Here is a 72,089-nt window from a genome sequence, read left to right as displayed (position 1 = left end):
CTGGGTTCTGTCGTTCTCAGACCACTGATTTCTAGATGCATGAAACCCTAACAGTAAATTTCCTGCCTAAGACAACCAGTCAGTTTCTGTTGCAACCCAGGAACCTGGCAGAGATGGCAAAGCACCTACCCTGTGCCAGGCACTGTTCTAAGAATTTTACTTAATATGTTGGGCATGGTGGCACACACTTGTAATCTCAGCACTTAGGAGGTTGAGGAAGGAGGATCACTGTGAGTTTGAGACCAACCTGGGCTACATAGTGAGTTCAAAGTCAGCCCAGACTACATAGTGAGACCCTGTCTCAAAAAAATATACAAAAAGCAATTTCACTTAAGCCTCATAGTACTTTATAGGAGTCATAACTGACCCCATTCACAGATGAGAAGACTGGAGTTTTGAGAGGTTGATTAGTTTGGCCAGGGTCACACAGCTGGCAGGGTCAGAATTCAAGCCCACATCACAGAAATTCCTTTCTACTCACACTAAATATCTGATAGGCACTGCATCATTTATGATCATTATTAGCCCTGTTATACAACTCAGAAATCAAAGCTAGGAGAAGTCACAGAGTGAAAGGAGCCAAGATTCACCTGGATTCTGGGAGGAGGAACTCAGAACCTGAACTGATGAGGTCACAATGTGGCCTTCCCAACACAGGGCCAGCCAGGGCCCCTAGCTCTGAGGCAGAGCAGAGGTGGTAGCATGGGCTGTGGGCCCTAAGGTGACCAGCTCTGCCATGGGAAACAGCAGTTCTCACAAGAGGACCAATGCACCCAAGCAGCCCCCCAAGGAGAGGCCACCAGACATGGACAAGGCCCAGGGGCAGCAGTTCTTCAGCCACGTTAAGCAGAAGAAGCTGAATGTGCGTGTGGAGTGGGAATGAGGGACTAGCAGGGGGTCAGCTGCCCTGGACAGGAGGTCAGGTAGGGGTGCTGGGAGTCTAGAAGTTCTGCAGACAGGAGAAGGGTTAGAGGATTCTCCTTGAGGATGAGGGTCCCAAGAGCCCACATGGGTCTGGGCCTGGGTCTGGGTACTAAAGCACAGAAGGGAGGGCAGGGATCCCAGAGATCAGAGGTGCAGGAGATCAGGGTTGGGTGGCAGGAGGAGAGGCAGGAGAAAGGCAATTCTCAGCAGAGGCTGTGCTTGGAGACCAGGCATGGGGAAGCAGCTTTCCTTGATAGCAGCGAGCTATGGACACAGATTAGGCTCCCTGACCTCAAGCAGGGAAGGCTGGGTATTCCTAGGGCCCGAGGAGACAATGGGAGGCCTTTTGGCAGGCCAAGCACAACGCAAGGCATAGTTGTGAGGACCACGAGGGTCCCTGGAGGGAAGGTGGGGAGGTCCTAGGTCCTGGCTCGGGCTCAAAGCGCGCTCTTCCCCTCATGTCCTGCCCACGTCCAGGCCAAGATCGTGCTGCTTTTCCCTGTGGACAAGTGGCAACAGCGGACTGAGGTGGCGGGTCTGGGTGTGTGGGCCCAGAGGCCCTATGAGGACGTGACTGGTGTCCAGGCTGGCATCCCAGCATCTCGTATGCTTCAAGGAGCCGGAGACGCCCGGGATCAGCGCGAGCAGGCGCACAGGTACAAGCTGAGGGCCCAGGTCCTGCTCCTGAGGCTGAACTCCAGACTGCAGGATGAAGCCTATCGCGCCGCGGGCGGGGCCAGACCTGGGGGCGGAGCCTCAGACCACAGGGCGGGGCCAAAGCCCGAGCAGGACCAACAGCAACGGTTCTCCAACCTGCTGAACCGGAGTGAGGCGGACACCGAGTGTGCTCATGGCAAGCTATGGCAGCGGCAGCGGCGCTGCATTTGCTCAAGGCCCTGAGCACCCGCCCGGGTCCAGGCCTAATAAAGAGCGCATAAAAACCCTGGCGTCTGTTAGCTCTGTTTGGGTCACTGAGGTGCAAGCAAAGTTGAGGTCCAGCCAATGAAGGGTTAAATAAGGCAGCCGACTGGCAGAACAGTGATCTGAAGACAGAGCTGACTTTGGCTTCTCTTTCTTTCTCTCTTTCTTTCTTTCTTTTTTCTTTCTTTCTTTCTGTCTGTCTGTCTGTCTTTTTTTGAGACAGGGTCTCTCTATACAGTTCAGGCTGGCCTTGAGCTCACTTTGTAGCCTAGGCTGGTCTCGAACTCGCAATGATCTTCCTGCCCCAGCCTCCCGAGTGCTAGGATTACAGGCATGAGCCACCTGGCTGGCTTCTCTTTTCTGTGACACAATGTCAGAATCAGAACCTGTGTCCCTAACACTCCGAGCCGGGATCAGCCCCTAACTGGCCCAAGAGAGATGAGCTTGAATAAACCTAGGATTGTCAATAGAAGAGAGACCCATTTCTAGCAAAATTCTGACATGTCCCAGAGGACGCAGCATTCAGACATCACTTTTAGGCGGGACCAGAAGGGAGAGGTAGCCCACACTCAGATTTTTTAAGCACTCAGCCCTCCTAGACTTCAAGACACCTTGGTCAAATTCAGCATCTGTCTCCCATCATCCTACCTTGTCCCATCCCCTTCTCATTTAGCCAAAGCCTTCTTCCAAATCCCTTATCTGTCCAGAGAAGTTCACTTTCCTATTCATAAGTCTGACTGGTTCTCCACTACTCTCAGGGAAAAGTTAAAATGTATTATTGAGATGCAGGCCCAGCTCCCAGGCTCCGTCTTCTCCAGTTAGTGCCTTGGTGGTTGCCCCCTCAAGCACCCTCTGGCCATACTGGCACATGGGGTCTCTAGTGTGAGGTTCACTCCCTACATTATTCATGAGAAGGCTTCTAGCACACATTGGGCAGGAGGAGCCTGTGTCCCAAATCCTGCTCCAAATCCTAAAGCCACCTCAGCCCTGCCAAAGTGGCAGCCTGCCTTGCTGAGGCAGATGTAGCAGAATGAAAGCCCCAGTTTACTGGAACCACAGGTCCAGCTTCTGTTGAAAATACTTTTTTTCTTGAGACACGGTCTCACTATGTGGCCAAGCTGGCCTCAGAACTCACAGCGACCATCCTGCCTCAGCCTCTGAAGTACTGGGATTACAAGCATATGCCACCATGCCTGGCTAAAATACATTTTTTTCACTCAACACATCTCTTCCTTCACAAGGACTGCCATCAGGCTGGCTGGAGCATAAGCTATGGCCGATTGCAAGCTGGTGGGCAGCGTGGGACACACATTCCATCATGCATGGCATAGTGGTGGACTGGGAAATGCTGGAGGGGCTGTAGGAGTGGCTGCTGGTGGGGGTCCTGAGGCAGTGACCTGGAGCAGTGACCTGTGCTGGTGAGTGACTCGCGCTGTCTGTGCCGCCCAAGGCCTGTAAGAAAGAGGTGGCGCTGTTTGAGGCCTTGGCAGTGCCCACGTGCCAAGTGGCCAGCACAGCACTGCTGGTGCTCTGCTCTGCCGGTGTGCTCAGCTGGTTGGTGGTGGAGGCGGGCACAGGCATGTGCTACACCACACCTGTCTACACGGGGCATTCGTGGCTCAAGGCCACCTTCTGGCTGGATGTGGCAGGCAGACCCTGTCATGCTACTGGCAAGAGCTGGTGGCTGCATGTCCTGACCTTTGACTGCAGGGCCTGCCGCGCAAGACCATCACACAGCTCAAGAAGCACTGCTGCTACCTGTCGCTGGACTTCAAGGGTGATCTTTGTGACCCTGCCCGACACCATCTGTCCAGTTTCTGAATGGGCAATGGGAGCTCTGTGTGCCTTGGCAGTGAGTGCTTCTGCTGCCTGGAACCCATCTTCCAGCCGTGTCTGCTAGGCCAGGCTGAGCTGGGGCTGCCCACGCTGGCCTTCTGGGCACTGCAGAAGATGCCCACGACGCTATGGAAACAGCTGACCGACACTGTGGTCCTGGCACAGTGGTCAGCACTGTGTGCTGAGCTGGAGGCGCGGTGCTGCCAGCACGGCTACCCGGCCCTAAGACCCCATCTGGTGGCCAAGTCTGGGCGCGGCATGGCTGTGTGGACTGGAGGCTCCATGGTGGCCTCCTTGCACTCTTTCCAACGCGGCTGGATGACTTGGGCCATCTACCAGGAGTGTGGTTCCAGGCTGGTGCACGAAGTGTTCAACTGACTGGGGGAAGGGGATGTGGTGCCACCAGGGGACACTACAGGGACAGAGCTCCAAGCTGAGTTGCAGTTCTTCAGAGCAAGAGCACCAGATAAAAGAATCTCAGAGTCTGGAGTCCTCAAGTGTGGATGGGCCACCCCGCACCCTGGTCCCTTTCTGAGCTAGGACAGGTGGTCTCAGTGTAGGGCCCACATTTTGACTAGCAGTTACAAATCCCCCCAACCACTGCCAGTTTAGAAAGTGCCAGTCCAAATGGCACCCTTAAGACCAGGCCCCTAACAGTGCTCCACCACCCAACTACATTTTTTTTTTTTTGCAATACGAGGGATTGTCCTGAGCTACATCCCAGCCCTTTTTTATTTTTATTTTTTTGGTAGCAGGAATTAAACTCACAATCTTGTACTTGCCAGGCAGGCACTGTGTCACTGAGCTATATCCCTGGCCCTGCCCTCTTTTGTTTTTTGAGACAAGTTCTCACTAAGTTACCTAGGTAGGGCTGGGACTTCACATTCTTTCCTTAGCCTCCTAGAGTGCTGGCATTACAGGTGTGCCACCATGCCCAGCTTTTACTTTTTATTTTGAGACAGGTCTTGCTAAATTGTTCCAAGCTGGTCTTGAAATTGTAGGCCATCCCTCTCAGGCTCCCAAGCAGCTAGGTTAAACAGGCATGAGCAAGCTTGGGGCAGCTACTAAATTATATGTGAAAGCAACTAGGTGAAATCTAGCTCACTGTGTGCTAAGGAGGTCTTTGGCTCTGAGGGTGATTTCTTTTCTTTATAAAGCTGGGTCAAGGCACTATCCTGGGCCTTCTCCCTGCTCCCTCCCCATAATCTCAGAGCTTGAGAGGCTGAAGCAAGAGGATCATCTCAAGTTTGAAGCCAGTCTGGACTACACAGGGAAACCCTGTCTCAGAAAACCAAATTACAAAATTACCACTGGAAGGGAGGTATGGCTTACTTTTCTGAAATCACCACGCAAGGCCTGGCTGTTGGTACTGTCTACACTTGCACAATCTCAGGTCTCCACACATCACACAAGCTCCTGGCTGCACACACACACCTGACATTCCCTTCTATCTTCAAGGGAAGCCCCAACCATAGGCCCCTCAAACTAGTACACACCAGCATGGGAACCTGTGTCAGCACAACTGCTGTCCCAGGGCTCCCTGCTGGGGTACTGGCCAATACCAAGAACAAAAACGGCAGTGCTGTCCCAGGCATTGTTCTGGGTGCTGTGAACAGAGAGAGACCAACATAGACAAAAATCTCTGCCTTTACTTTCATTTAATTGTGACAAAAAAAGGTAAGAGGTAGACTCATTATCCCTGGTTTACAGATGAGGAAACTGAGGCCCAGAGAGGGGCAGAACTACAAAGTGGAGCTATTGACATCTGAACCCTGGCCTCTAACTCCACACCCCTGCGTGACAGGTGTGAGTCTTCCCGCACAGCCCCACTACTCACCAGCTTGGTGGTGTCCGTGGCAGAGAGCACAGCTTGGTTTAGCACTTCCAGTGTAGATTAGTAGAAACCCAGGTGCTTTGAAAAGTAGTCTGTGGGCAGAAGCAGCACTCACAGACGTGGCCCCACCACCTCCATAACCTGCATGCTGCCCACCTCTGATTCCATAACCACCAAGCAGATCTCTCATGCTGAGCTGGCCCATCCTGTCCTATCAGAAAGCCAGGCCCTTTACCACATCCACCTGCCCAGGGTTCCCAGACACCAGGGCTCCTGGGCATACTCACCACACAGTCTCTCCATTTCTAAATTGCTGTGGGGAAAGAAAAGGCACCTTTCTGAGCCTGAAATTTGGGCATTCACCAATAATAAATTTGTCCTGGCTAAAACACCTGGCACCAGCTTCTGCATGGACATCAACTATCATCCCATCAACCCTCCTAAACCCCAATATGGCACCCCCTTTTAGAAGGATGTAGTAAGAGAGAGACTTCACCCCTTTCCTAACAATAAAAAGGAATGAAAGATTTTGCCCTAAAATAAGTTACAGCCGCCAGAGAGCAGTGGTGTGAAAAAGGGTCCCAGTCGGTTGCTTATACGTCATCAATGACTGCCTTAAGTGCAACCCGGTCAGAGATTATATGTATATCCCATACCCCACATTCCGATCAGAAGAGGCCTGGACCATCTATGGTCACTGGACTCTTCTCCACATCCTTGGAATAAGGGCCAGTGTTACTTTGTATTTTTTTTTCTCTCTTTCCTCACCCTGAAAACCCTATCAGCATCTAGATCCATCCATGTAAAGGTGAAAAGGTTTTGGCATTGTGGACATAAAGGAAGTGAGAACGTATTTTTAAGTCTAATGCAGGAAAGTGAGAGGTCTGTGGAGGAATATGAGACAGTGTAGTGTAAGGGTTTGACATCACTGCGTGAACTGGCATTATTGTACTGATAATAGCTTTGGGATTTTGGATTAGATGATGGGAGCTGTTGGATTTAAGGACAGGGAGAATAGGGGTGCCATGAGGTGAGTGAGTGACTTTTAGAAACCCATTAGTTAACAAGCAGCAGATAAGAGGTTTGTGTCCCTGTTGATGTTTAGGGGTTACTGGATGTTGGAGAACAAAAGGAAAGACGGAGGGGTGTTTGAGGTGGATCAGCAACAGAGTAATGTGGGTGGCATGAGTGGGATTGGAGGTGTCTCAGACTGTAGGGCCAATGAGGCAGGAGGGGAGGGGAGGGCCTGAGTCACTGGTATATGATGTTGGGATTGGAGCGTGAGAGCCATGGGGAGGGAGGGAGTATGAGAGAAATTGAGTTTTTTGGAGTAGAATTTTTATCAAAAAGAGGTACAGGACAGGTTGGAATAATAAGACAGCTGTGAGGAGACTCGAAAAAGATGGTGGATAGATAACAGCAGGCTACAGAGGCTCCCTGAGATAGTCAACTTAGATTCCAAAAATAATACAGCATGGGGAGTCCCGAACAGGGGGAGATAAACCCTCCAGACCCAGGAACAAGCTAAGCTGAAAGAAATCAATTAAAAATACAGTCCCAGTGCTACTATTGGAACAGCTACAGTCTCGGTACTGCCGCTTGAACTCGCTGCTTGATCTTGCTGCCACTACTGTGCTTGAACCCATGCATCGGAAACTTACCAAGCTACCTGAAAGCCTGCCACTGGAATGCGTCTCACTGGAGATGTATTCGCACTAAGGATGGTAATTGGTGAACCAAACTGAAAGCCGAGCTGGTGGGGAACCCTGCATCGACCTGCGGTGAGTGACCGGAATAAAAACCCTTCCATAGACAAAGAGGTGCCAACAGATGACATTCTGGGACTGGGAAGACTGGCCAGAATAAGGGGCTGCAGTGACTTCAGTCAGCTGCTCCCTCCTCAAGCGGGATTGGTGGGGAGCACTTGACCTGGGTCATGCCCTGGACTGATACCCAATAGGCTAGCCCAAACCAAGTCCCTACACCTGGCAGTGCACCCTACTGCAGTGAAGCCTTCAGTAGGTTGACTAACTGCTGGGCGGGACCTGCATAGGCTGACGCAGTCTGTATCTCCATAGTACACTGCAGTGGGCGGAAGCACCTAGTCAGAGCACTTCAGACAAACTGTAACCAACAAAGAAAGAAACTGAGCCTCCTATATACACCTGTATGGAAGGAACAAAAAATATGAGAAGAGGAAGCAACAAGAAAGGGTCTCTAATCCCCAATCCTGAGAACACTGGTCCAGGAAAGGTAAATGCAAAGGAGAATGAGGACATCAAACATGCAATATCAGACACAGCACCATAGACGAGTTCAAAAGTGAAGTATTTAACCAAGTAAAGCAAGATATAAATAGAATAATTAAAGAAGTGCTAAGCACATCTCAAGAAAAAACAAATGGAAGAAGGGAAGAACACAAAGGAGAGAATTGTTTGATGAAGAAAATAGAGAAAACATAGAATACACGAATCAGGTTCAAAGAGATTACCTGTAAATTAAAAACTCCATTGAAAGCTGACAAAACTGCTTGAAAGAATCTAAGGACAGATTATCCAAACTAGAGGACAGGCTTGCAATGTGGGATCATGAAAGGAAAAATTTCTTAAAAGTAACAAAGAAACAAGCAGTAACAATACAAAGACTAGAAGATGACAAGAGGATCTATAACTTAAGAATAAAGAATGTGAATAAAGAAGCAGGGGTACAAACAAAGGAACTACAAAGGCTATTCACAGAAACAATTAAGGAAAACTTCCCAAACATAGGAAAAAGAAATGATACTCAGATGTATGAGGTATACAGAACTCCAGCCACCTACAGCTGAAACAGAGATACACCCAGGCATATAATAATCAAGATCCCAGAAATCCAATATAAGAACCGAATACTAAAAGCTGTCAGAGACAAGAAACAGATTACTTACAAGGGAAAGCCCATCAGAATTATGGCAGAATTATGGCACAAACCATCAAATTAAGAAGAGAGTGGAGCAAGTATTCCAAGTTCTGAAAGAAAACAACCTCCAGCCCAGATTGATGCACCCTGTAAAAATGTCCCTGGAAATTAATGGAGAAACAGGATGCTTCCAAGATAAATAGGAACTGGGGGAATTCGCAATCACCAATCCAACCCTACAGAGAGTATTACGGGACATTCTACAGAGAGAGAAAAACACCAGGATTTCAGGAACAGTGGCAGGGAGGCCCCAATGAATGGAGCAAAAAGCAAAATGAAGAAGACAGACAACTAATGACAGAAAAAGAGCACAACAGAAATGAGGCAGAGAAGCTTGGATATAATTTCTAATATAGATGGCTTAGATACACTAAATTAAGCGAAAAAGAGAATCACAGGCAGAGTGGATCAAGTCGTAGGATCCACCAAGATGTTCTTTATAGGAAATATAATTAATCTGAAGAAGGGTATATGGACTGAAAATCAAATATGAGAAAACATAGAATGTTTTCTATGTTTTAGGGAACCAGAGAGTAATAGGGGCAACTGGACCAGTATTTATGGATAGGTTGGAAAGACAGGCTTTAATAAGTAAAGAAATATAACTAGAGATCAAGTCCAGGAGTGAGAAAGTTCAGAAACACTTAGGTAAATAGCAGGGTGTCCCCCCAATATAAAATCGAAGGTGTTGGGGAGACCAAAAATACTCAGTACACCCTGGAGAGGAGAAAGAGGAGGAATAGTCTTCAAAAAGACAGCAGAAGATATGGCTAAAAGTATATCAGGAATTAAAACCCATATTACTTGCACCACTCTGCTTAGATAGAATTATTCTGTCCCAGTTTATATACAAGCACTGGATCTGAGGGCACAGACAACTATCCTCAAAATATAAGATATAGCACAGTAATCATCTTTAATTTCCTATTAACTTAATCTGGATCCATGTATAACTTATACTATTATATCATGACTGATCTTAGTTAAATCAGTTTGTTTGACTGTTGCTTCTTATTAACAGATTTTATTCAAAACTGTTAGGTTGATAGTATCAAGACAGAGAGTATAGAAAACTATACTGAAAGTGACAATGATTCACTATGATACCCGTTCTGATTTGATTACTACCTGTTTTTGTAGTTCTACACTATCTACAATGTTGTATTTCTATTAATACTGTAATGTACTGATATATTCAATTACTGATGGCCAGTAATTGACCAATAGCCAATTCTATTGACGATAACAAGAGACAACAGTAACCATGGTAAAACTCTTTGTACAGCAGTTTTAGATGTCTGTTTAGTTTTAGGTATCTATAGGATATATTTTGTTCTGTCCTGCTTTGTTCTATTTTTCCCTCTAATATAAAAAGGATAGAAATATATGTTAAGACTCATACTTGCATAAAACCTATAAATAGTTTACGAGAACTGATCTTATGACACATGATGAAATGAACAAATGCTTTGAAGGAAAAAAAGGCACTACAGTACCCAGTGCTGATTCTGGGGTGTCATGATGTGAAATCCAGCAATACTATTAATCTTTATTCAGAGCAAATTTAGTCTGCTTTAGTTCATTTAATCTCAGCATAAATGAAGATATGGATAAATGCATACATGTTTAAGTGTACGGGATTGATAGTCATATTTTTAAGTTTTATTAGATAGTTGACCAGAACTATTTGCAGTCTCCCTGTTTGAATTCCCACTTATATGTTTCACTTTTGTATCTTGAACAATTATTTGTAAGAGGACAATATGTAAACATCAACAAATTAAGATTTATTACTGTTTATTTTTTTCTTTGAAAGTATGTACTATTTCTACCCCTTTTCCATTTTGTTTTGTCTTTCTTTAAATAAAATTAAAAAAATAAGACAGCTGTGTGTAAAGAAAGGGTTTGGCATCTTCAGGGAATAGGTTTTGTTTGCAGAGGTCACGTACTTTGGCTGTCAACTTCCACAACAGAGACTGCAGACTGAGAACATCAGCCTTAAAACTCAGGAAGAACATTAAGGGTGGTTTACATATCAACAAGGAAAGGGAAGGTCTAACCTGAGATGTCCAGTGAGACTGAGGGCTCTGAGAAAGATACCTCGGTAAGGCTGTGGGCCCCGAGCCCCATTGATCCTCTTCAGCAGTGATGCTGAGCAGATCGGCTGGTGATGAGTCGCAGGGGGCGGTGTCTTATCCTGTGAGGGCGGGGAAGGTGATGACTTACAGGCTCTCTGGTGGACAGGGCAGTCACACTTTCAGTGGCCCTCTTGTTTGCAGATGTGTCCAGTTCCCATTCACGGCTACAGGTCAGGGCAGGCTGGTGTGCAGTGTTGTTCTTCTGCTGCACTTGAAGCATGATGGGGGGGGGTCTTGGATTTTAGATTTTTTTCTCCAGCCTGTGTTTTATCTCGAGCCCAGACTGTCATTCACTGCAGCTGTAACTGCTGTGGCCATAAATTGACCTTAGAGTTTTTGCCAGGAATGCAACCTTTTTATGGTAATCCTGGAATGTAACCTTTTAAAAGTCATTCTATTTTTGTTGTTTTTGTCTATTGTTGAAGATGTGGAAAGCCATATGTAAGAGGTCTCCCTGGGGGGATTGAGGACCAAGGTCTGATGTTTTGAATTTAGCCTGAATGTTTAATGCTGCTTGGGAAATAAAATGGGAGTTTAGTAGGACTGCAGGATTGAGTATGATAGGCAGGGGGAGAGAGAGGAGGGGCAGAGTTGGGCAAACAGAGTAGGGGCTCACAGTAGTGTAGTCCTCTGAGAGTAACTTCTAGATAAGGAAGAGGAGGACAAAGAAGGTGGGGGATAGGGAGAGAGAGAGGTGGGGCCTCTGCATGAGTTATGGCTATAGGGGGTGGAGATATTTTATCTATACGGTCTGAGAAACAAGAAAGGAGAGAGTCACAGTGGTGAGCTGATGAAGGAGGAGGACCTGTGAAGTCAAAAGAGTATGGGAGGTCTTGCAGGTTTGGAATAGGCCAGGGCTTGCCCACAGCTGGACATAAGTATTTATCCCTACTTGCCATTTCAGTAGTAAGAGTTATATAAATCTCTTAGTGTTAGACTTTCTAGCCTGAGAGTTTGTTTTAGCCTGAGTGTATCTAAGTGCAGCCCAGAGGAGTGGTTTTGTCACGTAATGATTGATTATTACCCATGTATTGGAGTTAGAAAAATGAGCCAGGGGAAGGAAGGGTTGTGAGTGAATGGAGGATCATCACCCTCCAGTGAGGCACAACCAGTAGTAGTAGTAGAGTAGTCCCAGCAATGACTTCTCTGGTCATCACCAGAGGAGGCATGGGAAATCCTGAAGGCTGTAGAGGTCCCAGAAAGACATGGAGTAGTAGGGGGATGTCTCGACATGGCCATGATTTATCACAGGCACCACAAAGAGGGGAGGCTCAACTTGGACCTGATGAGATGAAGGCCGGTGTTGGATGTTGGCTAGAAATGGCAAGACTGAGGAGTCCCTAGTCCCAGAAAAAGAGAGAGAGAGAGAAGAGAGAGAGAGAGAGAGAGAGAGAGAGAGAGAGAGAGAGAGAGAAGGAGCATCAGAGAGGAAAGGTCTGTAGGTTGGAGGGGGTCCCAGACTAGGAGAAAGATTCCCCAGGAGACACACAGCCTCCAATCACTCCAGTGGCACCAACAGATTGAGTGATTTGTACTCAATCTAGAGCACCATAGAATATTAAAGAGAGGAGGCAAGTAGATAAGGAAAGAGTTTAATAAGGGGAGAGGGCATGGAGGTAGTCACCACAAGAAAGGCTGTGGTGGCTCTACCTGCAGACAAAGGGCTGGTTCTGCCTGATGTAAGTTCTGATGAGGGTAGGGCTCTGGGGATTGATGTGAGTTGATTTATTTTGTGAGAGTGCAGGGAACTGGGTAAGTCTTTACATTCCTGAGCTTGGCAGACTTTTGGGACAGAGAAGCTATAGGGGCTTCTGGGAAGAAGGAGGTGTGCATTCTCAGGGCACAGCTTTGAACTGTAGCCATGATGATTGGGCTGTCTCAGATGGGGGACCTAACAATTAGTGTTACTGTCAATGGAGTTTTTGCTTAATTTTTATTTTGAATCTTTGCTATAAATACATAGCCATAAAACTGAACTTTGAGTGCTGATACTTTGAACTGCAAATCTGCTGAGTTCAGTTGTTATTGCTAACAGGAATTTGCAGAGAAGCTGTATGGTTTCTCCATAAGAATTTATGTTATCAACAAATAGATAAATATACCTCTTGCTTTCCAGTTCAAATGCCCTTCATAACTTTTTCTTGAGTATTTACTCTGGCTAGAACTTTGAGAAATATGTTTAAGAGAAATGGTGAAATTTTGAGTCTTTGAGCTGTTCCTATATGAGAGAAAGTCTTTAGTCTTTCACCACTGAGTGCGATGATAGCTGCAAATTTTTTTACATATTAGCTTTATCATATTAAGGAACTTTCTATGCAGTCTCATGATTATGCAGAAAATATTGAATTTTGTCAAATGCTGCATCAAATGGGTTTTTTCCTATAGCAATGTGACATATTAGATTGTTTGACTTTTCCATATTGAATCATTCCAGGAATAAACACCAGTATCTTATCCCACAGTCCAGGTATGCAATGGTGTAAGGAGTGGAGTAAGCTGCTAGTGTTGTCAATCAGATGGGAGTTCTTTTGCTCAATTCAGATGGAATCATAAACCTGCAAAGCCTAGCTCTGTCATCTGTCTTGATTTCACTAGATAACAGTGTATAATGCTGAATGCCAATATTTGACACCGCTGGCTGTTGGTCATTGTCACCATAAATCACGTCTAGCCAACACCAACTTGTTGCCGTAGGTTGATTCTGCCAGGTGATGATCTCTGCTGCTGACTGGCTGCCACCAGCTTATGCTGGATCCCATAAGTCAGTGCTGCTAGTTTCTGGTTTCTGCTGCTGATCTTTGTTAGTTGCTGGTCCCTGAGCTCATCAAGCTAACAGTCTCTTGTATTTAGTTCTTAGTCTTTATTTTGAAACTCTGCCTACACTACCCAGGATAAAAATTCTGAGCAGATTCAATGGACCTTTGGAGTCCACAATATCTGAGAAATAGATCACAAGCAGGCTTACAGGACCAATGGAAAATTTTTCATTTTAACCAGATCTGTGCTGCAGCACAGGAGAGTCAGTACAGAGGAGGGCACTGTAGTGGGTGATTTATTGTCACAACTTGAGGAGTTTAACAGTTTAACTAAATTGGCTTAGCAATTCTACACACTGGGGCATAGAAGATCTACCCTAGGGTGGCTCATCACCTAGATATTATAAAAGAGAAGTGAGAAGGACAGACAATGTTCTGATCTAGAAGAGCTCCAGTTTTTGCCTTCTGCTTGGCCATTGTCTCCTGGCATCCAGTGCAGACTATTCAGCTTCTGCTTTGGATCCTGCAGTCTTTTGTCATAGACTCTTTGACTTCTTGTTGCAGACCCATTGGTCTTCTGGTGCCAACTAACATGGCACACTACAATGAACTCTCAATCTTGGATTGAATCTTTGGCTTTGCAGACATTCTCCGATGCTTTCTCATCTGATATTATGACTGACCATCATAAGACAATCTTAGAATTGTTTATAGATTTATGTATTTTGTGTTATACATGTTCCTCTAGTAAAATTCTGACTACAACAGGTACCCTCCTATACTAACTGGAAAGGAATATAGGAAGTACTACTTACACTATACAACAGCTTTAGGCCTATGATTTTTCCAAGTGCAGGACTGCAACTGATTCAAATCTGAGCCTGCTAATTGGTCCAAACACAGGTCTGTGACTGGTTCAATCAGGTGAAGCTGTCATGGCAGTGATTAGGGATGGGCAGGGCAATGCAAACTGCTTGACAGTTATTGCATCTCTACAGAAACTGATAGGGCTCAAATCGGAATCTTAGGAAGACTAAATGTGTTCAACACAGTTAACTGGGGCTCAAAAAGAGTTGAGAATGTTAACAATGAACCCAGACCAATCCTTCACTGATCTGGACCACTCTAATCTGCACCCTCCCTTCAATCAGATGGCAACAGTACTAGAAGCAGCAGGAATTGGGCAGGGCCACCATATCTGAGAGTCAAGCTGCATTCATGTCAGAGAGGCATAAAGGAGAGTGATCACTAAATAACCAGGGAGGACACCAAGGAGAGTGGTCCCACGCACTGGGGAGAGAAGTGAGGGAAAAGAGACTCAAAGCCACTGGCCAAACCATGCACCCTCTAGCCAACAGGAGGGCCAAATGGGAGGGTCAGGAGCCTCTTCTCTGTCTCATCAGGAAGATGAACAGATGGAGATTATGTATGAGAGACAGATTTATTAAAGTATCAACAGGAAAGGATAGGGTTAGTTAAGAATTACTAGCACAAAAGGATAAATTGCACTGGAGACAACATGGACAAGAAAGCCAGAATAACATACTGGGAATGTTCAGTGATCCCAGCCAGACAGGAAACCTAAAAAATGTCTAATGGCAGTAGATCAAACAGGGAAATCACCAGAGAAAACTAAAGTGTCCAGTGGTGACCAACTAGACTTCACCACTCCACAGTGCTCTGCTCCATATCCAGCTATTAAGAGGAGGAGTTTTTATAGAACAAGCTACACTGAAGTGATATCCTTAGCTTTCTTTATGTCATAGTATTCTCCACTTTCTATCTAGGGATAATCTATCGTATGGGCAGGAAGTCATTTTCTACAGATCATGCTACTTTTCCCAGTCCCCAATGTCCCTCTGGTAATTGCATCCAGATATTCTAGTCGCTGTTTGCTTAAAATGTACCATTGATTTGGCAAGCATCTTAGAAACACAGAAGAGGCCCTGTAGGGACATAGTACCAAATACCTTATAGATTTTCTGAAGGTTGATGCAACCATTTACTCAGGGTCTATAATCCTTTAAAAAAGGTATTGAATATGGTAAATATATGATTGTTGATTAAATAGTGTGGTTTTGGAATGGCAAGTAGTGAGTATATGATTGTTATATGATAACAGTATATGATTGTTGGTAATATATGATTGTTGATTAAACAGTGTGGTTTGGGAATGGAAAGTAGTGAAAGCCCATGGAGCTACATGGTGAGCAATGATTAACTGCACCATTCCAACAGGCCCTAAATTCCCATTATTGTTGACATAGTTAATCTTTAGAGGATCTTCAGGTATACAAGAGTCCTGGAGGAGATGAAGCTCCTCGGAAACCCTGGCATCACGAGAGAGACTTTAAATGTGAAACCATCTCTTTCCACAAATATAACATCCAAGAAGTTGTAAATTTGACTCCATCCTGTCTTAATGATGCCCCGGTAGCCAGTACCTGAGTTTGTGGAGTAAATCAGGGTGAGTCTGCAGTTTGAGAATTTGAAACACACACACTTCTTAGCCTGTGGCTCCCCAAATGGAGAATCAACAACATTTCAATAAAGCAGGAAAGATCATATGGGGCCAGAGCAGCCACAAGGCAGTGAGAAAGCATTGTTTCTGATAGGCTTGTCTAGACCTCTATAAATTTCACCCTGAGGAACTTGCTGCCTTATAGCTGCCTGTGTGGTCTGATTTCAATTTTGCAATCTTGAAGCAGGTTGCGATCTCATTACAACAGAGCCACTTCTTCTTTCAGGGAGGGAGGCGGGGTGACTCTAATTTCCAAGAGTGGAGACTGGCATCTTCCTGACATAGACACTTGAGCAGAGAACCCTTCTCGGGCCTCCATGATGCCTGTCTCTGCCTCCCAGCTCCAACCATCTTGTCTTGTCCTGCTACTGATGCTTCCGCTCAGACTCACAGGTGAGCATAGCCCTGGGGTAGAATCCTCTCTCCTTGATTCTGAACCACCCCTACCACTGAACCTCAGAGGCTACAAATTAATATAGGCATGGCCACAGAAGATAAACACAATGCATTGTCTGTGGATGCTTTATCAGGTACCTGACTGTGATTTCTGCAGATTCCGTGTGACTAAAGCAACAGGCATTCATTTCCTCCCAAATCTGGAAGGAAGATGCCCAAGATCAAAGTGATGAGATGGCAGGGTTGGTTCCATCTCAGATTTATCTCTCTATTTTGAAGTCAGCGTCTTCTGCTTGTGTCTTACACATGTCTCCCTTATGTCTGTCTTTTGTATCATTTCCTTCTCTTATAACAGCACAAGTCATGTTGAATTAGGTTCCACACCATGTCTTCATTTAACCATTTTAAAAATTATTCACATTCTGTACTGTTGGGATTTCACATTTCACAGACAGGAGGGGGAACAGTTCAGCCCTCAACAGATTTACACAGCATTCCCTGCTTCCCTCATATTTCCTGTGTAGATTTTATTTCTCTCTTTCCCAGGACAGGCAGCATTGGAGGCCTGTTGTCCCAGCCTGGGAGAGCCCCTGCTCATGTCTCTTCAACAGATTGTCTGTCCTCATCTCTTTTGGCAAAGCTCAGCCCTCAGCCGCAGGACTGAGCACATGCACATCAGTCAGCCTGGATCCCACTTTGGTTCCCTTGTAATGCAACTTCCCAGGTTGTGGAGGGACAATAATACACCTTGTATCTAGAAACCGCCTCCCTTTCTGCCTCTTCAGCTCATAGGTGGGGATATGTAGCTTTTTTTTTAAAAAAAATTCTTAGAATGGAGTAAAATGGAACCATAAAGTGAAATGAAAGAACAGTGATAGGATAGTAGAAAACCCACTATTGTTACTATATTGCATAGTCTTATCCTCTAATTAGTTGCTCAGGCTACTGCCCCTAAGCTTGCAAAACCAAACAAACAACTTAAATTTCAAGTTGCTTCCTTTCTTCAGTTATTACTATCTCAGCCTGTGTCTCTTCTGCTTGCTTACTGGGAGGTGGGGGGTGGGAGGTGGGAGGTGGGAGGTGGGAGGTGGCGATGGAGGTGGCTTCTTTGCTCTTTCTCCCCAGCCAGCACACAAGGAGGCTCCATGGCTTCCTTGCTGCTCTTCCACTGCCTGTAGGGCCCCTGCCGGCACACAGGGCACAGGAGCTGCACTGCTCCCCTCTGCTTCCCTTCTGCTGTCAGCAGGGCCTCCACTGGCACACAGGATGCGGGACTGAATTGCTTCCCTGCTGCTTCTCCCCATCCAGCAAGGCTGCCATCTCTGGTTTTTTAAATTTTTGCTGGATTCCTAAACTGTCTCTCTCCATGGACTTCAAGACTTTGTTCAGATCCTTCCTGTATACCCGCATCTTTCCTTCTCTTCCTTATGTTGCTATATTCTAGGATCTGGATACCAAACTTGGAGAGGTTCTTTCTCTGCTGCTCATTGCTCCACCATTTTCCAGAGAGTTGGCAGGAGCTAGGTTATGTGGTACTGGGATTAAGAATGTGTGATGCTAAATTAGTCCACTGATTGGAATTAGCACTGATCTGGGTGAGGATGGCACCGATTAATAGGAATATAAAGGGAGAGAGGGAAGGCAGGCTCACTTCTGGAGTTGCTGCTGCTGCGGATGCTCCTGCTGTTATTTGCTGCTTGCTGCCCTCCTGCCTGTCTTAGTGTGGATTTCTCTTTTGCTGTGCTACTCTACCTCGGAGATAGTTGATTATGAACTGAAACCTCTACAGGTTGTGAGCTGAAATAAACTTTTCCACCCTTAATGTAACTTTGAGTGTTGAGCATTTTGCCCCAGGAAGGAGAAAATTAACTAAGACAGCTGGAGTCTAACTTTTTAAATTATTCCCAAAGATTAATGATCTTTTGTTAATTTAGCTCTATCAACAGGTAAGGCAGGTGTAGTTCTCAGCATTCTGTATAATTAACTTGCTGAGTCCTTGACTTTCTGTGTCCTTGAGATATTATGTGGTAGCTAGTACCTTTATTTCCTACTTTCAGATGAGGAATGAGGAAACAGAGGTACAGAGAAAAATTCTCCCAGTCACCTACATAGAGCAGTGGAGTAGACAGAATTATTCAAATCCAGGCAGGTCACCCCCAACCCTGCCCCCTGTTTCTGTCACCTTTTTTCTTTTTTCCCTCTTTTGGAGGTGGTGTTTGAATTCAAGACCTCTTTCATGAAAGTCACATGAACTACCGCTAATCTAGATCCCAGACCCCCAAATTTCTTACTGTTAACCATAGAGTGTTACTCGGCCTCTCAATAGAAGCTAATTGCAGAAAGAAAAAAACCAGGAAATGCACAGAAGTGGCCGGAGTCATAACCCTTACCCCCACACCACTGTGAGATAACCACAGTTGAAGTCTATATAATCAAATTGTTGTTAGTGTTGTGTTGGATGCTACCTGTAAATACTATTTTGGGCTTTTCAAATGCATTATAATTTCACTTATTCCTCAAAATAATCCTACAAATTAGCATGGCAGCCATACTTCTATAAATGTTTGGGGACAAATAGGTACACACAAACATATACACAGGGTTAACTTTCAGTGTGTATACTCATAACTCACACAGAGGCTATTAAAAAAGCCTATCCTTACTGGTCCTCTCAAATCATTTGTCGCTCTATGTGCATATCAGACAGAAGTTTTTTCTTTCCCTGCACCCAGCCACCTTCCTTCTTTTTCTACTTCCCTTCCCGACCCTGTAACTCACCCCAGCCCTTGAACTATGCAAATCTCTTGGTAAAACGAATTTCCCCTCAGAGCATAATATCTGTGCATTGCTGCCTTGGAGCTCCTTCTTCCCTGCAGCATAGTGATGAGGTAGAAGGAGAGGAATGAAAAATGCAGACTCCTGATTAAAGCACCCACATCCATGCCATAGTTTGGATCTGTAATGTCTTGAAAGGCCCATGTTAGTTGCTTTGTCCCTAGTTGCATTGCTGGAATTTTGTGGATCCTTTAGGAAGGGCCAATTGAGACATTTTAAATCATTGAATGTGCCATGAGGCCAACAGGTTTTCTTGACCATGAATCCCCATCAACATTTCTAGCCTCGTGTAAGCCACAATTCAGTGGAGCCACAACCAGCATTAGACTGGAGCCTCCAATACTGTGAATTATAACAGTCACACGCCAGAAATCTCTGAAAAGATACCAAGTGAAATAGAGACAAATCCATGAGGCTATAGAGGAAATCAAATTAGAAGTAATCTCTCATGTAAAGACAGAAATAACCTTAGTAAAGGAGTTGCTCAGTACAGCTAGCTCCTGATGGACTAGATGTGATTGATGTTTGTCCAACTACTGGGTGCCACAATGAAGAGGTGAGCCAGTTACCTGAATTCCTCTGCTGGGCCTGTTGAGTGAGTCCTATATTCTTCTTAGGATGGCAAACCTGGTGTATTGATGTAAATCAATCCTTAGTTCTTGCTGTTACTGTATCTTCAGGTTGTTCCAGTCACTAGATCTTCCTGTCTATAGTGTTTATCTTGGCTGGGGCCCTTCTGTGTCACTGGGTGTCTCATAAGGTCTTCTGATTTTCTCCAGGTTGGGGGAGGCCTTATTGGCACCCTCCTCAACTTACCTGATGTTCTCTGTGTGGAGGAAGGACTCATCCACACTCTTGCCAAGCTTGCCAAGATTTTACTTCTGGAAGGGGCTTAACTATTCCTCCTGTTTACCCACTGAAGGTGGCAAACTGTATTCCTATTTTAGGGACAAACTCATCACATTGATGGAAGCCTGCTGAGGTCTTCTCTTTGGATGAGAGGTTACTGCGTATCATGTCGACGTAGTATGTTTAATCACTGCAGTCCAATGCTCTGGGGGGAGGAGTGGGAGCCGAAGATAACAGCAATACTAAGGTCCAGAAGATGGGGTGTCTCACAGGGCAGAAGTGGGACAGCAGGGGCATGGAAGAGACTGGCTTGGTTTGGCCCTGCAAGCTGCTGGAGGTTCTGTGTTCCCCTGGATGTCCTGTGTCCAGCAGTGGATGGCGGGATGGCAGGAGGGTGGAATAGGTGAGTTGGGGGGCCTGGACTTGCATGCCTCTGCTTGTTCTGGGTCCCTTGGCAGATAGTAGGACAGAAAGGATGTGGAAGGGCGGGCTGGGGAGGGAGAGAAGGCCTTGTGCGGCTGCTGCTTGTCCTGGGCCCTGCGACTGATGGCCAAGGCACTCATTTTTTTATCTGCCTTCTTGGAACCCAGTGCAGCATTACAATTTACAGGAAGGATCATTAATGTAGAAATAAAAGCCAAAAATACACATGTATGTATTTAAGCAGGTGGTGGGCCAGGGAACCTACATATATACAGCCATGTTGCAATTCTGGTTCAGGGCGTTCTCTTAGAACAGAAGAGTGGATGGGGACTTGTGTCCATTCTGGTATGAGACGATCAATAAGAGCTCGAACAGAGTAAAAAAATAAACTAAACCTTGTTAAATTCCTAATTTTAAAGAAGCTTTGCTGCTTCTTAGTTCATTCCTCATTCCTGAGGAATTTGGGATTCCATGTCATCTGGCTGGCTGTTAATTTCTATTGCACAGAAACTGAGGTGTACTAGTAACAGGAGCCAGATTCTTGATCCTGGAATTAGAATTACCACTGTAAACTGACAAGCAGAATGCAAGAGGGAATAAAAGTCAGAAGGTAAACAACTAAAGAAATCAAACAGGATTCTCTCTCTCTCTCTGTCTCATCACATTCCTCTGTATTACAGGCTTTTGTATTTGGGGGGTTGTTTGTTGTTGCTTTGTTTATTTATCTCTACCCAAGTGGCGAAGCCTTGTGAAATGCATGAGCCTCACCAAGTAGAAACACCTTAGCTTTCAGGCAATCTTATATAAGAATGAGTTATAAATAAGTAAATGAATAAATAAATAAATTTTTGACTTTGCTTACATTCTGACCTAGTATTGTTGACCCAGTGAGTCTATTATTTTATTTTGCCAGGGCTCATTCCTTGTCTCTGAATGATTTATTAGAAGGCATCAGCAATGAATCAACATATGATTTTGGCCAGATGCGAGCAACAAAAGTGGTTTAGAAAGAGTTTCTCTTCAGTTACATTCCCCTGGGGGTCCATTATTAATTACAACATTTAAAACATACAAATCATTTAATATTGCATTCTAAAGACATAAAAGAGCTAGTGCCCACCAGTAACCAGCTTGGGAGGGAGACAGCAGTTGGCCCTGTCCAGGCATGCAATCTAGCAGGGCCAGTGCCCAATGGTAATCAGCTCAGTAAGGAGGCAGCAGCCAGCCCTATACCAGTGCACACAGTGGCCATGATTGGATATTTATAACAACACTGGTCAGCAGAACCCAGGAGAACCAAACAGTCACACTCCAGAAGAATGGTAGCCAACATGGAAAGTGTCAGGGATTTCACTACATGTTTGTTTGGAATAACCCAAGAAAACATCAGATGAAGAAGCAAAAGGCAGCCCCTGCACCCCAACCCAAGCAGAGCAAGTCCAGGATACATGAACACAGAAGAGATCAGGAGTCATGCACCTGAAGTTTTTGAAGTGATGGCAACCGAAGTAAGAGACAACTTCATGAGACCATGAAAGTAATTAGAACAGAAATACTATCTTAGGTAAAAGAAATGAAGAAAATAATAAAGGAATTGCTAATCATCTCTAAAGAAGGAATAGACAAAAAAATAGAGAAGCATAGGAAAATGAGGAAAACCATGAATGAACATTATAAGAGAGATTTAGAATATATGAAACACTTTCAAAGAGATACCCAGGAAATTAGAAACTCCACTGAAAGCTGGCAAAACTGCTTGAAAGAAACTGAAGATAGACTTTTAGACCTTGAAGATAGGTGTGTAGCTTATGAGATCAATGAAAGGAAAGATCTCTTAAAAATAACAAACAGCCAAGAAATAACAATTCAATGATTGCAGGATAATACAAAGTAAAATAATTTAAGAATAAGTGTCAATGAAAAGGCAGGGGTCAACACAAATGACATTAAAACTCTATTTACAGAAATAATACTGTAAAACTTCCCAAACATGGAAAAAAGATGTGATATACAGATAAATGAGGCATATAGAACTCCAGCTAACCATAACTAAAATAAATCTATGCTCATATAATCAAGATTGCACAAAATCAACAAAAACCGAAAATATTAAAAGTTGTTAGAGAAAAAAACCAGATCAGCTATAAAGGGAAACCCATCAGAATCATGACAGAATTCTCAATACAAACCATCAAGTCATGAGGAGCTTGGAGTGAAGTAATTCAAGTCTTTAAAAGAAAACAACTCAGACTGATGTACCCTGTAAGACTATCTTTCAAAATTAATAGAGAAACAAGATACTTTCATGACAAAGAGCAAGTGATGGAATTAATGACCATCAAACCAATCCTACAAACAATACTGAAGGATATTCTGGAGGGGGGGGAGGAGAGAGAGAGAGAGATAGAGAGAGAGAGAGACAGAGAGAGACAGAGACAGAGACAGAGAGAGAGACAGAGAGAGAGAGAGACAGAGAGACAGAGACAGAGAGAGACAGAGACAGAGACCATGGTTCCAGGAATAGCAGCAAAGGGTAATCACCAAGTGGGGCATACAAATGAATGGAGGGGAAAAGTAGGCAGCCAGTGGTAGGAAAGTAGTATGGCGGACTCAAACCAGTGCATGCTGACCATAACTATTAATGCAGATGGCCTCAATTCACCAATAAAAATAAACACAAGCAGACTGGATCAGGAGACAAGATACATCAATATGCCTTATTCAAGAAACACATTTAACTCAAAAGGAAAATTCCTAGGCTAAAAGTCAAAGGAGAGAAAAACAATACTCTATGTGACAGGGAATCACAAAAAAAGTAGGGGTAGCTTGTCCATCAACTGCAGAATGGATAAGAAAGGTATGGCATCTGTATACAATGGAAAGCTACTCGGCTATGTAGAAAGATAACCTGGAGGCTCTTGTAGGTAAATGTTTTGTTTGGCTTGATTTTATCATCTTTGATGGCATGGACAGTTATTTCAAAAATAACAAAATGCTTTATAGTAGCCACTATTGATTTCCTATTATCTTGTTTCAAAGTCCTGAATTGCTCTACTTGTTTTTTACTGATTTTATTCTATTTTGCTTTGTTTGATTTTATTATGTCTGATGGTAAAGCAGCTACTTTCGAGATAACAAGGTGCATTATGTCAGACACTGTTGTATTGCTATTGTCCTGTTTTGAACTCCTGTTGTGTTTTGATTGGTTTTATTCTGTTCTGTTTTGTTTGATTTTGTTATGCCTGATGGTATGGGCAGTTATTTTATATATAATAAAAAGAAATATGGTGGCTATTATTGATTTCCTTTTATCTTGTTTTGAAGCCTTGTATCATGTTCATTATTTTGTTTTGGTTGACTATTCTATTTTATTTTATTATGTCTGATGATATAAACAGCTAATTTGAAGATCACAAGATACATTATGGTAGCTACTGTTGTATTCCTGTTTTTTTGTTTTGGATTCTCATACTTTTCATTGTTTTGTTTTGATTGGTTTTATTTTGTTCTGTTTTGTTTGATTTTATTGTGCATGATGGTATGGGAAGTTATTTTGGAGGCAGCAAGAGACACCATCGTGACCATTGTTGGTTTCCTTTTACCTTGTTTTGAAGTCTTGTATCACATTCACTGTTTTGTTTTGATTATCTGTAATGTGTTTTATTTGTTTTGGTTTTATTCTCTCCAAAGTAAAAAAGATATAACAGAAATAAATGTATTCCTCATTGGCTAGCAACATAGTCAATATGTATATTAACTGTTCTGAAGACTTGTGTTTTAGCTTACCAAAAATTTAATTTAAGCCATTTGTCAGAGATTTACTTATGTTAAAATGTTAGCAACAGGACATAGAAACATAATAATATAAATGCGTTAGACTTATCAACAGACAGGTAAATCCAAATTATATGTATGAAATACTGAAACAAGGTGAAATCATCTGGTCAAATGGCTAAACTGCAAAGTCTATATTTTTGAGTTTTATATAAGCCTTCATTTAACACAACCTTGTTTTTAAGAGAACTTTCTAAATCTTTATTTCCAAACAATATTTATTTCCAAACAATTTGAGAGATTTGGATGTCTGCATTCCATCTAGACTGGTTAAAACAACCACCCTCCAAGGAACCTTGATTAATTTGTTGTCTTACTAAAGGCAACAGAAAACAGTCAAATTGATAGAAAGCCAAAAGGTCCCAAACAAGTAAAACAAAACAAATATTTTAATATGAACACTTCTTTCTAGAAGCATCTATTAAGTTCATTTCCCAGTTTGTATTGCATTTTTTGTTTTATAGAGTTTAGTTTTGCTGAGTTGTTTATATATTATAGATATTTGATCCTCTGTCAGAAGAGTAGCTATCAAAGATGTTTACCCATTTGCCTCTTCATTCTAGTAGTTGTTTCTTTGCCAAACACAATGTTTTAATTTGATGTAGTCCCATTTCTTATTTTAGATATTATTGTCTATCTTTGGAATATTGAGGAAGTCTCTTATGTTTAGCTGTGGCTTAATGTGTTTCCTCTGTGTTTCTTCTACCCAGTACACTTGTTTCTAGTTTTATACATAGATCTTTGCTCCATCTTCATTGATTTTAGCACAGAAATAGAGGAATATAATTTCACTTTTTTGCTTGTGGCTCTCCAGTTTTCCTAGAGTAACTTGTTAAAGAGATGGTCTTTCTCCACAAATATTTTGGCTTGTCAACAATCAGATGGCTGTGTGTGTTTGGGTTTGCTGCTTTGTATTTTCTTGTGTTCAACCCTTCTACATGTCTGTTCTTAACATCAGCACCACACTGATTTTCTAGTATAGCTGGAGAGCATAGCTTAAAGCCTGATATCGTGATGTTGCCAGCGTTGCTCATTTTGTTCTGGGTTTCATTGGCTATTTTGCATCTTTTCTGATTCTATACAAATCTTAGAAGTATTGTTTCTAGGTCTTTCAATACTCTTCTATTTTAATATATGTGGAATCCTGAATGACATTACTCCGGGACTTGGATGTCTACATTCATGAAGCAATAATTTTGTCATTTTAAGGAAATAAATTTTCAGTAACTTGTCACAGTAGCATAGCTGACAAAATCTCTATAATGAGATTTATCTATCAGTGTAATGTGAACATAAGGTCCTAGGGGCTTAGGGCAATGTATCACTTTTTATTAAGTTATATGTTATTGTGCTTTGGGAGTTCTATGTACTACTATCTCATAGGCTGACAGAACAAACCACATCCTTAGCATCTATCTGTGTTTAAGGAGGAAACTGATCCATCAGTTCATGCAGTTGAATGCATATCCCATTGATGACATCCTCACCTCTGCCCAGAACTCACTGCTCTAAAGGAACCTCATGACTGCCCTATGCCATGTCCAGTGTACTATGTGATCAGAATGTGAAGAGTAACAAATATTTGGTAAGGCATGAGATTGACATGAGACTTGCAAGCAAGTCGTTGGCACTCAAATTCACACTCTATCATGTTTCTAGACACTGTGGGCTTCAGTTTCTTCATAAAGGGCAGTTCATGTGAAAGTTGATTGTGATAACAAATGCATTGTGTTGAGCTCCAATATGCATCATAGTGTGCACCCAGTTACTGAAATCTTATACTGATTAACTTTAGAAAACACACAGGAATTACCAGGATGAATGACAACTGCTCTGTTTTTTCCTCTCAACAGCCACAGAAGCGATACTACAGGTGATTCAGCCTGAAAAACCAGTGTTGGTCACTGCAGGAGAGACCGCCACACTGAAATGTACTGTGACCTCTCTGATTCCTGTGGGACCCACCCTGTGGTTCAGGGGGCAAGGACAAGGCCGGGAGTTAATCTACAATTTCAAAGGAGGCCACTTCCCACGAGTCACAAATGTGGCAGATACCACACAGAGAAACAACATGGACTTTTCAATTCGAATCTCTAATACCACTCCTGCAGATGCGGGCATCTACTACTGTGTCAAGTTCCAGAAAACAGACTTTGAGAACAAGGAGCTGTTGTCTGGAGGAGGCACCAAGATGTTTGTGGGTGGTGAGTACAGTTTGGGCTTACCTCATTTCTTAATGTATGACTGTAGGTCAGGAATCATAACCTGCGTTCTGTGAGCACCAGTGAAGAAGCAGGTGGAATGGTGGATGCTCATGTTCATGATTTAATGTCACCCAGCCATCAGGGCAGCCAAGACCTGCATGATACCTGCTCAAGGCTCCACACCACGTAAGCATCTGCAGCCAATGTCTAACTACTACAGAACCTTCTGTTTTTCCGTTCTACCCCTACTGTTGTTTCAACAGAAGAGGGCCATGACAGTTTGAGAGAACAGCTCAGACCAGGGCCAGATCTCACCTACTTCTCTCACATTGAGCTTCCTCTCTGAGTATGAGCCTTTCCTTATGCCATAGCACTGATGGTCTACTGTGTTTCAGGATCCTTTCTGCAGGCCAGGGAAACATAAGGGAGCTTCCCAGTTTGAGCTCATCTCCTATCAAGTTGTCATTCCTCTTCAGAGGTAGGAGGCTGCACTTATATTCATTTACCCTAAATAAAAATACTGAGAATATTCCTCACAGTCAGAGGCTCAATTTTTATTTCAACACCATGGCTGGAGAAATGCCAAGATGTTGAACCTTTCCCTAGGCCTGTATACCAAACCTTGTAGTATCAGCAACAGCCTCACACAGACACTGAGGACTGTGAGACTACCTGAGTGTTCTTTTCAGGAAAAGATATCCCATGAGACATAAGAAACCCTCACTGAGAAAGCTAAGTATGCTCACTTTGTGTTTCTGGCCCACAATCAACATCTTGTCTCTATGTCTAATTCTGGGACAAGTGACCTTCAGACCATGCAACCTGATCTGCTTACAGAGAGTAAGTCTGAGGACCAGAAATATCCAATTAGTACCAGGATCATAAGCAGAAACCACATCTCAGTTCAGCTATGCTAAAAGCAGCCCCAGCATGTGTCCATGCAGGGACCACGAGTTATACACTGGAGGTTCAGAACTGCAGATTAGAAACCCAATATTTTGCATTTCATCTATTTCCCAGCAGTTTAGGATTTTTCTCACACCTAAAGGCTGTTTGTGATTGGAAAATTGCTCACGAATATCAGCCGCATCATAATTTCATATTAGGATTCCATACTAAGATGGAGAGAACTGCTCTATTATTTTAACAGCTGAAAATTACTTCTTTAGATGATATTTCATAAAACTTTTCAGTCATCTGTAGGTGGGCGTTTATGTTGATCCCGGCCATGGCCCACTACAACTGTGCTGCAGAGGATGAACTTGTACAACCACCATCCCAAACAGGAGGAAAATTTCTAGTGAAGAGGTGGTTGGGTCAGAGTGAAAATGTGCTGTAATTCATGTGGATGCTGTTAACTTTCCCTCCCAGATGTGATAGTCAGTTGTCCTCACAATCCCTAGACATAGACAGGGTTAGGTATCATCACATCTTCCCAGGTAAAGAAAGACTCAAGAATTCCAACATGGTGCATCCTATGCCTAGGTAATCACAGTTGGCAAGTGTCTTAGGCTGACTCAGTCTTTAGACTCTTGTTTGGGCATTTGTTCCTTTGTGTAATGCCATTGCTCCTACTTAGGCTGCATGAGAAAGGAGGAAGCCTGGATGAACACAGTGGCAGCATGACACATGCTACCTCTTATTCATGTAGTTTCTACTTGAATCAAGACTGCAGGAGAGTTTTGTTGCATTATTAAAGACTAGGACACTGTGACCCAGAGGGAGCCCTTACTTGTGACAGATGAGGAGGTAAGGGTGATCCTCGAGTCTCACCCATAGCCTTACTCTCCACTTGCTTGTTCCAATGAACAGAATTGCTCCAGCTCTCTCCTGAAATCTTGTGATTCTTCTGTGCCCCAACAACAGGCATTGAAACCACAACAGACTCCCCCAAAATTTCTATTGGGTGACACAATGCTGGCTTGACATTGCTAGATGAGGAAGATCCTGCTCTGGTCTCCTTAGGGACACATCTCAGTGCCTGTGAGGAACCCAGGATGCTTCTCTCACTGAGATGTGGATCCTTTACTGAGCAGTGGACATGGAACAGAAGGAGCATGTGACAGAAGAATCAGAGTTTATGTTATTTCATTAGGCGGGCAGGACTTCATGAGGGGTGTTTCCCCCAGATATCTTGAAGAGTCTCAAATAGAGGAAGTGTGGTGGTAGTAAGTGCTGGGCCTTCAAAAATTACCCATCGGTTCTTTAAAAACAAACAAACAAACAAACAAACAAAAAAACAAAAACAAAACATGAAACCATGTTTGGTATAAGATATGCTCTCTACAAAATAGTGGGGAACAATGTTGTGGTGCATTTGTTTCTCTCAGCCTCAGTTTTCTTATCCAGGAAGTGATGGAAATCATGGACTCCTTCTAAGAAGGAAAAAGGCTTTGAAATCCTCTGTGAAAATATCCTGGCACTAAGTAGACACTAACAGATCCAAATATAATTACAATATCATGCATTCTTCAACCACCTAGTAGCCCTCAATGATTCCAGTTTCCTTATCTGTAGAATAGAGATGACTTAACAACATTTAAGAGGCTAAGGAAAGACTGTTGAAGAAAAGACAAAAGTACCCAATAGCATAGTGCTATCAGCTGTGGCATTCATGGGTAAATGCAAGCTTCCCAAGATTTCGTTCACCCATTTCTATGACTATGTACCAGTCATGGTCCTGATTCAGCACTGTGTGAAGAGTAGAGAGATTATGCAGAAAGTCTTGGATTTCGGGTAGCCAGGAGTGTTAGGCTATATGAAACACACAGTAATCAGTGGTCAGGGTTCAAAATTCTACTGCTTGGGCCCATACCCCAGTTCATGATTCACATCCCAGAACTTTTACATACTCTGTGCACAGTAAACCTTGGTTTCATCACCTATCCTCAAAAAGTATGGCCAAAATCGGAGGAGAATCACATAGCCTATTTTGCAGAAACGTTCAATCAATGTGTCATGTGTAAGCATGGTAATATTGAAGCAAGATTTAAAAAGAAAAAGTTAGGTTATCCAAACTTCTTCCTCTCTTCAGCTGTTCTTTATTCTAATACAAATAAAAACAGTAACTTTATAAGCAAAGTTTTATAACCTCTAGTTCTTAAAAATTCCTGTTTTTACTCAACCAAAGCAACTGGGCACAGCTTGACCAACTGTCTTTTTTCTGCTTTTCTGCCCCAAAGTTACATGGCAGTAGACCAACACTCTTGCCAAAATGCACAAAACTAGAGCTTTTCCACTGTTCAGGGCTCAGTCTTTTGGACACAAGTCTCCTGAGTCAAGTGTATACCTAATAAATCCTTCTGTTCCTGCCACAGTCTTTCTGAATTCTTGAGTTCTACAGCAATGGGAGGTGCTTAAACCAGCCTGCTTTGCAGAAAATCTTACATCAGTGTGAGCTTTGTCACACTGAAGCAGGGCCCTGGGAATTGATTTCTCTCTTGAGGCCTTGAGTATTGTGAGGGTGGGTATAGATTGTGGTCCTCAACATTGGAATCCTGTGAGTCTCTCTGAAAAGCTTCCAACCCAGACCCGACCCTAGAATTTCTGGTATACTTGTTTTCATCTGTGTTCTGATACCTGAAGTTGCAGACTACTCCAGAAAATTCTAATTCAAACCCAAGGCTGGCATCCCTGAGCTTGATCTTCTGAGGTCACATGGGTAAGTTGGGTTTGTTGACTCTGGTTAAAGTGATGTCTGTGGACCTTGGGCTGTGAAAGTCCCTTTTCAGTGAGGATTCATTAGTACAACATGTCCTTGGCCACAGTTTTCTAGGTCTAAGACAGGGTAGGGACAACTCCAAAGAAGCAGGTCTCAGAGGCACAGAAGGGCAATCTAGAGAGAGCTCTGCTCAGATCCCCACCTGAGTTCAGATACTGCATTCTCACTCCAGTCCATGCTGAACAGGCACTGAAGATCAGGAAATCCTTGATCTTCAGCAAGGAACCCTCCCTGCCTTGATGACCAAAAATGTGCCTGAGGAACCTTTCCTGTCTTCCTAGAGTTTCAGTACCATTAAATGCTGCTTCTCAATAAGCACCTACAATCCTGTCATGTTTTGGAAGCTACTTTATCAGCTAGGTATTCTTAGTAGATTATTAGGAAATTAGGGAATAAATAATTACTGGTCATTGTTTCACTTGGGTTTTTCTTTGGCAGTTGGCAGCTTCAGGAACAGTTTGCACTTTTCCTGGTGTTGCTTCCCTGCTTCTGTTATGCCTACTTAGCTTCTAAAAGAGTAAATAAATGAAGTTCAAGGGACTAGTGAAAGCCTGGTTTCATGATAATAGGCATAGCTTTTGCTTTTAAGCACCCACCATGCACTTTATAAAGAGGTAAATAATATCATATATCATACTGTGATCCATTCTGAGAAAATGTGCACTCCTGGGAAAAGAATCAGAAGAGTCTTTGGGGAGTGGTACAGTGAAAACACAATCATCTGGGCATAGTACCAAGGAGTCTAAACAGACACCTAACACTGGTGGCCCCAAGTGATTGGATTTGGAATCCTATCTGCATCAAATATCTGATTAACAAATAGGAGAAAGGGTGGTGAAGTGAAAACTAAATTGATTCAGGATTTGTGTCTTAGTTACTTTTCATTTGTAGTTGAGACAAAATACCTGATGACCAAAGTTGGGAAAGGAAAGGTTTATTTCTTACAGTTTTTGGAGGTTTCAGTCCATACTCAGCTGGCTCCAAGGCAGGGCCACAGTTCATGGCAGCTGCAAATCACAAGGAGAAACCAGCAAGAGATCGAGACACACGTTCTTCCTGCCATTACATTACATCCTGGCTCCACCCCTTTATGGGTATAGCACTGACACCGTCAGTCCAAGCGCTAGACAATGAACCAATCACAAATGCATAATGCAAATGCATGAGGCCTGGGTCCACCAACATAAACCATGACAATTTGACCCCAAAATGGAAGGCAGCCATTTTCAGTCTGACCTCATGGAATCCAGTGTAGTGTTACAATTTATAGGAATGATCATTAACATAGAACAAAATCCAAAAAGTACACATTTCTATATTCAAGCAGATGGCAGGCCAGGGAACCCACAGATACACAGGTATGTTGCAGTTCTGGTTCAGGGAGTTCTAGTAGCACAGGACATTGGATTGGAGACTTGGCTGTATTCTGATATGAGATGATTAGCTGGAACAGAGTAAAATAATAAATTAAACCTTGTTAAATTCCTAATTTAAAGAACCTTTGCTTTTTTCCTTATTTGTTTTTTATGGTCCTCATCCTCAGTTCATTCCTCATTCCTTGATATTTGGATCCCATGTAATCTGGCTGGCTGCTCATTTCTGTATTAGTGCACAGAAACTGCAGCATACAAGTAAGAGGGGCCAGCTTTTTTATACAGAAAGTGGTACCATTATACATTGGAAAACAGAAGTCAATAGGTGATCAAAGTTAGAAGATAAGCAACTAAATAAAGTGGGTAGGATTCTCCCTCTGTCTCTGTCTCTTTCTCTCCCTCTCTCCCTCTGTGTCTCTTGGTATGTCTGTGTGTCTCTATCTCTGTGTCTGTCTCTGTCTCCCCTCCCCCCACCATCCTGTCCCTCTTCCATAGCATCAGTAATACAGGATTTTGGTTTAGGGAGGGATGATTGTTATTGCTTTGTTTTTTTGTATCTACTTAAATGGAGAATCCTTGTAAAATGCATGAGCTACAACTAGTAGAAAGACATTTGCTTTCAGGCAATCATACATAAAGATGATCTATAAAGAAATAAACGAGCAAACAAACTCTTGACTCTGCTTACATTTTGTTTTATTTTGACAGTGCTCCTTCCTCATCTCTGAAAGTTTTCTCAGAGGGCACCACCAATTAATCAACATGTGATTTTGGTTTGGATTGTCCCTCCTTGCCCACATAGTATTGTCCTAGTTGTCAGCCCATATTGGTGGGGATGTGAAAAGATCATTAACAGTCAGTGTTAAGCCTTCTAGCCAGATGTGAATAACAAAAAGATTTAGAAAGAAGTGCCCTTAGGTTATATTCCCATGGGTGTGCATTATTAATTGCAGCATTTAAAAAATAGAAAGCATTGAATATTGCATTCTAAAGATAAACAGAGACAAATATACTCCTCATTGGCTGACAACATCAGCTAAATATATGTTAACTTTTGTAGACTTGTGTTTTAGCTTATCAACCCATTCAATTTAACTCATTTCTCAGAGATCTACTTAAGTTAAAATGTTAGTGATAGGAAAAAGGAACATAGTAATATATATGTATCAGATTTATCCACAGACAGTCAAATCCAAATTATATTCATGAAAAACTGAAACAAGTCAAAATCATGTGACTAACCTGTAAGAACTATGCTTTCAAATTTTAGATATGCCTCAATTCAATTTTTTTCTATAATAGTACCTTGGGTTTTAAAGAATTTCTTTGTACCTTTTTTATGCTCATTGACAGACTGAGAGATTTTAGTGTGTACATTCTAGTTAGGGCTCATTTTAAAAACCATCCTCCAAAAAATCTTGCTTAATCTGTTATCTTGTGTGTGTGTGTGTGTGTGTGTGTGTGTGTGTGTGTGTGTGTGTTTGAGATAAGGTCTCTCTGAACAGTCTGGCCTTACTCTCACATTGTAGTCCAGGTTGGTCTCAAACTCAAAACAATCCTCCTGCCTCAGTCTCCCGAGTGCTGGGATTACAGGCATATACAATTATGCCTGACTATAATTTGTCATCTTAGTAAAATAACAGAAAAGCAGCAAATCAGTAGAGAGCCTGAGTCTTACTGTCAGATAAAACAAAAATATTTTAATTTAAGCAAACTTCTTTCAAGAATATCTTTTCTGATCTTCTTCACATTTTGTATTCTGTTCTTTGTTTTACGGAGTCTAGTTTTTCTGAATTGTTTATATATGGCAAGTATTAATCCTCTTTCAAAATAGAGAATTTTCAAAGATTTTCTCTCATTTTTCTGCTCATTCTTGTAGTTACTTCTTTGCCAAACACAATCTTTCAATTTGGTATAATGACATTTTAAAAGGTTTTTGACATTGTTTTGTGTGTTTTGGAAATATTCAGGGAGTCTTTGCCTGTAACTATGGGTTAAAGTATTTCCTTTGTGTTTTTTTTTTACCCAGTGTTGTTATTTTTAGTTTTATACTGTCATTTTGTTCCATACTGATTGATTTGAGCACAGGGTGAGACATATAAATTTGATTTCAATTTTTTGCTTGTAACTCCCCAGTTTTCCTGGAACTGCTTGTTAAAGAGACTGTTCTTTCCCCAGCATATATTTGGTTTCTGTATAAAAAAATAAGATGACTCTGTGTGTTTGAATTTGTTTCTCTGTGTAACATTACCTATTCTACATTTTTTCTGATTCTGAATAAAACTTAGTATTGCTTTTCTAGATCCTTGAATATTCTTGTATTTTAGTATATGTGTGTTGCTGAATGGTACTAAAATGGAATTTTGAAAGCTCTGATCTGTGAAGTGACTATTTTGTCATTATAAGGAAATAAAATTCAGTAATTTGTCACAGTAGCATACCTGACAAAGTCAGTATAATGAGATTTATCTCATATAATATGAGTCAGTATGATATGAGCAAAAGGTCCTAGGGACTTAAAGCAATGCATTACTTCTTATTAAGTAACATGTTATTGAGGGGTTCTGGGAAGATATTGAAACAGTAAACAGAAGAGTAAACAGCCTCTTTCTCAGAGAAACAGTCCGAATATTGGAATGTGGCATCGTGGGGAAGACAAAAAGGAAGGAGGTAGGTCCCCTTTACCCAGGAAGACCCTCAAGTGAGAGTTCAAGCCCACAGAGAGAATAAAAAAGAAAAACATAAACAGAAGAAAATGATAGCTGGCAGCCTTTCACCTGGGGCCAGACCCACCTTACAAAAAGAGAGGTTGAAAACTGGGGACACATGGTCACAGTGAAGATGGTGGCTGGAAGCCTGAAGGACTCTGCAAATGGATGCAGAGGCAGAGGAGAGCAGCAGACTGGAGAACTTTACTGGCTGGTGGTGTGTGTAGAAGACTCAGTCCTCTTGGGGGACAGGGCGATTGTTTGGGAACCATTTTTGAGTTGGGCCAGGTAAGCCCAGAACCAGAACTACAACCAGCTTCCTTTAACCACTCCTACCTCAGAGCAGACTGGTGGAAATTGCTTGGATTGAGTACCACCCCTGGGCACATTCCAACAGACTTGGCTGTGGTTTCCCTAAAGCTATCCCCAATCAGCTCCACCTCCTGTGCATATTCTATGTGGTGAGGGCTCCCACTCTTAACTGGTTTGGGAGGAAGCCAGCAACCTGCCTCATCCCTGCTTGCACTCCACTAGCCACCAGTGCGCCAAAGGAGGCTAGGAAAAGCAGTAACAGCCCTATGCCAGCGCATCCAATGGTCACCATCAAATATCCTTGAGATAATAATTAAACTCAGTAATAAAGCTGATTACAAAGTCAACACTCAAAAATCAATAGCATTCCTATACACTAACAACAAAGTCACTGAGAAAGAAATAAGAGAAGCCACAGCTTTCACAATAGCACCCAAAGAAATGAAACATGTAGGAATCAATCTAACAAATGACGTAAAAGATCTATTCATGGAAAATTTTAAGACACTGAAAAAAGAAATTGAAGAGGATCTCAGAAGATGAAAAGACATTTCCTGTTCATGAATAGGAAGAACAAACATTGTGAAAATGGCCATTCTCCCAAAATTGTCATACATATTTAATGCAATCTCCATCAAAATACCACTAGCATACCTCACAGATCTAGAGAAATCACTCCTAAAATTCATCTGGAACCAGAAGGGATCTACAATAGCAAAGGCAATTCAGAACAACAAAGGCAAGGCAGGAGGCCTTGACTTGAATCCCTGACTTGAAGTTATACTACAAAGCTACTGTAATAAAATCAACATGGTACTGGAATAAAATCAGAGTTGAACATCAATGGAATAGAATAGAAGATACAATTACAAACACATTCAGCCACCTTATCTTTGATTAAGGGGCTAAACATGTTCACTGGGAGCAAGATAGTCTCTTTGATAAATGGTATTAGAAAAATTGGCTCTCCATATGCCAAATCCTAAAACTAGATACTAAAGTCTAAATGGATCAAACATCTAAATATTAAAACAGAAACACTAAATCTGTTGGATGACAAAGTAGGTAAAAATCTTGAAGACATAGGAGTAGGTAGACAATTCATGAACAAGAATAATACTGCACATGAAATATCTCTCAGAATCAATAACTATTAAAGAGTTTTTGCATGTTGAAAGAAATTTCCAGCATAGTGAAAAGAAAACCCAAAAATTGAGAAAATATCTTAGTGAACAGTCCCTCAGACAAAGGACTTCTGTCTAGAACATACAAAGAATTTAAAAAGTTCTGATCCTCAAAATTCAAAGACCCATTCCAAATATGGGCATCCAAGATGAATACACCATTCTCAGATGAAGAAATTCAAATGGCAAATAAATACATGAAAAGATGTTCAGCATCATTGGTTGTTAGAGAAATTAAAATTAAAACCACCCTGAGATTCCATCTCACTTCTGAAAGCATGGCCAGGATCAAGAAAACTACCAACAACAAATGCTGGAGAGGCTTCCGGGAAAAAGGAACTCTTCTGTACTGCTGGTGGGAGTGTAGACTGGTGCAACCACTGTTGAGGTCAATCTGGAGATTCCTCAAAAAGCTGGGAGTGGAAGTCCCATTTGCATTTCCAGAAAAACTTAAAATATCATACCACAGTGATATATGTGCACCTGTTTATACATCACAATTTATAATAGCCAGATCTTGGAAACAATCTAAATGCCCATCAACTGAGGAATGGATATAAAAGTTGTACTTTTATACTATAGAGTACTACTCAGCTATAAAGAATGACCACACTGAGATATTTATGAGTAAATGAATGCAACTTGAGGCAATACTCATAAATGAAATAAATCAAACTCACAGGTGTAAATACCATATTGTCACCCTAGTGTAAGAAATGATAAGTGTACATAAGATACAAAATCCTTATTAAATACAGTGAAAGGATAAGAATCTGCTTAAAGGGGAAAAATAGTATCAGGGAAAATGAGGAAAAAGAAAAAAGGGAAAAGAAAAAATATCTAAAATTATATAAGCACACTTATGATAGCTAAGATGATTGTGCTACAAATTTTATAAGTTCTTAGAACAAAATAGTTAGCTTTCATAGGATTGGAACAATTGTGTATATTATTGTATGGTGATCTGAGGAACTCTTGAAAATCATTATGTAAAATCACAATCCTAGTTATGCTGATACCACCTTGTTTTGAAGGCCTATATTGTCAGTGTTTTGGGATTGTTGCTATTATTATGTATTTGTCTTTTTTGTTTCTTGTTTTTCTAGGAATTTTTTTGCTTTGTTTTGTGTTTTTCCTTCTAATACAGAAAGGACAGGTATACATGTAGAGACTCATACATGCATAGAACTTCTCCTAAAGAGTTTGTGAGAAGTGATTATACAATGCATGATGAGATGAACAGCTACCTTGAAGAAAAAGAGACACTAAGGTACCTACTGCTGATTCCGTAACATTATGCTACGAAATCCAGCAATACTATTATTCTTTGTACAGAGTGAGTTTAGTCTGTTTTCTATCACTTAACTTCAACATACATGAAGGTATGGACATCTATTTTGAGGAGAAAGAGCCATTATGGCAACCATTGTTAACTTCTTTATTGTCTGGTTCTGAAGACCTAAAATGCCTTCATCATCCTCTTTTGATTAGTTTAATAATATTTTGTTTTGTATGAATTCACTGTGTATGAAGATATGGACAATTATTTAGAAGAAAACAAGGGACATTATGGTAGCCAGTGATAATATCCTGTTGTCTTACTTTGAAATCTATCTCTTACATTATTTTCTTTTGATCTGTTTTGTTCTGTTTTTTTATGTTTAATTTTAGCCTCTTTAAAATAAAATTTTAAGCAATGAGAAACATAATAAAAGAATTGCTAAGCACCTCTAAAGAAGACACAGATGGAAGAATAAGAGGAGCATAGGAAAATGAGGGAAACCTTGAATGAAGAAAATAAAAAAGACTTAAAATACATGAAATAGATTCAAAAAGATTACCAGGAAATTAAAAACTCCATTGAAAACTGGCAAAACTGCTTGAAAGAAACTAAAGATAGATTTTCAGACCTTGAAGACAAGATTGTAGCTTGCTATTAAGAAAGGAAAGAGCTCTTAAAAATATTAAGAAACCAGGAAGTAACAATTCAAAGGCTACAAGATGACATAAAAGAAGTATAACTTAAGAATAATAAATGTGAGTCAAAAAGCAATGGTAAACACAAATGAAATACAAAGGCTATTTACATAAATAATTAAAGAAAACTTCCCAAGCATAGGAAAAGGAAATGATATTCAGATATATGAGGCATACAAAAGTCCAGTTATCTATAACCAAAATATATCTACACCCAGACAATAATAATCAAGATCCCAGAAATTCAATACAAGAACAGAATATTAAAAGCTGTCAGAGAAAAGAAACAGATCACCTAATAATGAAAACCAATTAGAATCACAACAGATTTCTCAACACAAACCATAAAATCAAGAAGAGCTTCAAGTGAAATATTCCAAGTCCTGAAAGAAAATAACCTCTGACCCAGATAGATGGACCCTGCAAAACTATCTTTCAAAATTAATGGAGAAACAAGATACTTTCATGACACAGAACAACTGAGGGAATTTATCACCACCAAACCAACCCTATAAAATATACTGAAGGACATTGTGAAGAGAGAGAGAAAAAAGATCATGGTTTCAGAAACAGTGACAGAGGGGGCTCACTGAGTAGGGAAGACAATGGAATGAAGGGGAAATGTAGGCAACCAACAGCAGAAAAATAGCATGGCAGAGGTGAGGCAGAGAATGTTTGCCACAATCACTAATATATATGGTCTCAATTCCCCAATAAAAAGAAACACAGGCAGAGTGGATCAGGAGACAGGGTCCATCAATATGTTTTATACAAAAAACACATTTAACCCAAAAGGGAGTCTATTGACTGAAAGTCAAAGATGAGAAAACAATGCTCTATGTGACAGGAAACCAGAAAACAGTAGGGGTAGCTTGCCTATTAACTACAGATTGGTTAGAAAGCTATGACACTTTCATATAGTGGAAAACTACTCAGCTATAAAGAAAGATAACCTTGAGGCTCTTGTAGGCAAATAATCACGCTCAGTGGTAAAAAGATTCAGGGTCACATGGGTAAATAGCATGTAGTCTACCTAGTATAAAAACTAAAGGGGTTAAGGGGATTCAAAATGTACAATACATCCTGTGAAAGTGAAAGGGGGAGGAATTGTCTAAAAAGGGAAGGCAGTGGCCATTGTTAATCTATTACCATGATTTGAAACCCATATTGTTTTCATTGTTCTGTATATCTTGGTTTTATTCTGTTTCAGCTTTTCTAATTGTATTAGATTTGATGGCATGGACAGCTATTCCAAAGGTATCAGGATATATTATGGCAACCTTTTTTGGTTTCTGTTAGCTTGATTTGAAGCCCTGTATTGCTTTCATTGTTTTGTTTTGATTGATTTTATTCTATTCTGTTTTGTTTGATAGTATGTCTGATGCTATAGGCAAGTACTTTGAAGACAATAAGATGCATTATAATGCTTCTTGTGATTTTATTATTAACTTCTTTGGAGGTCTTATAATGTCTTCATTTGTTTCTATAGGTTTTGTTCTGTAATGTTTTGTTTGATTTTATTTATGCCTGATGATACGAACAATTCTTTTCAAGGTAACAAAAGGCAATATGGTAGCCATTATTGATCTCACTGTATTTTGTTTTTAAGTCATGTATCATGTTCATCCTTTTGTTTTGACTGACTCTATTCTGTTTTGTCTCATTTGGTTTTATCCATTTCAAAATAAAAAAAGAAAGAACAATTATTACGCATTGGGAGTTCTGGGTATCACTATCTTAAATGAACCCCATCTTGAGCATCTCTGTGAAAGAGGGAAACTGATCCATAGATTTCTGAGGTCAAATGTTTGTCTCATTAATGACACCCCCAACTCTGCTTGGAATTCAGTTGTTTAAAGGAATCTCATCAAACTGCCCTATACCATGACTAGTGTACTATGTGAACAGAATGTGAAGAGTAAAAAATATTTGGTGAGGCATTAGATTATCACGAGACTTTCAAGGAGGCCAATTGCACTCAAATTTATACTCTATCATGGCCCTGTGGGCCTCAGTTTTTCCATAAAAGGAAGTTAAGTCTGATAATAAATGCAATGAGCTGAGCTCCAGTATTCACTCATAGCGTCCACTCAGTCACTACAATTCTGTACTGATTAACTTTAGAAAACACACAGGAGCCATCAGGAGGAATGATAACTGCTCTGTATTTTCCTCCCAACAGCCACAGATGAGATTCTGCAGGTGATTCAGCCTGAGAAACTAGTGTTGGTCACCGCAGGTGAGACAGCCACTCTGCACTGCACTGTGACCTCCCTGTTCCCTGTGGGACCCATCCTGTGGTTCAGGGGGCAAGGACAAAACCGGGAGATAATCTACAATTACACAGGAGGCCACTATGCCCGAGTCACAAATGTGGCAGATGCCACACTGGAAAACTACACAGACTTTTCAATCCGAATCCGTAACGTCACCCCTGCAGATGCAGGCACCTACTACTGTGTCAAATTCCAGAAAACAGGCTCTGAGGACAAGGAGATTCTGTCTGGAGGAGGCACCAAGATGTTTGTGAGTGGTGAGTACAGTTTGAGCTTCACTCATTTCTTGATGTATGACAGTAGGTCAGGAATCACACCCCATGTTCTGTGAGCACCAGTGAAGAGGCAGGTAGGATGGTGGGTGCTCATGTTCAGGATTTAATGTCACCCATTTATCAGGGCAGCCAAGGCCTGCAGTCTATTATAAGCTCACGGCCCCATACCAAGCAAGTAGGGAGCATCTGCAGCCATTGTCTCACTACTGCACAATGTTCCACTTTTCTACTGTACCCCACCTTTGTCTCCACAGAAGAGAAACAGCCCAGTAAAGGGCAAGATCTCACCTACTATCCCCAGATAGATCTTCCTCTCTGAGTGCAACTGCAGTGAGGGTCTATTGTGTCCCAGGATAATTTCTGCAAGCCAGGGAAACAGAAGGCATTTGCCCAGGTTGAGCTCATTTCCTACAAAGTTGGTATTCACCTGCAGATGGGGGATGCTACATTTATTTTCATTTCCCCTAAAGAAAAATACTGAGAATATTCCTCACAATCAGAGGCTCCTTTTTGATTTCAGTGCCATGGCTGGAGAAATGCCAAGGTATTGAACCTTCTGCTAGGCCTGTCTACCAAACCTTATTGTATCAGCGACAGCCTCATACAAGCACTGAGAACTCTGTGACCACCTGGGGTTTTTTTCAGGAAAAGATACCCCATGAGAAACATTAGAAACCCTCACTGAGTCAGCCAACATGCTCATGTGTTTGCTGCCCACGGCCAAAATCTTCTTTCTAGTGTCTAATTCTGAGAAAAGAGAGACCTTCAAACCATCCAGCCTAATATGCTTACAGATGTGAGTTTGAGGACCAGAAATAATCACTTAGTACCAGGATGAGGAGTAGAAACCACACTTACGTTCAGCCATGCTAAAAGCTGCCCCAGAATAGACATAGTTTCCATAGAGGAATCAGGAGGTACAGACTAGTGGTTCAGAACTACACATCAGAAATCCAGAGTTCTGTACCTCATCTACTTCCCAGTAGTTTAGGATGTCACTCACATTCACAACTAAAGGCTCTTTGTGATTAGAAAACTTCTCACGAATGTCAGCCACATAATAATTTCATGTTAGCATTCAATACCAGAATGTAGAGTGCTGCGCCATTATTTTAACAACTGCAAGTTACTTATTCAAAAGGAAATGTCATAAAACATTTCAAGCATCTGTAGGTGGGTGTTTAAGTTGATCCCAGCCATGGCCTACTCTAACAGTGCTGCAGAGGATGAACTTATACATCCACAATCCAATACAGGAGGGGGAAACTCTAGTGGAAGTGGTGGCTGGGTTAGAGGGTAAATGTGTTGTAATTCATGTGAATGCTGCTAACTTTCCCTCCCAGATATGACAAGTCAATTGTCCTCACTACCCCTGGACATAGGCAGGGTTGTGGCTTCATTGCATCTTCTCTGGTAAAGAAAGACTCAGAAGTTCCAACATAGTGCCTCTATGCCTAGGTAATCACAGTCAGTAAGTGTGTTAGTTTGACTTAGTCTTCAGACTCCTGGTTGGGCACTTGTTCTTCTGTGTCACACCATTGTTCCAACTTAGGCTGCATGAGAAAGGAAGAAGACTAGATGGACACAGTGGCAACATGACAGATGCTACCTTTTAGTCATGGCAGTTTCTGCCTAAATCAAGACTGTAGTAGACTTTTGTTGCATCATCAAAGATTAGGACACCACCATGGGCTGAGAAGGAGCCTCGACTTGTGACCAGGTGAGGGAGGCAAGGTGTGATTCTCACAGCCTCAACCACAGTCTTACTCATCACAATACCACTGTGCTTGCACCAGTGAACTGAATTGCTCTAGCTCTCTCCTGAAACCTTGTGATTTTTCTGTGTTACAGCAATAGGCATTAAAACCATACAGACCCAAAAAAATCTCTGTGGAGGACAACAGTGAAGGCTTGCCTTCTTTAGATGAGGAAATCCTGCTCTAGTCTCTGGAAGTGCTCTTCCTTAGGGACACATCTCAGTGCCAGTGAGGAACCCAGGATGTTTCTCTCACTGAGATGTGGCTCCTTCACTGAGTAGTGGACATAGAGCAGAAGGAGCAGGTGCCAGAGGAAGTGTGGGGCTTCTGGAAGCAGCGTTTCTGTTATTTACTTAAGTTAGCAGAACTTCATCAGGGGTGTTTCTCTCAGAAATCTTGAAGAAAAATAAAAGAAGTGAAGGGATAGCAAGTGCTGAGCCTTCAAAAGTGAGGACATGAGTTCTATTAAGAAAAACAAAACATGAAAATATTGTAGGCATAAGAAATACTTATCAAGATGGTGGTGTACAGAGTGCCTTTGTTTCTCTCAGCCTTAGTTTCCTTATCTGTGAAATGGTTGGAATCATGGATTCCTTCTAAGAAGAAAAAAGGCTTTGAAGTCTTCTCTGCAAATATCCTGGCACCAAGCAGGCACCAACAAATCAAAATATTATTACAAATCTGTATAGCTTTGAGCCACCCAGTATCCCTCGATGAGTCTCTGTTTCCTCATCTGTAGAAAGATGATTGCTTAACATGTTAAAGCTGTTAGGAGTATGAGGAAAGACTGTGGTAGAACAGACCCTAAGTATCTAATAGGATTGTCCTATGAGCTGTGCAGTCTTGGCTGATGCTTGGCTTCCCTAGAGCCAATTTCCCCATCTATATAACTATATAATAGTCATGTCCTGATTCAGGATTGTGTGAAGACTGAAGAGATTGTGCAGGAAGTCTTGGATTTGGGGTAGCCAGCATTGTTATTCTTTATCAAACATACTGTGCTAAAGAATCAGGGTCCAGAACTCAAATCCTTGGGCTTACATCCCAGACCCCTCACCTGCCTTGAACACAATAAACCTTGGTTTCCTCACCTGTCCTTCAAAAAGTATGGCCAAGATAGGAGTGGAATCACATGATATGCTTAGAGTAGCATTTTGCAGAAAACATTTCATTAATGTGAACTGTGTTAGGCTTAAGCATGGTCATACTGAAACAAGATTTAAAAAGAAAAATGTGAGTTTCTCCAAACTTTTACCTTCCTTCAGCTGTTGTTCTTTATTCTAATACAGATAAAAGCAGTGAGTTTATAAGTAAAGTTTTATAACCTCAATTTTTCAAAAATTCCTGTTTTTACCTAACCAAGGCAAGTGAGCACATCTTTACAAACTGCTTTTTTTCTCTGTTTTTCCACCCCCAAGTTATGTTTCACAAAAGCAACACCCTTGGCAAAATACACAAAACTAGAGCCATTCCATTGTTCAGGGCTCAGCCTTTTGGACACAAGTCTACTGAGTCAAGTGTACACCTAATAAATCCTTCTGATCCTGCTACAGTTTCTCTGGACTCTTGAGTTCTACAGCAATATAAAGTGCTTAGACCAGCCTGCTTTGTAGAAAATGTTACATCAGTGTGAGCTTTGTGCCTTGGAAGTTAGTTTCCTTCCTCAGTCCTGGAGTGTTGTGAAGCTGGGTGTAGGATGTGGACCTTAACCTGACTGCTAATTGCAATCCTGTAAGACTCTCTGAAAAACTCACAGCCCAGGCCAAATCATAGCATTTCTGGTGTACTTGGTCCCATCTGTGATGCTATTCTTTCCTTATTATGACTTTAAAATGTTTGTTGGATGCTGGTGAGCAAGATAAATATTTATAAATAAGAATATATGTAAGACTTTAATGCAGTATGTGATAGAAGATACTAAGCAATAATTGCTAATCTGGAGACACTTTTCGGAACAGTGCATAGGAGAAACTTCCCTTTTTTCTCTTGATTGCACTTGGAGAAGCAGAAGACACTATAGTCTACCCAGCAGTTCTGCTTGTGTTGCTTGTAATTAACTAGCTACTAAGAAATTAACCACCTTACATTTACTGTATACTGGAGATATTTGTTTCTAAGTTAAAAATGAGCCAAGAAAATCTTCTAGATTTAGAAAAAGGTCTCTTTAGCTTTTTCCTTTCAAATACAAGACTTGACACAGTTTATACGCACTGCCATATGTGTGGGGAAAGACGTATAAAGTGCCTACTTAAATTAGGATAGATCTTAGTATGTTTTTCAGAAGTCTTTCCTATATACAATCCATCCAAAATGCTCACTGAGCCATATTTAATCTTTTCTTTTGTCTGGGGAAGAGAAGTGAAGCCCCTTGCTTCATGGGTGGAGTGATGGGATGTGATGCCATGTCTCAGGATGGCCACCCAAGTTACAGCTTCCTCTTACTGTTCCAGTATTATTTGTCCCCTGTATTTACTTCCATAAATGCTTTTCCTAAGTAGGCAAGGTTTTTTACCACAATCCAGTAGGGAACAGGTAACACATGGAGTGAGACCTGGCTGTAACTTCTGTCCTTGGCCCAGCCTGATGGAAACTGTCTGGTTCAGAGAAAAGGACTTTGATCTCAGTCCTAGATGCCACTTGTCTGTCCATTCCTCACTGATTAGCTGAGCAATGTACATCTAACTCCAGGACACAAGTGGCTATGGATGCTACCTTCCTAGCTTTTTAAGGACGACTCACAGTAATGGCTATGGCATGGTCGTAGTTCAATTGTGGACCACATGCTTACAATGATCAAGGGCCTATTTCCACTACTGAAAACATGATAGTGACAATTATAGCATCCAGGAAGGCATTTCACACTGTTACTTGTCTGATATTAGTGGTGGTCACCACAATTACCTGTCTTGTCTTTGGATAACCCTTTGCCAGATTAAAGGCATTATATTATCATGATGCATGCATACCCATATTTACAGAAACACAAATTATAATGGGTAAATTTTGGAAGGGACCTATATGTCCATCAAGAGATGAAATGTGGTATTTATTCACAATGGAGTAATATTCTGCCATAAAGAGATAAACTTGAGTCAGTTTTAGGAAAATGGATGCACCTGAGACCATGTTAAGTGAAATCAATTAGTTACACAAGCTCAGATAGTGCATGATTTGTCTTATATGAAATACAAAAATTTAAATAAATGGGGAGTGGAGAAGATGGCAGATAGATAACAGCAGCTACGGAGGCTCTCTGAGATAGCCAGCTTAGATTCCAGGAATGTTGCAGTGTGGGGAGTCCTAAGCAGGGGGAGATGTACCCTGCCGACCCAGGAACAAACTAAGCTGAGAGAAAACAATTGGAAATGCAATCCCGGTGCTACAATTAGAACAGCTAAAGTCTTGGTGCTGCCACCAGTTGGTGCTGGAACGTGTGGCTTGAATTCCCTGCCGCTGCTGTGCCTGAATCAGCACAGCAGGGATAGCCTGCTAGTTTCATCTCGCTGGAGACATGAATGCGCTGAGAGGGAATTGGTGAACCAAATTGAGAGCAGAACTTGCGGGGAGCCCTGCATCGACCTGCAGTGAGTGAGAGGATCCTTCCATAGACTAGGAGGCTCCAACAGCGGACATTCTGGGACCGGGCAGACTGGCTGGAACAGGGTGCTGCAGTGACTTCAATCACAAATTCCCCTCTCAAGCGAGATTGGTGGGGAGCACTTGACCTAGGTGATGCCACAGACTGAGGCCCACTATTCTAGCCCAAACCAAGTTCCGTGCACCTGGCATTGCACTCTAATGCAGTGAAGACTTCAGCAAGTTGAGTGACCTGGAGAGGCAGGCCCATCATAGGCTTCCTTGGTCTGTGTCTCCCTAGTACACTGCAGTGGGTGGGAATACCTAGCCAGCACGATTTAAACAAACTGTAACCAACAAAGAAAGAAACTGGGCCTCCTATATACACCTGTATGGAAGGAACAAAAAATATGAGAAGAGGAGGCAACAAGAAAGGGTCCTCAGTTCCCAATCCTGAGAACACTGATCCAAGAAAGGTAAATGCAAAGGAGAATGAGGACAGAAAGCATGCAATATCAGGCATGGCACCAATAGATATAAAGCGATATCTCTGGGACCTCATAGATGAGTTCAAATGTGAAGTATTTAACCAAGTAAAGCAAGATATAAGTAGGATAGTTAAAGAAAAAACAGATGGTGGAATGGAAGAACAGAAAAAAAGGGGGAGAATTGTTTGATGGAGAAAACATAGAATACATGAAACCAGTTCAAAGAGATTACTAGGAAACTAAAAACTCTATTGAAAGCTGGCATAACAGCTTGAAAGAAACTAAGGATAGATTATCTGAACTGGAGGACAGATTTGTATTGTGGGAGCATGAAAGGAAAAACTTCTTAAAAATAACAAGGAAACAAGCAGTAACAATACAAAGGCTAGACGATGACAAGAGAATATATAACTTAAGAATAAAGAATGTGAGAGAAGAAACAGGGGTACAAACAAAGGAACTGCAAAGGCTTTCACAGAAGTAATGAGGGAAAACTTCCCAAACATAGGAAAAAGGGAAAGATGTTCAGATGTATGAGACATACAGAACTCCAGTTACCTACAATCAAAACAGAACTACACCCAGGCATATAATAATCAAGATTCCAGAAATCCAATATAAGAACAGAATATTAAAAGCTGTCAGAGACAAGAAACAGATCACTTACAAAGGAACACCCATCAGAATTACAGCAGACTTCTCAGCACAAGCCATAAAATCTCGAAGAGCATGGGGTGAAATAATCCAAGCCTTAAAAGACAATAATCTCCAGCCAAAATTGATATATCCTGCACAATTGTCCTTAGAAATTAATGGAGAAACAAGGTGCTTCCAAGATAAAGAGGAACTGGGGGAATTCACAACCACCAATCCAACTCTACAGAAAATACTGCAGGACATTCTAAAGAGAGAGAAAAGTATCAGGATTCCAGAAACAATGGCAGAGAGGCCACAATGAATGGAGCAGAAGTGAAATGAAAAAGACAAACAGACAACTAATGACAGAAAAAGAGCACAACAGAAATGAGGCAAAGAAGGCTGGATAGAATTTCTAATATAGATGGTCTAAGTACACTAACAAGGGAAAAAAGAGAGAATCGCAGGCAGAATAGATCAAGAGGTAGGGTCCACTGAGAGACTCTTTATAGGAAATATTATTAGCCTGAAGAAGGTTATATAGACCAAAATCAAATATGAGAAAATGGAACTTGAAGTGATAGGGAACCAGAGAGTAATAGGGGTAACTGGGCCAGTATTTATGGATAGGTCGAACAGACAGGCTTTAATAAATGAAGAAATATAACTAGAAATACAACAGGAGTGAGAAAGTGCAGAAATACTTAGGTAAATAGCAGGTTGGCCCCCCCCCCCATATCAAACCATGAGTGATGGGGAGACCTGAAAATACACAGTTCATTCTGGGGGAGTAAAGAGGAGGAATAGTCTTGAAAAAAAAAACCAGCAGAAGATATAGCTAATAGTGTATCAGGAATTAAAATCCTTATTACTTGCACCATTCTTGGTTGGAACTTGTTCCATCCTACTTTGTATACAAGCACTGTATCTGAGGGCACAGACAGCTGTCCCAAAGATATCTCGACATAGCACAGTGGTCATCTTTAATTTCCTATTAACTCAATCAGGATGCCTGTATGATGTATACTGTTGTGTCATGACTGATCTTAGTTAAATCTGACTTGTTTGAATACTGCTTATTATTGACAGATTTTATTCAAAACTGTGAGGTTTCTGGTATCAAGCTGAGAAAACTATACTGAAAATGACAATGATTCACCGTGATCTCCATTCTGATTTGATTACTACCTGTTTTTGTAGCTCTACACTATCTACAAAGTTGTATTTCTGTTACTTCTATTATGTACTGCTATGTTCAATTCTACTTTATCTGACGACATAGCCTATTTGGTTGATGATAACAACCAACAGCACAGTAACCATGGTAGAACTCCTTATATAGCAGATTTATATGTCTTTTTAGTTTTATGTATCTATAGGAAAAAGTCCTGCTTTGTTCTGCTTCTCCCTCTAATATAAAAAGGATAGAAATACATGTTAAGACTCATGCTTGCATAAAACCTATAAATAGTTTATGAGAACTGATCTTATGACACATGATGAAATGATCAAATACTTTGAAGGAAAGACAGGGGCACTGCAGTACCCAGTGCTGATACCAGAGTGTTATGATATAAAATCCAGCAATATTATTAATCTTTGCTCAGAAGGATTTTAATCTAACAAGTTTTGTTAGCTCTCAACATAAGTGAAGGTATGGATAAATGCATACATGTCTAAGTGTATAGGATTCATATTCATATTACTTAGTTTTTGTTGGATAGTTGAACAGAATGGTTTGCAGTCTCTCGGTTGAATCCCCATTTATATGTTCCACTTTTGTATCTTGAACAATTATTTGTGGGGGGACAATATGTATATATCAACTAGTGATCTATTATTGTTTATTTCTTTTCTTTGAAAGAATGTACTATTTCTGCCCATTTTCTATTTTGTTTTATCTTTCTCTAAATAGAAAAAAGACATGAAAAAAATAAATAGCAAAATAAGAGGTAGATAATAGGCAGTAAAAAATAGATCATTTTCAAAAGCAAAAGGTCAAAAGATGGAGAGAGTGGGATGAATGGGAAGGAAAGCTGACAAAAATATAATTGAGATGTTTATGTTTATGTGACAACTCCCTACAAAGAATGTAGTCATTATGTAATAGAAGCATGTACCTATAAATGAAAAAAACTTAAAAGTTTTTCCTTTGTATCTAGACCCTCTCCCCCATGGTGTTAGGCCTTGGGGCAAGGGCCATCCTTGGGCATACAGTGAATTTCACCTGCAAGTACCATGGCTTCTTCCACAAAAACATCAACCTGAAGTGGCTCAAAAATGGAAATGAACTCTCTGACTTCCAGATCAGTGCAGACCCCAATAAGAGACTATTTCCTACAACATCTTCAATAGAGCCAGGGTGGTGCTGGACCTTCATGACATTTGCTCACTGATCATTTGTAAGATGGTCCATGTCACCTTGCAGGAGTACTCTTTTCATGGCATTGCCAAATTGTTGGACAGCATCTGAGGTAGATGACCCTGATCCTGACCCCAGCTCAAGCCTACTCCAGCCTACCAAGTTTGCTCCCCTCAATTTGTTCCTAGGCTGATACGGCTCTTAGCCCATTCCCAAGAGTCCTACCCAGCTACTGTCCCTATGTGGGCTCCTACAGTGATAGTAGCACAGTGATCATGATTTCACTTATTCACTAACAGCAATGTGATTCTTGGGCAGCTACTGCAATCAAAGCTTTTATGTACCTGGTGATCATTGTATTTATTGTGCAATGATGACAGCATTCCAGCTACTCCATGTTAAAAACTGCCTTGTGGAATCCATTTATTACCCTAACAAGACCTGCCTCTCTTTGACTGTACACTGAGTGCTGGGCATTGTGCTTAGTTATTTTATTCATGTGTGGGTCCCTGTTGCTTGAGCAACTGCTGCATTCTTAGCACTGTCCAGGGTGGTGGTATTGCTAGGATGGTGGAGCTCAGCTCTACTGTCCTTCTCTGTAATCTGTCTATGTTGTAATGTCAGAGATTCTGCCTATGGTCTTTCAGTTGTTACCACTCTGGAGATTAATTAAGAGCCCACAGTGTCAGAGGGCCAGGTGACTGTCACCTGCTTTGTGAAGATGGCCTATACCCTGTGCCTGCATCTAACTGGGAGAATGGAATTATGTCCCAGGGAGAAATGTCCTAGGCTCTCTCAGAGAACAAAGGTGAGACCTACAACTGGATGACCTGGCTCCTGGTGAACTTGTGTGTTACAAGAAGGAGCTGGTGCTATGTTGCCAGGTAGAGCATAATGGGCAGTTGAGAGCAAATAGGAATCTTACCCTGAAGTTCTCTGACCTATAGAAAGAATAGGGCATGAGTATCATTCCTAGTAAGGGCTCCACTCCAGCTTACCTTTTCTTTTCAAATTTTATCTTTTTTTTTTTTTAGCAGGACATGGTGGCACATACCTGTAACCCCACACTTGAGAGGCTGAGACAGCAGGATCATTGTGAGTTCCACTCCAGTGTGGGCTACATAGTGAGTTCAAGGCTCAGCTAAACTACAAAGTGAAACCCTGTCTCAAAAACAAATTATCTCTTTTTAAAAATATTATTCATTACGGGGCTAGGGATATGGCACAGTGGTAGAGCTCTTGCCTTGCATGCACAGGGCCCTGTATTGAATCCCCAGAACTATAAAAAATGTACATTCATGTTTATTGCAGAATAATCAGAAACATATAAACATTTGGTAGAATTTTAAAATCAGTTTCTCTGGAAGCCCATGTCTCTGAAGTCACCAATCATAGTTGCTTAGTACATCGTCTTGGTGAATACTTTAACCTAACCAGATACTGTATGAAAAGATGTTAAAGAAAAAGAAGGGAAGGGGAATCATTTTGTTATAATGTTCTGTCTCATGCCTTCCTCACTTAAAAGTTCATATGTTTTACTTCCTCTTTACACTTTTAAACCTCTGTTAAGACTTCATTCCATCTGTATCTATAACCTCATCAAACTTGTGTGAAATTAGAAAAGGCTTTTTTTTGAAGGTGTAGAATTTAGTTGAGGACCAGCTCTAGGCAGTCATGGATGGTCACATCAGGAGCCTCATTTTCTTCTGGTTTGTGGTAATGGAAAACAACATTCATAACTTTTGCTGTATGCAAATTTATTTATCACTCTTCTCCTTTCCTGCTTCAATCACCCTGTGAGCTGCAAAAAGGGGATCAAAACCTGGGTGAACATTGGGAGATGTTGAATTCTTCCCTTTGACAAATTCAGTAGTCTAAACTAATCAAGATAAATCTGAGGTCCTGAGTATAGGGTCAGCACTAGCTAAAGTTTTGCTAGGAAATTTTTGCTAGCTGCTAAATGTTATCCCAAGGACTAACAGTTTACTAGAGTCCCTATTTCTGTGATCAAATAATATGTATTGTTTCCTTCTGAGTTAACCCCAGTAGTAGTTTCTGACTCCCAAAGACATTTTAAATGTCCAGATTCCACCTAAGATGTACTATGTTGTAAGCTTCAGCTGCTAGGTCAACATTAGGTCACAGTTTTGTCCTGCCTGTAGGAAGAGAAGTAATAGGAAGAGGAAGACAGTTTCTCTTTTAAATAAAAGAAACAGAATCTTCATGATCACATTCAGTAATGACTTAAGTAAGCACATACAGGGCAAATAGAGTCCACAATGGATGATCAGATGATTAAGGACATTTTCTACAATAGTCATACTATTATGGTAGCTAGTAGAATTAATAATTTCCTACAATCATCTAATATGAAAATGTATTCTCAAAGTTTTCAAAATTCCTTTTATATATTCTAGTTTTGTACACCAAAAGTGATTTGAATTCTTCTTTAAATATGTCATAGAATTTTCCTGTGAAAACATTTGAGCCTCAAAAATACTTTTTAAGTTGTGAATTCAACTTTATTCTTAGCTGAGAATTATGTCCATCATTCAATTTATATGAAATATACAATAGTAGGCTCTATTTTTGAGGAATTTTTGTCCACTTTATCTAAACTGTCAAATTTCTGGGTGTAGAGTTGCTCATCCTACCCACTTATTATCTTTTTGATGTCTTCAAGGACTGTGATATTAGATGCTGTTTCAATGTTAATAGTGCTTTCTTCATCAGTCTTACCTGAGTATTTTCAGTTTTTTTTATTATTTTAAAGAGGATAAAACAAAACACAACAAAACTTAACAAAGCAGATCAGAAGAAAACAATGTAAGAGACCCAGATTTCAAAGCAAGACAACAAGAGATCAACAGTGGTAAGTGGTATCATAATGTCTTTTGTTTTCTTCCAAATAGTTGTCCATATCTTGAATTCATACAAAACAAAATATAATTAAACAGATCAGAACAGAATGATGAAGGCATTTTAGGTCTTCAAAACTAGACAATAAGGAAATAAACAATGGCTGCCATTATGGCTCTCTGTCTTCAAAATAGCTAGCTGTCCATACCTTCATGTACGTTGAAGTTAAATAATACAAAATAGACTAAAATCACCCTGTACAAAGAATAATAGTATTGCTGAATTTCACAGCATGACTCCTTGGAATCAGCAATGGCTACAAATATTTCTTTTTCTTCAAAATAGCTATTCCATTCATCATACATTATATAATCAAGTCTCATAAACTGTATAGGAGAAATTCTATGCATGTTTGCGTCTCTACATATATACTTATCCTTCTGAATTAGAGGGAAAAACAAAGCAAAACAAAACAAAGTCCTTGAAAAACACTAAGCAAAAAAAGACAAATACAAAGCAATAGCAAAGAACCAAAAACACTGACAAGATAGGCCTTCAAAACAAGGTGATAGGAATATACGAAGGTTGTTATTTTACATAGTGATATTCAAAAGAGTTTTTCAGATCACCAGACACAAACATGCAAAATTGTTCTAATCCTATGAATGTTAACTGTTTTGTTCCAAGAACTGTTTTTTCCAAGAATTTGTAGCACAATCATTTTAGCTATCCTGTGTGTTTATACTAATTTAAATATTTTTTCTTTTCCCTTTCTTTTTTTCCCTATTTTTCTCTGAGATATTATTTTTTCCTGTTTGAGTAGAATCTTATCCTTTCACTGTAGTTATTGAGGATTTTGTGTCTTATGTACACTTACCATTTCTTATACTAGGGAGACAATATGGTATTTATACATGGGAGTTTGATTTATTTCATTTATCAGTATGGTCTTAAGTTGCATTAATTTACTTTTAAATATCTCAATATGATCAATCTCTATAGCTAAGTAGTACTCCATTGTATAAAAATACCAAATCTTTTTTATCCATTTGTCAGTTGATGGTCATTTAGGTTGGTTCCAAGATCTAGCTATTACAAATTGTGCTGCTATAAACATGGTATACATATATCAGTGTGATATGATGTTTTCAGTTTTTCTGAGAATATGCCCAGAAGCGAAATAGCTGGGTCAAATGGTATTTCCAACCCCAGCTTTTGGAGGACCCTCTAGACTGACCTCCACAGTGGCTGCACCAGTCTGCACTTCCACCAACAGTGCAGAAGAGTTTCTTTTTCCCCACAGCCTTCCAGAATTGGATGTTGATCCTGGCCATTCTTTCTGGAGTCAGATGGAATCTCAGTGTAGTTGTTTTTATTTTTTTCAAATTTTATTTAAAGAAAAAAAAACAGAAAAAAGTAGAACTAATACACAATTTCAAAAAAAATAAACAGTAATAAATCACTAGTTGATAAATTACGTATTGTCCTCTTAGAAATAGTTATTCAAGTTACAAAAGTAAAGCATACAAAGTGGACATTCAAACAGCAAGACTGCACACAGTTCTGTTCAACTATCCAACAAAAACTTAGTAATATGGTTATCAATCATACACTCTTAAACATACATGCAGTTATATCCTTTAGAGAACTTGCTTTTCCTCTCTTTTTCACAATAGCAATTACACATTTTGGTTTTTATTGATCCTACATTTCTTATTACTTTTTACACTAGAGACACAATGTGATCTTTATAAATATGATTCTTATTTATTTCACTAACGAGAATAGCATCAAGTTGTTTCCATTTGCCTATGAAGGACTCAAGATCATCCTTTTTTATAGCTGAGTACTTCATTGTATAAAAATACCACGTCTTTTTTATCTACTCTGTGGTTGATGGGCATCTTGGTTGTTTCCAAGATTTAGCTATTACAAATTGTGCTGCTGTGAACATGGGTACACATATATCACTGTGATATGACCTTTTCTGTTTTTCTGGGAAAACACCCAGGAGCGGTATAGCTGTGTTGAATGTAACTTCCAATCGTAGTCTTCTGAGAATTCTCCTTACTGATTTCCATAGTGGTTGCACCAGTCTACTTCCACCAACAGAGAGAAGTGTTCCTTTTCCCCCCTGCAGCCTTGCCAATATTTGTAATCAGTTGATTTCCTGATGGCAGCTATTCTTTCTGGAGTGAGATGAACGCTCAGTGCTGTTTTAATTTGCATTTCTTGAATGACCAGTGAAGGTGAACATTTTTTCATGTAATTATTTGCCATTTGTATATCTTCATCTGAGAACTGTGTGGTCATCACAGATGCCCATTTTTGGAGAGGGTCTTTGAATTTGGGAGGCTTGATGTTTTTCAGTTCTTTATATGTTCTGGATATAAGTCCTTAGTCTGAGGGGTTATTGGTTAAAATTCTTTCCCATTCTGTGGGTTTTCTTTTCACTCTGTTGGTGATTCCTTTTGAAGTATAGAAACTTTTCAGTAATATGAGATCCCAGTTGTTCTTTATTTTTTCTCTTTTTTTAGTTTTATTTCAAAGACAGTAAAACCAAGCAAAATAAAACATAATAAAGCCAATCAAAATAAACTAGTGCAAGTAACACATGACTCAGGACTTCAAAAACAATATGAAATCAACAATGGTTATCATAATGCCTCTTGCCTTAAAAATAACTGCCCATAACTTCAGACATAGTAAAAATAAAATAAAACATAAAAGATAGAACCAGTAAAAACAAAGCAATGAATGTGATAAAAAGGACGTCAAACAAGACAGTAGTGAATGGCTATCATTATATATTTTGTTATCTTTGAAATAGCTGCCCATGGTACTGGATATAATGAAATCAAACAAAGCAAAACAAAATAAAACCCAACTGATCAAAGCAATGAAAATGATACAGGATTTCAAAACAAGATGATAGGGAATTAACAATGGATATCACCTTCAGAAGAAGACACCCCATAGATGCTATACTGTGTACCATTATCCTCTGAATACATGATTAGACCACCAGCCCTAGATCTGCCAAGTCAGTGAAACACCAAAACACCACAGCATCAAATTGCATTTCACCTTAATAGCTATCACTGCAGCCTGTGTTTCTCCAGATCAGCCAGTCTCTTACAGAGGTGGTAGTGTGGTGGTAGTTGGTTCTTCTTGTTTCCCAGCTCACACGCAGGAAGGGGCTGGGGTCCGGCTGCTCCCTGGCTGGTGGTGGCCCACACATGGCTCTGGTTCGCAGAGAGGGCTCACATGGTAATCTTTAGATGCAAAGATCAAATGTTTTATCCAGGTGAGGAAGAATTCTACACCTCCTACGTGGCAATTCTCATCGGCTTTGAGCTTATTTTTTTTATTTTAAAGAGATTAAGACAAAAGAGGACAGAATAAAGAAGATCAGAACAGAACAATATGAACAACACAGCATTTTGAACAAGACAACTGGATATTAACAGTAGCTACCACAATGTCTCTTTCTTTGAAATAGTTGAGCATACCTTCACATACAATAGTATCAAACATAACAAAATAGTATAAAAACATTCAAGAGAATGAAAGTATTACAGGGCATTCAGAACCAAATAAAAGAAAATGAACTATGACTACCATGAGATAATAATCTCATTTTCCATAGAAAATTTGTTTATACTATCACACATATTAAAATCCAATAAGACACAACATGATAGAACCAATGGAAACAGAAGAACAAAAACATGGTAGGACTTCAAAGCAAGATGATATTAAATTAGCATTGGCTGCAATAATGTTTTGTTTTCTTCAAAATAGTTCTTCATACCATCACACATAATAAAATCAAACAAAACAAAATAAAACTGTTCCACCTAATGAACGAAAACATTATAAAGCTTCAAAGCAATGTAATGGGGAATCATGATTACCATAAAATCTTATGTACTCTTAGCATTTCTTATACTAGGGAGACTATATGGTATTTATACATCTGAGTTTGATTTATTTCACTTATGAATACGGTCTCAAGTTGCACCCATTTATTTATAAATATCTCAATGTGGTCATTTTTAATAGCTGAGTAGCACTCCATTGTATAAAAACACCACAACTTTTTTTATCCATTCCTTAGTTGATGGACACTTTAGATTGTTTCCAAGAGCTGACTATTACAAATTGTGCTGCTGTAAACATGGGTGCACATATATCACTGTGGTATGAGGTTTTCAGTTCTTCTGGGAATATGCCTAGAAGTGGAATAGCTGGGTCAAATGGGACTTTGATTTCATCTCCAGATTTGAGAAATCTCCAGACTGACCTCCACAATGGTTGCACCAGTCTTCATTCCCACCAACAGTGCAGAATACCTTTTCCCTCACAGCCTCTCTGGCATTTGTTGGCAGTTTTCTTGATCCTGGCCATTCTTTCAGGAGTGAAATGGAATCTCAGTGTGGTTTTAATTTGCATTTCTCTAATGAGTAATGATGCTGAACATTTTTTCATGTATTTATTTGCCATTTGTGTTTCTTCATTTGAGAATTCATCTCAGATGCCCACTTTTGGATTGGATCTTTGAATTTTGGGGATGTGATTTTTAAAAAATTCTTTTTATATTTTAGACAGAAGTTTTTTGTCTGAGGGATAGTTCACTAAGATTTTTTCCCAGTTTGTGGGTTTTCTTTTCACTGTGTTGGAGATTTCTTTTCACGTGCAGAAACTTTTTAATAAGATGTGATCCCAGTTATTGATTCTGGGAAGTATTTCCCATGCAGTTTGATTCCTATTCATGATTCTCTACCTACCCCTATGTCTTCAAGGTTTTTATCCAATTTGTCTTCCAACAGATTTAGTGTTTCTGTTTTAATATTCAGATCTTTGACCCATTTAGATTTTTGTTTAGTACATGGTGATAGGCATCAGTCTAGTTTTAGTTTTTGGCATATGGAGAGCGAGTTTTTCCAACACCATTTATTAAAGAGACTGTCATTCTTCCAAGGAACATGTTTGGCCCCTTTATCACAGATAAGGTGGTTGAGTGTGTTTGTAGTGGTGGTTGTATCTTCTAATCTATTCCATTGATCTTTGGCTTTGTTTCTATTCTAGTTTTTACTACAGTACAATTTTACTGTAGATTTTACTACAGTTGCTTTGTAGTATAACTTTGAGCCAGAAATTGTGATGCTTCCTGCCTTGCCTTTGCTGCTTAGAACTGTCTTTGCTATTCTATGTCTCTTCTGGGTCCAAATGAATTTTAGGAGTGATTTCTCTAGATCTATGAGTTATGTTGATTGGATTTTTATTGGGATTGCATTGAATCTATATAACAATTTTTGGAGAATGGCCATTTTTACAAAATTTATTCCTTCCTATCCATGAGCAAGGAATAGCTTTCTGTTTTCTGAGATCATCTTCAATTTCTTTTTTCAGTGTACTATAACTTTCCCTATATAGATCTTTCATGAGAGTAATTACTAAATATTTCATTTTTTTTGGTTGCTAGTGTGAAGGACTTCTCTTATTTCTCTTCTGTGATTTTGTTGTTAGTGTATAGGAATGCTATTGATTTTTGAGTATTGATTTTGTATCCAGCTCCATTGCTGAATTTATTTTTTGTATCTAGCAGTCTTTCAATGGAGTTTTGGGGGTCTTCTATGTAGAGTATAATGTCATCCGTAAATAATGATAATTAACTTCCTCTTTTCCTATCTTTACATCTTTTATTTCTCTCTTGTCTAATTGTTCTGCCTAGTATTTCCAGTACTATATTAAATAGGAGCAGTGATAAGGGACATACTTGTTTTATGTCTGATTTTAAGGTCCCTTCAGTTTTTGGCCATTTAGTATGATACTGGCTGTTGGTTTGCATAGATGGCTTTTATCATATTGAAGTAAAGACCATCTTCCAATTTTCTGTAAGGTTCTTATCATGAGTGAATGTTGGACCTTTTCAAAAGCTTTTTCTGCATCTATAGAAATGATCATGTGATTCTTACTTTTGGCTTTATTGATATGGATTTTCTGATTTATGTATGTCAAACCATCCTTGCATGCCTGGGATGAATCCCACTTGGTCATGGTGTATTATCTTCTTGATGATTTGCTGCATCCTGTTTGCCAATATTTTATTGAGGATTTTTGCATCTGTGTCCATTAGGGAGATTGGCCTGTAGTTCTCTTTTTTAGTTGGGTCTTTCTCAGGTTTTGGTACTAGGCTAATATTTGCTTCCAGGAATGACTTAGGAATTATTGCTTCCCTTTCTATTTCACTGAAAAGTTGGAGGAGTGTCAGCACTAGTTCTTCTTTGTATTTCTTGTAGTATTCTGCAGTGAATCCATATGGGCCTGGGCTCTTCTTTGTAGATAAGGATTTAATTACATTTTCAATTTCATTAATAGAAATTGGGTTATTTAGCAGTTTTACATTTTCTTGACATAGCTTTGGTAGTTCATGTTTCTAGGAATCTATTTCTTCTGTATTATCAAACCTATAGAAGCAGAGGTTTTTGAAAAAAGTGTTTATGATCTTCTGTATTTATGCAGAGTCTGTAGTGATTTTGCCTTTTTCAGTCCTTATTGCATGAATTTAATCTTTTTCTTTCCTTTTAAAAATAAGGTTGGCTAGGGGCTTATCAACGTTATTTACTCTTTCAAAGAACCAACTTTTTAAAATTTTTTTATTTAAGAGGAAAAAGAGAAAAACACAAAACAAAACAAAGCAGTGTAAGGTTACACATAATACAGAACTACAAAAAAAAAAACATAACAGTAAGAAATCACCTGTTAATAGATTACATATTATCATCTTGGAGATAGTTGCTCAAATCACAGTATCAAGGAATATAAGACTGCAGAGAGACTGCAAACAGCTGTGTTCAATGATCCAAAAACATTAATATAGTCAGCTATTTAACACCCCTAAACACACTTGCTGTTATATCCGTTAGAGCTCTTTTTTTTTTTCCTCCCTCTCTTTTTTACAACAAAATTTACACATTTTGGATTTTATTACTCCTGAGTTCTTATTACTTTTTTTGGGGGGGGAGAATAAAGTCAAGTATGGAAAAACAAAGCTGTCAGTCAAAACCAAGGATAGACACAGCACATGATGTAGAACAGAGTACAAGGTTATTAACAATGGTTATCAACGTTGTCTCTTGTTTCCTTAAAAAGATTTGTCTATCTCATTGGATATTATAAAGTTGGACAAAACAATAGAGAACAAGACCAATAAAACTTAGGCATTGTAAACATTACAGGACTTCCAAAGAAGACAATAGTCAAACCAGAATGGGTATCTTAGTGAATCTTATTGTCTTCAAAGTAGTTGCCTATGTCTTCAAACTTGATACTATCATATAGAATGGAACAGAGTCTAATCAGTCAAAACAAGATCGTGGGAGTACTACAGGACTTCAAAACAAGTTAATAGGAAATCAAAAAGAGTTACTATTTATATATCCTAATTTTTTTGAATTTTTTCTTTAATTAAGACAAACATAACAAATGACTAAATAATTTTTTTAAAGAATAGTAGTTACCATAGTGTCTGTCTTTTTCCTTGAAATATTTGGATAGAACTTCATATACTATAGCTTCAAATATTTCCATATCAAGAAGCCCAGAATAAAGCCTTTCTAATTAATAAGTGAAAATTTTATAAGGCTGCAAGGCCACATAATAGGGAATCATGATTACCACATATTTTTATATATTTGAATCATTACTTATATTAGGGAAACTATTCAGTATTCATACATGCGAGATTGATTTATTTCACTTATGAGTATGGTCTCAAGCTGTGCCCATTTATTGATAAATATTTCAATGTGATCCTTCTTTATAGCTGAATAGTACTCCATTGTATAGAAATACCACAACTTTTTTATCCATTCCTCAGTTGATGGACACTTGGGTTGTTTCCAAGATCTGGTGATTACAAATTGTGCTGCTATAAACATAGCTGCACATAAATCACTGTGGTATGATGCTTTCAGTTCTTCTGGGAATATGCCTAGAAGTGGAATAGCTGGAATAAATGGGATTTCCAATCCCAACTTTTTGAGAAACCTCCAGACAGACCTCCACAAAGGCTGTACCAGTCTACACTCCCACCAACAGTGCAGGAGAGTTCCTTTTTCCCCACAGCCTCTCCAGCATTTGTTGTTGTTGGTTTTCTTGATCCTGGCCATTCTTTCAGGAGTGAGATGGTATCTCAGTGTGGTTTTAATTTGCATTTCTCTAATGACCAATGATGATGAGCATTTTTTCATGTATTTATTTGCCATTTGCATTTCTTCATCTGAGAATTGCATATTCATCTCAGATGCCCATTTTTGGATTGGATCTTTGAATTTTGGAGGTCTGAGTTTTTTTAATTCTTTATATGTTTTAGACAAGAGTCCCTTGTCTGAGAGAGAGTTCACTAAAATCTTTTCCCAGTTTGTGGGTTTTCTTTTCACTTATGCTGGAGATTTCTTTTGACATGCAGAAACTTTTTAATAAGAAGTGGTCCCAGTTATTGATTCTGGGAAGTATTTCCCGTGCGGTTTGAGTCCTGTTCATGAATTCTCTACCCACTCCTATGTCTCCAAGGTTTCTACCCAATTTGTCTTCCAATAGATTTAGTGTTTCTGTTTGAATATTCAGATCTTTGACCCATTTAGATTTTAATTTAGTACATGGTGATAGACATGGGTCTAGCTGTAGTTTTCGGCAAATGGAGAGCCAGTTTTTCCAGGACCATTTATTAAAGAGACTGTCGTTCTTCCAGTGAACCTGCTTGGCTCCTTTATCAAAGATAAGGTGGTTGAGTGTGTTTGTAGTTGTGGTTGTATCTTCTAATCTATTCCATTGATCTTTGGCTCTGTTTTGATTCCAATACCATGTTGATTTTACTACTGTTGCTTTGTAGTATAATTTCAAGTCAGGGATTGTGATGCCTCCTGCTTTGTCTTTGCTGCTTAGAATTGCCTTTGCGATTCTAGGTCTCTTCTGGTTCCAGATGAAATTTAGGAGTGATTTCTCTAGATCTATAAGGTATGTTGATGGTATTTCTATTGGGATTGCATTGAATCTGTATAAGAGTTTTGGGAGAATAGCCATCTTCACAATGTTTGTTCTTCCTATCCATGAGCAAGGGATGTCTTTCCATTTTCTGAGATCATCTTCAATTTCCTTTTTCAGTGTATTATAGTTTTCACTGTATAAGTCTTTCACTTCTTTCGTAAGAGTAATTCCTAAATATTTCATTTTTTTGCTTGCTAATGTGAATAGTCCAGTTTCTTTTATTTCCCTCTCTGTGATTTTTTTGTTTGAGTATAGGAATGTTATTGATTTCTGAGTATTGATTTTGTATCCAGCCACATTACTGAATTTATTTATTGTATCTAAGAGTCTTTCAATGGAGCTTAGGGGGTCTTCTATGTAGAGTATCATGTCATCTGCAAACAATGACAACTTAACTTCTTCTTTTCCTATCTTTACCCCTTTTATTTCTCTTTCTTGCCTAATTGCTCTGGCTAGTACTTCCAGTACTATATTAAATAGGAGTGGTGATAAAGGACATCCTTGTCTTGTGCCTGATTTTAAAGTGAAGGCTTTCAATTTTTGGCCATTTAGTATGATGCTGGCTGTTGGTTTGTCATAAATGGCCTTTATTATATTGAGGTAAAGACCATCTATTCCAATTTTCTGTAGAGTTTTTATCATGAATAAATGTTGGACCTTATCAAAGGCTTTTTCTGCATCTATAGAAATGATCATGTGATTCTTATTTTTGGCTTTATTGATATGGTGGATTACATTTATTGATTTGCATATGTTGAACCATCCTTGCATTCCTGGGATGAATCCCACTTGGTCATGGTGTATAATCTTCTTGATGATTTGCTGCATCCTATTTGCCAATATTTTATTGAGGATTTTTGCATCTGTGTTCATTAGGGAGATCGGTCTATAGTTCTCTTTTATAGTTGGGTCTTTCTCAGGTTTTGGTACTAGAGTAATATTTGCTTCCAGGAATGACTTAGGAAGGATTGCTTCCCTTTCAATTTCATTGAATAGTTTGAGGAGTGTCGGCATTAGGTCTTCTTTGTATTTCTTGTAGAATTCTGCAGTGAATCCATCTGGGCCTGGGCTCTTCTTTTAGGTAAGGACTTAATTACATTTTCAATTTCAGTAACAGAGATTGGGTTATTCAACAGTTTTACATCCTCTTGATCTAGCTTTGGCACTTCATATGCTTCTAAGAATCTGTCTATTTCTTCTGTGTTATTAAACTTTTGAGAGTAGAGGTTTTCGAAATAGGTGTTGATGATCTTCTGTATTTCTATTGGGTCTGTAGTGATTTCTCCTTTTTCATTTCTTATTGCATGAATTTGAGCTTTTTCTTCCCTTTTTAAAAATAAGGTTGGCTAGGGGCTTATCGATTTTATTTATTCTTTCAAAGAACCAACTCTTTGATTTGTTGATTCTTTGGATTGTTTTCTTAGTCTCTATTGCATTGATTTCTGCTCTGATTTTTATAATTTCCTCTCTTCTTTTGGCTTTGGGCTTGACTTGCTCTTCTTTTTCTAGCTGTTTGAGGTGTAGCATCAAGTTATTTATTTGTATTCGTTCTGTTTTCCTGGTGTGGGAACTCAGTGCAATAAATTTTCCTCTCAGGACGGCTTTCATTGCATCCCACATTGCATTCCGGTAAGTTGTATCTGCATTTTCATTTTCTTTTAGGTATTGTTTGATTTCTTCTGTGACCCACTGATTACTCAAGAGTGAGTTATTCAGTTTCCATGTGTTTGTCGGATTTTTGCAGTACCTTTTATCATTAATTTCTAATTTCAGAGCGCTATGATCCGATAACATGCACGGGATGATTTCAGCTCTTTTGCACTTGTTTAAATATGTTCTGTGAGCTAATATATGGTCTATTTTAGAAAATGATCCATGTACTGCTGAGAAGAATGTGTATTCTGATGTTGTTGGGTGGAAACAAAGAACCAATTTTTTAATTCATTGATTCTTTGGATTATTTTCTTATTCTGTATTGTATTAAATTCTGCTCTGATTTTTATAATTTCTTCCCTTGTTTTGGCTTTGGGCATGCTTGATCTTCTTTTTCTAGATGTTTGAGGTGTAGCATTTGGTATTTATTTGTATTCATTCTGTTTTCCTGATGTGGGAACTCAGTGCAATAAATTTTCCTCTGAGGACAGCTTTCATAGCATCTCACAGATTCTGGTAAGTTGTATTTGTGTTTTTGTTTGCTTCTAGGTATTTTTTAATTTCTTCTTTAATTTCCCCTGTGACCCCCTGATTACTCAAGAGTGTGTTATTCAGTTTCTGTGTGTTTGTGGGATTTTTGCAGTATCTTTTATCTTATCATTAATTTCTAATTTCATGGTGCTATGATCTGATAACATGCAAGGAATACTTTCAACTCTTTTGCATTTATTTAAATATGTTCTGTGAGCTAATATATGGTCTGTTTTAGAGAATGTCCCATGTACTGCTGAGAAGAATGTATTCTGATATTGTTGGATGGAACACTCTATATGTCTATCAAGTCCATTTGCTTGCAGGTGTGATTCAGTTCTGTTATTTCTTTGCTGGTTTTCTGTCTGGTTGATCTGTCCCTTGGTGTCAATTGTGTGTTAAGGTCTCCTGTTATAATTGCATTATTGCCGATTTGGTTTTTCATTTCTATTAATTCTTGCTTTATATATGTGGGTGCTCTGGAATTTGGTGTATATATATTTAAGATTGTTATGTCTTTCTCTTGAAAATTTCCCCTAAATACTATGTAATGACCTTCTTTATCTCTTTGGATCATTTGTGGAGTGAAGTTCACATTGTCTGCAAACAGAACAGCTACTCCCACTTTTTGGGGGTTTCCTGTTGCATGAAGTATTGTTTTCCATCCTTTGACTTTCAGTCTCTGAGTATCCTTTTGGGTTAGATGGGTTTCCTGTAGACAGGATATGGTTGGATATTGTTTCTTGATCCATTCTGCCAGTCTGTTTCTTTTAATTGTTGAATTGAGACCATTTACATTAATGGTTATAACATATATTGTTTTATTGTTAACATGCTATCTTTCTGCTGTTGCATCTTTATTTTTCCATTCTGTTTAATTGTCTGCTTTGCTTAGTGTTTTTTTTCCTAAGTGTATCTAAGCTGTCTTTTAGTATTCTTTGCAGGGTTGGCTTTGTGATCATGAAGTTTTTCAGCTATTCTTTGTCATGGAAGTATCTTATTTCTCCATCCATTTTGAAGAACAGTTTTGCAGGGTACATCAGTCTCGGTTGGAAATCTTTTTCCTTTAGGATCTCAAATCCTTCACTCCATGCTTTTCTTGACTTTATTGTTTGTGTTGAGAAGTCTGCTGTGATTCTGATAGGCTTTCCTTTATAAGCGGTCTGTCTTTTCTCTCTGATAGCTTTTAATATTCTATTCTTATGTTGGATTTCTGCGTTGGTGATTATTATATGTCTGGGTGTAGTTTTATTTTGGTTATGGCTATTTGGAGTTCTATATGCTTCACTGATCCTGATGTCAGTTTACATTTTCATGTCTGGAAAATTTTCAGCTATTACTTCTCTAAATATCCTCGTGACATCCTTTGTGTTGTCCCCTTCTTTTTCACTTATCCCTATCAATCTTATATTGTTTTTCTTTGTATCACCTTGCAGCTGTTGAATTGTTATTTCCTGATTCCTTGTTATTTTTAAAAGATCTTTCCTTTTCTGTTCACTAGCTGCAATCTTGTTTTCGAGGTCTGAAATTCTATTTTCACTTTTGTTGAGGCGGCTTTGATAACTTTCAGTGGAATTTTTCATTTCCTGTATATCTCTTTGAATCCGCTTCATGTATTCTGTTTGTTTCTTATGTTGTTCATCCAGGGATTCTTTTTGTTTTGTTCCTCTAGTTTTTTTTATCTGTGTCTTCTTTACATATGTTCAGCATCTCTTTCATTACTTTTATTACTTCTTCTTTTACCTGGGAGGTTATTTCTAGTTTGAATTCCTTTAAAGCTTCCCAGAGTTGATTCTTTATTTCAGTTGCTACTATTTCAGGTATTTCAGGTGTATGGCATATATTTTCTTCTATGTACATAGCTCCTAAGGTTTCTTGGGATGGGCTCAAGGTCTGAGATTGCATTTTGATCTTTTGTTTTGTTATTCCTGTATTTCCATGTTTCAAGTGTTGTTTCAAGGCTTCCCCTGGGCCTGTTGGATATCATCTTTTATGCCCTCAGCTCCTGGGACTCGGGCCACCCAGTTTCCTGGATTGACAGAGGGTTACTGGGAGTGGGGCAGGCAGGCCCAAGACCTCTGGAGCCAGTGGAGTGTGGCAGAAAGCTGTGAAGTTCCTTGGCTGGTGGGAGCAATGTTCTTAAACTCCCAGGGCTCGGTATGATGCGGGGACATTCACCTTTGGCCGCCCAGTTTCCAGAATTGAGGGCACAGGCAACCCAAGATCCTGGGAGCTGGCTGAGCATGGCAGGAAGCTGGGAAGTTGGTGCAGGAAGGCCCAAGACCTGCAGGGCAGGTGGAGTGTGGCAGGAAGCCGGGAAGTTCCCTGATAGGGGGGATGGGCCTGCGATGATCCCAAACTCCCGGGCTTGGGATGGTGCGGAGACACTCACCTCTGGCTGTCCAGTCTCCAGAACCAAGGTCCTTGTTATTTTTAAAAGACCTTTTGTTTCCTGTTCACTAGCTGAAATCTTGTCTTTGAGGTCTGAAAGCTTTTCCAGCTTCCAATGGAATTTTAGATTTTTTGTACATCTCTTTGAATCTGTTTCATGCATTTTGTTTGTTTCTTATATTGTTCAGTCAAGGTTTTCATCTTTTTTCAGTGCTCCTCTAATTTTTTAATTATGTCTTCTTTAGATGTATTCAGCATTTCTTTCAATATATTTGTCATTTCTTCTTTTACCTGGGAGATTATTTCTGATCTGAGCTCTTTTATAGCCTCCCCAGAGTTCTTTCTTTACTTCAGTTGTTATCATTTCAAGTGCTTCAGTTATATGGCTTACATTTTCTTCTATGTCCATGTGTCCTAGGCTTGCTTGGAATGGGCTGAAGATTTGAGATTGCATTTTGCTCTTTTGTTTTGTCATTTTCCAATATTACCTTAGAGAAGCTGAAGGCAAGGAATCAATTGTTTCTTAGGTTGAGAGTATCATCCCTACTGCAGGGAGTTTCCCTAGTAGGGTGGAGGTCCTTAGACAGACCTTATCAGGTGGCTCCCAGCCACTTCGGGTTCCTGGATGGGATCCTGGCATTCTTGGAGCAGCATACCTAGGCTTCCCTATGGGATGTAATCACTGCATGTACTTGTGGCTTTTGAGGTGGAGTTCAGGCAGCTGTGGACACCCAGAGATGACTGGGTGGGCCCAAATAGGCCTGGAACGATCTTCCTGTGGGTCCTCCAGTGATGTGGGATGCTGGGCAGGGTGCTACCAGTCTGAGAGCAGCAGGTCAAGGCTTCCCTGTGGGATGGAAATTGCTGTGCCTACTTTCAGCTTGTGAGCACTATTTTCAATTTCAATGCTCTTTTCAAAAGATCAATCCTTTGTTTCAAAGATCTGCCCTTTCTTTGTTTTCTGGGTTGAGTGATTCTTTAGTTAATTATTCTTTATACCATTTCCTTTATGCTACATGATGTGGACTTACATCTTTCTTACTTTTGTAGTTTTTTGAAATGTGAAGCTGAGATAATTAATTATAGACTTTCCTATTTCTCTGTCCACCATTATGAATATGAAAGTCCAGCCCATGAAATATGTAGCATGGTACATTCCAGATCCTCATCTACAAAGTGGGACCACAGGAATTTCTTCTTTCCAAGACTTCACTGGGAATTAAATGATGCAACAGAAGCATTTTTGCTTTGGTTGAAGCATTCATGACTTGGGTATTTTTGAACTGTAGCTCCTTGAAGATATGCTGCTTGAATTGTCCTTAGCAACTCAGAATTCAACAAAAGCTATTTGAATGCTTTGAATAATTTGTCCCTGTCCTCTATTTCAGGGTCTCCCTCAGGGCCATATCTCAGAATAGCAGGTCCTAAAGATAGAGAGTACAAACTCTTCTATAAGTATAAGTCTGCTGCTTTTGTAATTGTGTCTAGCACTCCAAGGTTTCTTTTGGCTGGCTTCTGGCTTCAGGAGAAAATCATCTACACTACCATCAAGTCTTTGACTTTACCACTTAGCTTTTAAATTGCTTTAATCCCTCTTAGCTTTTAAATGTTTCTGCCCCCCCAAATGATCACCCAATATCAGAATGTTTTTAATAGTCATTTCCCAATTCATTTTAAATAGATGATACCAAGGAAATTTCTAGTGATTTATCATCCCCGTTCACTGCCAGTGAAAGATTTAGCAATAATACATTGTGGTAGATGCATTTATGTAATTGTGACAAAATACCTGATGAAAACAATATAAATGAAAAAATGTTTATTTTGGCTCTCAATTTCAGAAGTTTTAGACTACGATTAACTGTCTTAATTACTCTTTGGCCTGTACCAACACAGAAAAATCATGGTGAAAGGGTAAGAAAGAGAAAACCTACTCGGTTTATAGCAGCCTAGAAGCACAAAGAGAGGAAAGAGCCTGAGAAAAGATAAACAAGTACAAACTAGAGTTTCAAAGAACACAACATTGGGACGTATTTCTAACTAAATAGCTACCATTTCTATCATTACTCAACTATGCCTCAAATAATGACTACATCAATGAAGAAATTGACCTGAAGAAATTAAAAGTTTTTGCAATTCTTCCAAAAGGGACCCTTACCTTCCAAAAAGGCAAGCCCATTGTGTAGCAAAAATTTCTTCTACATAATGTGACTTTTGGGGCGTGTTCTAGCTACTAATCATATCATACATCCACCACAAATCTTTGGGTGCCCCATTGCCATTTACTGCCATAGCTAGAGTCCCCATTATTAGGGGACTAATGAGTGATTAGGATCAAATATTATATTTTAGCACCTGTTTTCCATATGACTTTCAGTGCAAGTGAAAGTTGTCTTTAAAAAGCACACTTTGAGATGGATATAGAAATGCAGGAAACATTCTGGAAAACTATTAGAGTTAACATGTATGAACACGTGAAGAAAACAGTCAGACAAGGGGAGCTGTTGAACTGCACTTCAGGCACAACCAAGTCTCGGCTGCTCCTGCAGAGACCAAGAGGACTGGAATGCCTTTCAAAGTCATTTAAAACAGAGGTTAGGCATCTGGGCATTCATACTCATTTGTCTCAGTCTTATATGTGAGGTACCTATAAAATGAGTGGACCCAGCAGTGCAGCTCTTCTATTTAGAGAAAATCCCAGAAGGTCACTGAGCTGAAAACTGCCAGCCTCCAGTATTATAGCAGTCAAACAAGGTGAATCCTTCACTTCTACTTATATACCTGACAACATCGTTTCATGTATGAAACATAATTTAATCTGTTTTGCTTAATTTTAAAAACCAAAATAACTTTTGCAAAAATACAAATATTCCAAATAGTCACTCCCCAAGATCTGGCTTTCTCTGTACAACAGAAATATTTCAAACACATCTAAATTGAATTTGGGGTAGGCTTCATAAAGTTTGAGGCCCTTCCCAAGCATCAAACCCATTTCCATAACTAATCAAGACATTTTCCAGTATCATTTCATTAGGTACTTGTCCATTTCAGAGGTTAATTCTGATTTGTTAATCAATTTTCCTCTGCTGTATCAATATCCTGAGAAAAGTCATTTAAAATGAGAGGTATTTATTTTGACTCATCATTTCAGAGTATTCAATCCATGGTGGGCTGGCTTCACTGTTTCTGGGCTGCAGAGAAGCAGCAAGTCATGAAAGAGTGTGTGCCAGGCCAGCACAACTCACTTCATGTCTGCCAGAAGCAGAGGGGAGAAGATTGGAAAAAATGTTCACTTCAAGGTCATGCAACCAGTGATCTACTGCTATAATTAGGCCTCATCTCCTAAGGTTTCCATCATCTCCAAATAGTACCACCACCTGGAACCAAGCCCTTAGCTTAGATGTTTCTGGGAACATTTTACATACAGACTCATTTACTAAGAACACAGGATTGTCAAGGTTACCTCTGACAATAAGCAAGCTTACAGCTACCTCATCATGAAACCATGCTCATCCTATGTGCATGACCTTGGTATATATTCTTATGGTCTTTAAATTGAAACTATCTTGGTTTAAAAAACATAGTCTTTCAGAGTGTACTAAATAAAAGTGATGTGATTCTCTGTGTTTAAATTACAATAATCTAATGACCCAATATCCATTCTCTAGGCCTCAATTTTCTCAACAGAATGGAAATAATATTTACTGTCCCCCAGGATTGTGTGGATCAATCCTGAAACCAGGTCCCTCACTGGGAAAATATACTTATAGGTGCACATTCTTCATTCTTTCACTGGAGGAGCACAACCTACTGGTCTGAGGCTAGGGTGAGTGTGAATGACACGCCTCATTATCCTGGCTTAAATCCTGGGCAGAAGCCAGTCCATGTAAAGATGCAGAGCACTAATGGGTTCTGATAGTCTTATACAATGCAAGTGAAAGCTGCTAACAAGTCCCCTCTATTGGTTCCATTCTTTTTTGACTTCTAGAAATGGAGCAGTCTTCTACTTATGCATTCCTCACAGCTCTGCTGCTCAGCACAAAGGTGTTACTGGCCATCATTGTCTCTGCTATCTACATCCTCCGGAAACTGAAGGCCTAATTGTAAGTGAAAGGGTGAGAGGGGAGTACAGGACTCACAGAGAAGAGCAGGGTGATCCAAGGGCCCAAATTCCTTATCACATAGGATCTCAGGATCAAGGCAGTCTAGAGCAAATGGCCCTCAGCATCCCAGGGTTCTAAATACAGCCTTCTGAGAAGTGCCAAGCTCTTGGAAGTATGTAGGGTGTTATAGGGAAAGGATAGAAGAAGGATGTGCAAAAGTGGTGGACAGAGTTTTAACTACCATGTTGTGTAAGTGAACTGAGGAGAAGACTGAGGAGCAGCAGAGTAAGTGGTTTGCTTGGAGGTCATCTCTGTGTTAGTTAAAAACTACTCCAAGAGATAAGAACCATCCACACTTTGAAGCAATATTGTGAAGTTCCATAGAGTGAGTTCTGCTCCGAGGGTCATTCCCAATCTGACCCTCTGTGTGACTGAGCAGAAAGTATAGAGAAAGGGTGTCAGAACTCAGTGTGGAGGATGAAGTACAAACTCTTTCTCAGGTGCTGCCTGTCAACTTACAACAGATGTTCCCACAAGAAGAGCAGCTCCAGTGTTATAACAGTAGGATGAGACATTTCTTGAATGAGGAGCACATAATCCAAGTGACATGTTTCCCCACCACTTCAGCTTTCTTCTTCAGCTTCCTTCCTGTGAACGACTCTCAATCGCTGCTAGTTTCTTCTTGCTCTGAGAAGATGGATCTGGAAGACAATGTGATAAGAAGCTACCTTAGACTGTAACAAACATTTCTCCACCTCAGACACCTGCTGGCCCACAAACCCCTGCTGTTCCTTTACTCAGTCACTGATGTGCTTAGGACTGATCCGTAACTAAGATCCTGAGCAAGAAAGGCTGGGAGCTGGCTGTGGGATCTAACTCAGATAATTCTCTGGAATATGTGCAATAAGTCAATCTGAACTATTGCATTTTAGACATAGAACACCTCTCCCCCTAAAATCACATATATTCAGAGAAGTATATTAGAAAGAGATTGAGTCATGGGTACATGATATTTATGAGTGGATTAAATCATGAATGAAATAATGACTGAATGTGCTGTTAAAATGTGTAACCATTTCCCAGGTGGTTTACTAGAGACATGAGTTGGAAGGAATATATATATATATATATCTTTCTTTGTTTTTTGGACACTATGCACTTTCACTATAATTTTTCTGTCTTGCATTCAGCTAACAGTGGACTAAACTGTGAGCTACAGTAAATATATTTGCAAGCATGGGCTATTTTTTCCCAGGAACACCAGAGTGGTCAATACAGAAAATTTGCAACGGAGGTGGAGTTGTTACTGTAACTGTATCTGTCCACATAGTTTACAAGGCTTTGAAACTAATTTACTGGAGTAGTTTAGAAAACTGTGAAGATGCCAACTAGAAAAGCCTTAGAATGTTGAAAGCCAATTTTCCTGGTGAATCCGGTTGGATCTCAGGATATGAGAATGCTGCCAGAAATGTGAATGGTAAAGGGCAAGGTTCAGAGGTTCCTGTTGGGGACCAGAATTCCACTGAAAATTGGACTAGAAGCCACATGGGTTACACTCTGGTGGAGACTGTGTGTTTGTTTTGCCTATGTTCTGAGACTTTGCAGGTGACATAAATTAAGAGCAGTGCACTGTTTATCTAATTGAAGAAGTTTCAATGCAGCCTAATATTTAGAATGTCGCAAGGATGATGCTGGCTGCTTCTAGTCAGATTTCCAAGGAAAAAGAGGAGTAAAGAGCAGAGATGAAGGATTTGAAAAATGTGCATCTTGCCTCGAAAATAAATATGTATAAATTTGAGGCCTAAGAAGGTATTAAAAGAAACCAAGCATTTTGCCTCCAGGTAATAAGAATAGATAGATCCCCTTGAAGGAATTCAGGAAATGGCCAAATCCCACTCATCATAATTTCAAGGGTATAAAAACTACAATATCCTTTGAGAGACTTTGCTTTGATAAAAGATTGTCACAGTATCTTGCTCATTTTCAGCAGCTCAGAGAAAATTTTCCCAGGTTCAATCATACAGTTTGGCCATCCAGTCACTCAGAGATATACAGCCATTGTCTGTGGGCTCCCAGCTATTACTTCAGCTGGCAGCAGATCTTTACATTGTCCATATGGTGTTGATTGTGCAGGCATATAGAGTGCAATATTTGTGGAGTTCTGGAGATTCTCACCAAGATTTCAGAAGAAAGCCTGGAAGGTCAAAGGAGCCCTTAACAGGATAGTGCAGAAAGTTGTGAGTCAAACCGAAGTTGTGAGTCAAACAGGAAGTTGATGCCAGAAATGTGGACTGCTTGCTGAGATAAACCACAGGCACTAATCAGAGCCAGCCTAAGAGAAAAGTCATGTGGGCTCAACCAGCAAATCCGGAGGGGGCCAGACTTCCCAGGCCCTTTGGAACACATATCTCACCACAACCTGAC

At 40.1% G+C, this 72,089-nt stretch overlaps 3 protein-coding genes across 3 annotated transcripts; all 3 read left to right on the top strand.

Annotated features, from left to right (window-relative positions):
- The first annotated feature begins 643 nt into the window (after positions 1-643).
- LOC100719904 (uncharacterized protein C20orf144) lies at positions 644-1,861 on the top strand. Its single transcript, XM_003476359.2, has 2 exons — positions 644-862; positions 1,402-1,861. The coding sequence occupies exons 1-2, from the start codon at positions 737-739 to the stop codon at positions 1,822-1,824; spliced, it is 549 nt and encodes a 182-aa protein (XP_003476407.1). The 5' UTR covers positions 644-736; the 3' UTR covers positions 1,825-1,861.
- Positions 1,862-2,628: 767 nt separating this feature from the next.
- On the top strand, positions 2,629-4,059 carry LOC100719629 (actin-like protein 10). The gene is given in 5 exon segments (XM_005008588.1): positions 2,629-2,662; positions 3,087-3,244; positions 3,246-3,278; positions 3,281-3,494; positions 3,497-4,059. Coding segments are annotated over 5 exon segments (1,002 nt in total).
- Positions 4,060-16,369: 12,310 nt separating this feature from the next.
- Positions 16,370-49,185, top strand: LOC100719352 (signal-regulatory protein gamma-like). Its single transcript, XM_023560118.1, is given in 6 exon segments — positions 16,370-16,418; positions 26,079-26,429; positions 39,887-40,237; positions 45,407-45,411; positions 48,875-49,034; positions 49,037-49,185. Coding segments are annotated over 6 exon segments (1,065 nt in total).
- The last annotated feature ends 22,904 nt before the right edge of the window (positions 49,186-72,089 follow it).

The sequence above is a fragment of the Cavia porcellus genome, unplaced genomic scaffold (genome assembly GCF_034190915.1).
Source record: "Cavia porcellus strain 051 isolate PalLab524CR breed Dunkin Hartley unplaced genomic scaffold, mCavPor4.1 scaffold_5, whole genome shotgun sequence".
Classification (NCBI taxonomy): Eukaryota; Metazoa; Chordata; class Mammalia; order Rodentia; family Caviidae; genus Cavia; species Cavia porcellus.
The sequence above is the reverse complement of the archived record's forward strand: the minus strand, read 5'-3'. Positions and strand labels throughout refer to the sequence as shown.

What these genes read in the sequence shown, in the direction of transcription:
- LOC100719904 (XM_003476359.2), top strand. Translation starts at nt 737, where the DNA reads ATGGGAAACAGCAGTTCTCACAAGAGGACCAATGCACCCAAGCAGCCC. An exon ending in TTAAGCAGAAGAAGCTGAAT is followed by an intron (nt 863 to 1,401) that starts GTGCGTGTGGAG and finishes GCCCACGTCCAG; the next exon opens with GCCAAGATCGTGCTGCTTTT.